General features: G+C 37.2%; 1 protein-coding gene across 2 annotated transcripts; it reads right to left on the bottom strand.

The window, feature by feature from the left end:
* Positions 1 to 31,085: 31,085 nt before the first annotated feature.
* Positions 31,086 to 38,019, bottom strand: LOC145260425 (uncharacterized). 2 transcript variants are annotated; one of them, XM_080118421.1, is made up of 12 exons: positions 37,914 to 38,019; positions 36,751 to 36,882; positions 36,043 to 36,255; positions 35,105 to 35,278; positions 34,398 to 34,571; positions 33,532 to 33,684; positions 33,034 to 33,076; positions 32,547 to 32,743; positions 31,986 to 32,028; positions 31,617 to 31,812; positions 31,442 to 31,484; positions 31,086 to 31,223 (listed from the first exon to the last, which is right to left on the bottom strand). In XM_080118421.1, exons 1-11 carry the CDS (start codon positions 37,950 to 37,952, stop codon positions 31,451 to 31,453), a joined length of 1,398 nt encoding a protein of 465 aa, XP_079974547.1. In that variant the 5' UTR covers positions 37,953 to 38,019; the 3' UTR covers positions 31,086 to 31,223; positions 31,442 to 31,450. The 2 variants fall into 2 exon arrangements, with proteins under 2 accessions (XP_079974547.1, XP_079974548.1); XM_080118422.1 differs by lacking the exons at positions 31,986 to 32,028; positions 32,547 to 32,743.
* Positions 38,020 to 66,451: the final 28,432 nt, after the last annotated feature.

A 66,451-nucleotide genomic window follows, 5' to 3' on the forward strand; every position in this document is an offset into this window, starting at 1 on the left:
TGTGTGTGTGTGTGTGTGTGTGTGTGTGTGTGTGTGTGTGTGTTGGACAGAGGTAGTTTTGGGTGAAGCTATTCTACTAGAGACGCCATATTTCCCAACTCACGCTTATGAAATCTATGAGATTATAGCCGATCACAGATCAAATGAAGTAGCGTTAGGAGTATTTTTTTGTTTTTTTTTAGTTACCTTTATGTGGATTTGTTAAATGCATATGGTTACTTCACAAAGCCAGTCTGTCGACCGTCGCTGGTTAAGTCATGTCACATGACAAAGAGATTTGAAGTAAAATCTCAGTTCTAGTAAGAAGAAGAAGAGGAAGAAAATTGAGAGAAAAATAGAGAAATAATAACTGACGTGATCTTTCACGAAAAACACCCGTCTAGCTGAAACCACTATCAATAATTTTCCCCACTCTTTATCTGTGCCTAAATCAAAACGTAGATTCCATGAACAAAGCTTCTTTCTTAGAACTGCACGCCCGTGGAACTCTCTTCCGTTTGCCTGTTTCCCACCTGACTACAACTTGGATGTCTTCAAGTCCAACATAAACAAATTCCTGATAAATTGCCCCCTTAAGTAAGACACTTTATCAAATCTCCATTACTAACGATTACTACGATACTATCCCCTTGATTACTGTACACGCAATAACCCTTATTCCTGAGTGGCTTCCGGGTCTTGATAAGTGGTGACTACAATGTAAAAAAAAAAAGATGATGATGATGATGATGATGATGATGATGATGTGTGGGGAGGGTTAATTATTACTTCTTTTATGTTTATGTGCCGCGCATTATTTTTTTTTATTATTAATGATGAAGACTGTAAACGAAATAATGGGAAAAAAATCGTTGTCATGATATATATATATCTGTTTGGAATTTTTACCAGTAAATTAATTGAAATAAAAAGAATCCCTTTGGTCTGAGAGGAATAGAAAAAAGAAAAAAACGAAAAAAAGTAAACGTGATAAATAAATTAAATGAATACCTTTGAAATATTGACGGTTGTACTCTGGTGATTTTTTATTGTTTTTTATTGTTTTTTTTTTCTAATTGTTTTTTATTGTTTATTTTGTTTGTTTGTTTATTTTGTTTGTTTGTTTGTTTGTTTTGTTTTGTTAGGGGATTGCTTGAATATGGTGGATAAAAGCGTACGCTAAGGAAGCCTTTTTTGATGAATATATATATATATATATATATATATATATATATATATATATATATATATGATGAAAATAATGGAAATAGTATTCCGACAAAATAGAGAAAATAATACGGTTTGTTCATTTTTTATTTTCTCTCTCTCTCTCTCTCTCTCTCTCTCTATATATATATATATATATATATATATATATATATATATATATATATATCGACGTATGAGGTCTTGACAACTTAAACATGTTTAATTCGATGTAGCATGCTTATATCTACTCAATCGTATATGGCAACCGAGTCCTACAATGAGATCTGCGAACAAGCCCACAATGGAGGCAAGAATGAAGAGTGCGCGAATGATCAGCTGGGATACTTGCAGATGCTTTGGTTCTTTCACGTCTAACGCGCAATTGGTTAATTTCAGTTTCAGAGAACTGCCTGATGCCCCTCTTATAGGCAGATCAATTCGTTCAAAATCACGAAAAGGAATATTTGCATATGTCAAATTCTTTTTCAACTTGTCCTTAAAGCGAAGCAGAGGTCTACCCACATTCCGCTGTCCACTGTTGAACTCGCTGTACATCACTTGCTTTGGTATCCTTGCTTCGGTCGTCTTCCATATGCAAGACATGTCCTTCTCGGCGCAGCTGTGATTGCATCAAAAAAGGCTTTCAATTCCGCCAATACCGCAGCGCGTGTATAAGTCAGCATTAGATATCTGATTGCTTATGGTGAAGCCACAAATTGTTCTAATGCAGGTTTTTTGGAAGACATCAAGCTTCTGGATGTGATTGCGATAGACTGTCCATGATTCCGATTCATAAAGCAGCGACGTTAGCACAACTGCTTTATACACAAGTTCTTTAGTTCTTAAGATAATCCCCCTATCATCCCATAACCGATGCAGCAGTTTCCCAAAAGTACTAGTTGCTTTCCAAAGTCGATTAATTTCATCATCAAGAAAAGCATTCCATTTTTTCTTACTACTAATATAGTAAAGTTTTTTTTACGTACTTCAGATCTTTACAATCCACTCGAATTGGTATATTGGGAAAGCTGTGTACTGGTGGCCGCCGCTTTACACCCTGAACTTGTTTTGGTGTGGGTCGAGGTTGGTGAATCACTTCCGTTTTTTTTATGCTGGTTGTCAGACCAAAAGCCTTGCAAGCAGCAGAAAACATGTCTACAAGCAGTTGTGCTTCATCATGAGAGGTTTCACAAAGTGCAGCGTCATCTGCAAACAAAAGGTTCCTAATGGCAGCTTGTCGAATGAGGGTCTTAGCTTTGAAACGCTGCTGGTTAAAGAGGCCGACACTTGTTCTGAATTTGAATTCTACACATGTATCTATACTAGCAAAAGCATATTTCAGCATAACTGAAAAGAATAAAGCGATCAGCACAGGTGCCATTACGCAACCCTTTTTCGTACCATTTGTCACATTGAAAGGTTCTGAAGTTTCTCCATTTGAAACAACAGGTGCCATCATTTCATCATGAAAAGACATGATTACATTCAGCACGTTGTTAGGTATCCTCAGCCTTTTCAAAACCTTCCCGAGAGCTGTATGTTGCTTGAATATGATAGATAAAAGGAAGCCTTTTTTTAATATATTTGTGTGTGTGTGTGTGTGTGTGTGTGTGTGTGTGTGTGTGTGTGTGTGTGTGTGTACTGCGTATCAAGTTATTAACGAGTTTACATTTTTTTACATGTTTAAGGATCGAGTGAATAAAAATCCATGAAACATTGAGAAAGTGCTTACAATACTATTCAGCTACTCCGGTCAGAAAATAAAAGTATTTAAAGCAGTATTAGCGAAACTATGGCAGAAGATAGGAATATCTGTTGATTTCAGTGTGTCAAGTTATTAACGAGGTTAAGAAAAAACACAGTATACCCATAACTTGGTTATTGAAATAATTTTCAAACATTGAATGAACTAGGAAAATGCTTAGAACACAATAACTACATAGCAATTTCTCCGTTGACATAATTGGTAGGGGGTATACGATCCTTTTTTGTGAATGACTTGTAAAAGACGTTGGTCCACGGAATTAGTCAAATTTGTGATTTCGTCAACAGTTATTCCTCGCGATACCTCTTGGGGAGCATCCTACAACTCATCTTTGTTCTTAAATTGGCGTCCACTATCATAAAGACGTCGCTTCATGATACTTCAAAGGTTCTTAATTGGGTTCAAATCTGAATTCGCAGGCCACTCCGTAGCCCAGAGAACTCAAGTTGTTTCAAATACCATTTGCTTTTGTTTGCTCCATGCGAAAGAAGCATTATCATACATAAAAATAATGGTTATTCTGAACGTTAACCTTTGCTCCTTAAGCCATGGTTCAAAGTGCTCCTTCAGAAAACCTATGTAAGCATTTGACGTCATTTTTACGCCTTCTGGGACTCTCCATAGGCCAAATAAAGTACCTCCGATAATCCCAGCCCAAATCATTATCCCACCACCTACTTGTTAGCGTCTTAAACGCTGATAACGATGTTATCCATCTAGGATCCATCCCTTGCTCCAATCATCTGGGCCATCAAGAGTGACATGCATTTTATCCGTGAACAAAACTTTGGAAAAATCCGTTTTCATGTTGTCCTCTGCCCATTTCGATCGGTTTTGTATGTGATGTTGCTTTAATAGAGGTTTTGCCACAGGCTTAACAGACTTTACCACTTCTTTCAGAAGGCGACATCGAGCGCTTTTTAAGACATTCTTCAATCCAGCTAGATCAAAGACTTCTCGACTTGTCTGCCCAGGGTTCTTATCAACTTCACGTTTAATTTGGAGAAGAGAGCGGCGTGAAACAACTCTATATTTACCTTTATCAGCTCTCTTACGTGCCTTTGTAGGGTCCTTGATAAAGTTCTTCAGAGTTTGAGGGTACCTTCCTATCATTTTCGATATTTGGAGGGTAGTTTTACCTTTTGCTAGTTGTTCTGTAATAGTACTCTTTTCAGAACTACTCAAACCAGCTTTACGACACATTTTATTGTTAATAATTTGACACACCTCAAATACCATGAATTCAGCAATTGCGATAGAAAGTTGTTTACATTGCGCAGAACAGTACGAAATTTTCACAGTACGCGCAGCTTAGCATTGCCAACGCTTCCGAAGCTTTTGATACGAAACTACCGGTAAGTTTCTGAAACTGGTAAAAAAAATGTTATCTCGTTAATAATTTGACACGCAGTATATATATATATATATATATATATATATATATATATATATATATATATATATATATATAAGAATAAAAATTACAATAAGTTTACCAAGGTAATCAAAATAGTAAACTTAAAATATATTATAAATATTAAAGAATTAATATTTACAAGTAAAATAAACTCAGCCAGATGTAAAAGCTCAATAAAACCGAAAAGGAAATAGAGCTTATAATATATATATATATATATATATATATATATATATATATATATATATATATATATATATATATATATATAGCCAGTAGAGTTTAGTTTCCTAGAAGTACATTCAATGAAACAACATGTGTCTACCAATAATTTGTATAAATAAATTTTATATATATATATATATACCGCATAATCACGTTGACACACCGGTTCCTGCTGGATCACCGAAGTTAAGCAATGTTAAACCTTGTTAGTACTGAAATGGGTGACGATTTGGGACTTCCAGGTGCTGCATGTACTTTCAGCTTATCTCGGCATTGTTTCCAGTCGTCCTGAACTTCTCCTTGCCACTAGACTCAAACAGTGCTGATTCAGGAGAGGTGTGGTTGGGGATTGCGCAACCCTTGCCTCACGATTACATGCGCAGCTCTCGCTATGGAGGTATCCTTTGTCTGTTGAAACTGAACTGAAGCATCGGTATACATATTGCTCAATACCGAAGTAGGGAAAGATATACTTTTATTTCTTTTTACATAAGCATTAATATGTCGCTACACATTGATGGACATGTTTCAATCAGTTATTTACTATTAACTAAAGACCTCTTTAGGCGATATAGCTAATCGTAATAAAAACCGTTCAGGTATTCAGCGTCACAATAAATTACTATCAGGAGGTCACAATACATGTTATTAAAAATAGATATAAACAATAAAAAGAGAATTCTTTTTAATATATGGGAAGAAGACGAAAAACGGGGTGGGGATTAAGATTTATATTGAAATAGAGAAGAAAAACTAGGAAAAGGTATAAAGAAAGGAAGGGTGGATAAGAAAACAAAAATAAAGTTGGCCTTTTTTTCTTTTCTTTTTTTTTCTCCGTTCTACAGCATATGTTCTAGATAGCTTCTTTTGTATTTTGGGGGTCACCCTGTATATATATATATATATATATATATATATATATATATATATATATATATATATATATATATATATATATATATATTCTTATAACGGGATCAGATAAAAACTTATAAACTGTATTATGTTGTTTAGCCAGAGGATTTTTTTACACGGTGGTCACCACTTATCAAGGCCCTGAAGCCACTTAGTGATATGGGTTATTGCAAGTACAGTACGTATTCTTTTTATGGATATATATACATATATATATATATATATATATATATATATATATATATATAATCTTTTCGCAAAAATCAAGACAAGAAAATATAAAATGAGAACATCATATCGTGTATGTCTATAAGCGTTATAATTGTTTCATAACCATTTGGACAATTTTAAATATTATAGCATTCAAAAATATTCCAAAGTAGCTTCTCTTCAGACGGCAAAATACACTATTCATACATATATGAATACATTCATAATTTCTATTTTAAGAGAACAAACAGTTGAACCTACCTCAACCCCACTCATATTTTCTTTTTGTCTTTATATTTTCCGATAGCCTAGGAATTTAGTAATCGCCTTATGTTGGTATTTCTACTTTTTAAATGATATTTCAACCAATTACCTATTTTAATATTAATTAATCCTCTGTATAATTTTTATTTTAGTAATCGTTTTTCCTCCCTGAATTATTTATTTCATTGACTAATTAAACCTATTTTAGTATTAGCTAGATTGGCATGAAAATAAAAACAGTTCTTATTAATTATTTAATCTATTTTCTTATCAATTATTTTCTAAAGTTCTTTAGGGTTATTATGTTGTATATATTCACTGAAAGGAGGGTTGAACCATACTTATTTTTGTGTGTATTTCTCTTATTCATATTCTTATTATTACTATTGTATGCTTCTTCATTATTTTTAATTTCATTCTTTTTGTTCTTCTTATTATTTTTATACCTATTTTTATTCTTTACATTTCTACTTTCTTTCATTGCCATGTTATTTGATATTGTGTAGTTTGTTCTAGATTAGATTAAGTAAAATAATAAATAATAACACAGTTAAACTTTCATTCTCAACCGCTGCCAATCTAGCTAAAAAATATAATAGGTTCTAATAATGGTAAAATAAACAAAATAGTGTATAATAATAGGATTGAATCAGGTGAACTAAATTTGGTGAAAAGGTGTAACTATAGAATACCGTTGGAGGGAAATGGTTTCATTTCTGAAATTGTATATAGATATGAAGTTAAGGTGGATAATATAAAAAGATATACCTAGGGGAAACTGAATGCTTTTTAAGGACACATACCATGTTGCATCATTTAAAACTGAGCCAGAGAATGAATCAAATCGGGATGAGGATAACGATAGAAATAAAAATAGAACAAAAATAATTATTAAAAATGAGAAGAGGAACACAACTGCGTTAGGAGATTGTGCTATTTGGTTGGCTACGTAAGAATAGAAAAGAATTTGAATTAAAATGGTCAATAGTAGATAAGGCTAGAAAGTATAAACCAAGTAAATCATAAAGATGTAATCTATGTTTACTGAAGGCTTTTAAAGATGAAATTTGGAACAAACGTTAGATGTTATACAAAGCTGTCTTCATAGAAATAAATTCCTGTTGTCACGCCTTAAACATGATTAAAATAAATTTAAAAGGGAAAATTTTACTGAATGTGTCAAGTGTTGAAATGTAAGTGTGGAAAGAGAATGTTAAATTTAATACTAAGATTTTAAAATGGCGCAATAAATAAATAAATTAATAGATCATCAACTTAACTAAAATAATTATAACCTAAATGAGGGAAAATAGAAGTAGTTTTGGTTTTAAGAATCGTTATGGGTAATAAAATTACAACTGAGTAATTTCAATAAGTCAAGAATGGAAAAAAATCTAACATTAAGTAACTGCAAGATATTGAGACAAACAAACTAGGATGGAGTAAAATAAATTTAATCAAACTATAAAGTTAAAGAAAACTAAGTGAAAAATTTAGCTGAGATTGTTACAAAGAAGATAATATGAAAATGATACGTTTTAAATTAAACGCAGGTTATTAATGAACACTAAAGTCAAGGTATTAAACGTGAATACCTAAAAATTCGAGATATTGGTAAATTGATAAAAAAAATTTAATAAACAGTTATCTCGTTATAAACAGTTAGAACGTGAAGATTTTACGAATGATATTACGAGGAAGATAAAAGAATTAAAATATTAAATTAAAATAAAAATATGTCATCGAGGTGGGATATTAAAACAGTTATATTTAGTGGGAAATATTGTTCTTATAACGGGATAAGATAAAAACTTATAAATTGTATTATGTTGTTTAGCCAGAGGATAGGATATTGACGTATAAACTGAGTAATGTTGCATCAGAGACTTATCACACGAGCATATATTACAATTCATATTTGCATAAAGGTATCATTTTTTATAAGAATAATAATATATACTTCATACCTTTCTTTCTTGAAGAGTTCTACTATCTTCACTGCTGAGCTCCGTGATGAAACATGAAACGACCAACATTATAACCAATTGAGACCTCTGTTCTTTCTTCTTTTGTGAAACCACATAACAACACTTTATATTTTAAAAATATAAATTTATTTCAGTTGTCTCAAATGGTCTTCACAAGAGTCTACATTTCGCCTACATGCTTAATCTTCACAGCCTCGCATCCTCGCTTGAAGTACGTCTATTCACTCTCGTGACTAAACTCCAACTCTCGACTCTAAACTTCCGACCTCCTGACCTCAGTTTCGTTACGTCATCATTCAAAAAGCACATGTATCCCTAACGTGTGACCTTTCCACGTCTGCCTTCCCAAGGTTATTTTGTTTATTTAACCTAACTAATTTATGCAAACATTTTCACCTAAAACCCATTGCTACATTTTATTCTGTAAACAATAAATAACTCCCAATATAAACTATTTTAAGAATATACTTAAATATATAGATGAATAGATAGATAGATAAATAGATAGATAGACAGATCGATAATAACTAATTAACTTTTAACAATGTTAATTATCGAACACTTCGATAATGATAAGAATTATTGACATAGCAAGTGTGGGATGAATATAAATTTTAATTAATACGGTTTAAATTAACCTTTTAATTACAGCTCCTTTTTAAGATATAAAATGTTAAGCAAAATTAATTACGAGATCGTAAAATGTAAACAACGTTGATACGAAACTATCGTAGCTTGAGTAGGATATGGTTGGAACATCTACGTAAAAACTAGAAATTGAAGGTGTAGTTTAGTATTTAGGAAATAAATCAATTAAATAAATATTTGAGGAAAGAAACACAATTATGAAAATAAAAAAGAGGATTAATTAATATTAAAACAGGTAATTGGTTGAAATGTAATTTAAATACGAAAATGGGGCGATTACTAAACTCCACGATTATCGCATATTAAAAATAAAAAGAAAATATGAGAGTGGGGAGAAGGTAGGTTTAACTGCTTGTTCCCTTTAAATAGAGATTATAAATATATTCATATCTGTATAAATAGTGTATTTTGCCGTCTGAAGAGAAGCTGTTTTGGAATATTTTTGAATGATATATTTAAAATTGTCCAAATGGTTACGAAACAATTGTAACGCTTATAGACATACACGATATGATGTCCTCATTTTATATTTTGCTGTCTTGATTTTTGCAAAAACATTATATGCATGCTTGATTATGAAAAATGATGATCATAAAGCTTAAATAATTAAGTCAATTAATATTGACTTTGATTTTATTGGTATATAAACATTACCGAAATTTTTAATATATTAAAGCTTTGGTTAAAAAATTATTATTTATATATATATATATATATATATATATATATATATATATATATATATATATATATATATATAAACAGACTAAGAGTATATATATATATATATATATATATATATATATATATATATATATATATATATATATATATATATATATATATATTAGTCTGTTTATCTGTCTGTCTGTTTCACTTTTTCTTGGAAACTACAGAGTCGACCTGGCTGAAATTTTGTACCGACCGTTGTTATGATACAGTGCAGCGAACTAAGTATTATGGTATCAGTTCAAGGCACAGTTAGGGATTAATAGAGATTGAAATTTAATAAAAAAATACGCACAAATTGAACCATATTTGGCCATCAATTTGACATAAAGCGCACACTCTAATCAACAGGTTATAACTTTTAGAAGATGATCAACTCAGCTCCAATTCTGCTAAAACATTCACAGCAAGAACACGTCTTCCTGCTACAATTGAAAAGAAACTTCCTATTTTTCCTTGTGCGCATAACACGAAACGAAATTTCCGTAAACAAATCTTCTCAGTTGTGGAACATGTTACTACGACATTAAGTACAACATGGTCGTTTTCAAGTTCAATGTTAACAAATACTTGTCAGAAACTGCCCTCACAAGTCATCAAATGTTGTTCATTGCAAATCATCAGTTTCAATCCTCTTATAATATTCTTTATTATTCCACTGACAAACGATCTATCGCATTAACCCTTGTACTCGAACAGCTTTTCATCTTTATAAGTGATTATCTATTCGTGATTAAAATTGTATATATATGTGTGTGTGTGTGTGTGTGTGTGTGTGTGTGTGTGTGTGTGTACGTAACACAAACTTCAACTTTCTCATATTGAAAATGAAAGACATTATTCAGCACCTGATATTCTCAAATAGTCGCCCACCTGGTACTGAATAGGCTCAGCGTTGTTTAACTTCGGTGATCTAACTAGAACGTATGCATCAACGTGATTGTGCCGTATATACATCGTAAAAGGCCAATCTATCAAGACAAATATATCAGAAGCAACTTTAAAACAGGGGAGATTACTCTCATAATTATTGTAACAGAATTATTTCCCTTGAATGATTAACTTAGAAAGTGTATGCAAATTGGTTTGCAAATCTCAAAGTTGTATATTTTCACCACTCTCTTAACTTAAAAATTCACAAAATTTCAAGAAATTGATCCATTTTAATGAAATTTTCAATGTTAACGATCACAGAATATAATAAACCTATCATTTTTTCTAATATTAGTGAAAATGTATTATTTTGTGTGAACAAAAAATACTTTTACTAAAGTTATATTTTTAGTGCTAAAAAAAAACACATGAATGTATTTTAGATTTATGAAAATAAAGGATCGTAGATGTTGACAACTATTTTTTAATATTTCAGCAATATTACGAGCCCCCCCCCCCCCCCAAGTCTGCGTTAATGAAACTATTATAACGCAAAGAAAAGTTAATTTCTTGAACTAAGAATATTATCATTGAATTACGTATTGTTTATTCAATATTTTCATACAAAAAAAATAAATAATATAATTGCAAAAAAATATTCCATGTGATTTTAATAATAATTTCTTGAATTTTTGTGATTATTTTCATTTTCATAAACGGTTTCAGCAATTTATTTTTTGTTTTTATTTTTATTTCCATTTATTTATTTATTTATTTTCAGTTCATCCTTTAGTGTATTTTTTAACTTGTTTCCTTTTCGTAAACTGCCTCGGCAATTTCCGCGACTATCCATTTGTGGAGACGAAATCTTTTTTTACTTAAAATGGTTAGCGTCCCAAAATTATCTCTTGCAAAAAAAAAAAAAAAAAAAAAAAAAAAAAACGTTTTTATTTCCCCCCCCCCCCCTCACACACACACACACACCTTTTTTTCTTTTTTTTTCTTTTTTTTCTTTATTTTTTTTTATTTTTATTTTTTTTTTTTTTTGCTAAATCGATGCTAGTTAGCTCCCTTGGATAATCGTCTCGAATTTCATATGCCCCATTATTTTTTTAAACACCATAACAAATCTACGTAAGCAGAAAATCTTCGTAAAAAGCAAACAAATTAAATAGAAGGAAAAGTGTTTATATACCCTTAAAGACTTAGGCAATTCTTTTTATTCCAATCCAGATGGCTATTTTTCGAACAACTGGATTTTCTCTAGAAATACTTTTAAAAATCCAGAGTTTTTTTGTTTTTTTTGAGATTTAAAAAAAGAAGAAGAAGAAGAAGAAGAAGAAGAAGAAGAAGAAGAAGAAGAAGAAGAAGAAGAGGAATAGTTATTTACTTGTCTCCTCACGAGGGCAAAGTTTAACACCAGGCTGGTTTTAAATGTGAGAAAAGTTAAATTTTCCCAAAAGTGGCACACTAGATTGGAAAAGCAATTGCCTCAGTTTTTAAGGATTACATATATAAATACTAATGCTTCTATTTACTTTGAGTACTTTTTAAAAAGATTTTCTACTTTTACATTTTGTTTTCCGCTGAGTTTACCTAGATTTTTAGTGTTAAAAATCAAATATTAAAGAAAAGCAACCATGAAGAAATACTTGCTCGTCTAAGGGACGTAACTCTACTTTTACTAAGGACATTCGAGTAAATGTAAAAAAAAATGTAAAAAAATATTATGTTTGTTTTTATGTTTTATGTTTACATTTTAAAAAAAATAGTTGAAAAATCATAATTTTTTGTTTAAAAGATAATTTCATATGTTTTTATCACATTGTTTTTACATTTACTCAAATGTTCCTAGTAAAAGTAGAGTTACGACCCTTAGAAGTCTTCACGATTGGTGAAATTAAAGATTTGGGGGATGTGAGGGGCGAGGAGGCACTCTTACATAAATATAACGAAAAATAAGAAATCGATTCTTTACAATATAACGTTGGCAAAAAATAGGGTGCTTGTGTGGTTTATGAACCGTGCAGGTTTTACTAAATACGTACAACTAAATTTATGTCCGAGTGTCGCTATTCAAATAGCTTTGACACAAGCTGATCTCTTGGATCAACGACAGTTTTTTTTGTTTTGTTTTTTTTTTTTTTCCTTTTTTTTTTCATATTAGATGACAATTACAGCGATAGGGAAAATATTTGTTTTTAAATACGGGTAAAAAAAATGTTCTCTTAAGTTAAAAAAAATTTTTTTTTTCTACTTTTTTTTAATTGTAAATGTTATTTTTTTATTTAGTGGTGAGGGGGGGGGGTTAAACTCCACTGCGCTAGAACTTGTTTTGGTTCCTATTTCGAATTATGCTTAGATAAAAGAAAAAAAATACAGAAAAATTTTTATCGTGTAGGTATTTGTCACGGAACGAATATATCATATTCCAAAAAAAAACAAAATTGGCGGTGTGGAAACAAAGGGTACAATTTTACCAGATGTCTTATGTAAAAAAAAAAAAAAAAAAAACGAAACCAATACAGATGTATACACAATATAAAAATACAACTTTTAGTCCAAATTGACTTTTAACGGTCCCTAAAAGTTGATTGTAAAAATTAACATTTTCGATCAAAATCGGTAAAATTTATTATAAAAATTAACATTTTCGATCGAAATGTATTATTAAAAACTATCAATGTAAAACAGCGAACCACTCAGAATTGTGTAAAAATATTGTCTGAGAATCAACGAATGTTTTGGTTATGCTTCATCTGCTGATAACGAAGATTTATAACTATCAGATGCAAGCCACGCGTCGAATTGATGTTTAGCCGATATATAATTAGTAGGGCTAGGACAACAGCATATTCTTTTCATTGTTTTGACTCTCGAGTGTGTATCCGTTGATATCTTATATGCTTTTATATAGAGTGGTGTGGTTCTCGGTTTGGTGTCTAACTGTGTCGCATATATACTCGAGAGTCATGACAATGAAAAGAATATGCTGTTGTCATAGTCCTAATAATTAGGAAAGAGACATGAAAGTTAAAGATTTTATTGCATTTTAACCCCAAACAAGGCATTGTGCCACTTTGATGAAGGAGGCTACTATCTGGGGCATAAATTGCAGGAATACTATGTAGGGAGTTTAGCAGCAAGATGTCTGGTTACATCGCACTTGAACTTCAGTATGTCGGTACCGTAAAGGAAGCAGGAACCCAGAAGGGAATTCCAAAGTTTAGCAGTTCTGGGGAAGATACTATTAGAGTATAAGGCTTTCTTACATCTAAGGATTTCTACTGTGTAGGGGTGGGACTTTGCTGCTTGTTGGGTTAACCAGGAATATTTACGTCGAGGGGAGTACAAGGGCTAGTAGTTTGTCAGAGCATTTACCATTAAAATACTTGTAAAACAAGAAGAGGGATGCAACATTTCGTCGATGGGACAGAGGCTGAAGCTTAGCTGACAGTTCGAGACCTATTAGTGTTATGATACGAAACTAACACCAACTACATGCAAACAAACTTAGTACGACACTAATAATAGCTTTACTCTCTATGTAATTATCCTTAAAAAAAACACACGTGTTCCGTTCCCTCCTAACCTGTCTTCATCTATGTTCTTCACCCTACGTATCACATCATGGTGGCAGGTGGTAAAACAACCATGAACAAAGATAGACCCCGTACATAATAAAAAGCCTGGACAAAACTCCGTACAGAAAAGAAAACAAAATTAAACCAACACGAAAAAAAAAAAACTACGACAACGAACGTCAGTCAGCCATAACTGTCCCTTGCAACCAAACGCTTTTCTTTCGTGAGTACAAAAATTTACACTACTGATATTCAACAATATTTCAAATATCTACTGTCTACTGGATAGTTTTCTGTCGACGACAGAAATTTTAAAACTTTTTATATATCAGACTAAGCGTAATTTTTTACCCCGTCTAATACACGGTACTACCACAAGAAAGCCACGTACTTAGAAAAGTTAAATAACTAAAAAAAAAAAAATTAACAAAATGGCAACCCATCTTCCTGAAATGCAATGGACTGACCCTGACCTTAGCCAGTGATTTGACAGACAAAGAAAAACGGTCACCACAAAAACTATGGAAGTTTTGTGAAGCACAAATCAACACTAACGTGCACTTCCGAATACACAGACTGCATTTATAGACAAAAACCTGACAAAAATTTAGACGACTTTGTCACCAAAGCCAAAATGCTTGCACTAAAGTGCGACTTCTCCGAAGAAGGGCTGCATGAGAGAATCATCGAACTAATACCTTATGAAGCCTTCAGGAATGAATTATACAGCAAACCCAAAGGACACAGGATCGCTGATGTCCTCACCGAAGGCAGAAAATTAGAAGCCCTCACAGCCAGAAACGACCAACTTCAACAAATCCGCGAGTCGCAAAAAGAGAATATCCATAGCATACACAGGGGCAGGAAAGGCAAGAACTGTGACACATGCCACAAACCACGACAGTGCCCCGCATATCACGATGAATGTTCCGCATGTGGGAACAAGGGTCACTGGGTCAGATGCTGTAGGTCCACGAAACAGCACAGAGAGGGTAGACCTCCAAGTAGAGACCACAAAAGGCAACCCCACAACCACTGGCATCAGTCAGAATAGAAGACCGGAACGTGGAAGAAGAAACTAAAATGTGGACAACATAGACATTGATAGTGATAGCGACAACTATCACAAACACTTTTATGCGATCACGATCAGTGACAAATGCATGGACAGCATCGACAAGGAATCCAGGAATGAGGCATACACAACCCTAACCGTCAAGCCTCCCCACATACTCAACTCACCACATACACTCCGGTTGAAGATCGACTCTGGGGCATCAGGGAACACTCTCCCAATGAGAACATTCCGATAAATGTACAGAACACACAAAGCCGCCCTAAACATACTACGACCATCACCACACATAAGACTCACATCTTATAGCAGCGACACAAGGAAACCATCAACATTCCATGCCGACACAAGAACTCCAAATGGATAAACGCCGTATTCTATGTGGTAGATGTTCCAGGACCAGCCATTGAACACCTGCCTACAAGTGAACAGCTCAACCTCATCACGATAAATGTTGACGCTATAAAGAAGGCAGCGTCAGAACTTCCGCATACACCTATCCGCAATGTCATGCAACTTAAGGAAGCGTATCCAGAACAGTTTGACAGAATCGGAAACTTCAGCGGAACAGCTAAACTCCTGCTAAAAAATGACGCAGAGCCATTCATTGACCCTCCTCGTAAATGCAACATCCATCTCAAGGACAAAATCAAACAAAAAATTGAGAGATTGATAAAAGAGGATGTGTTAAGAAAAGTAGAGGAGCACACAGCCTGGTTTTTAGCACAAAAAAGGGTGGATCTCTCAGGATATGCATCGACCCTCAGAAACTTAACTCCAATATGTAAAGGTGTCCGTACAAAATACCCACGGTTGAAGAACTGAACCCGAAATTTGCGAAAGCAAAAGTGTTCAGTAAGCTAGATGCCAAAGCAGGATATTGGTCGATTCACCTGGATGAACAATCCCAGCTACTGACAACCTGTAGAACACCATTTGGAAGGGTCTGTTGGAAACGATTACCATTTAGCCTAAGTGTCTCGCAAGACATATTCCAAACAAAGATGGACCAGATCCTTGAAGGTTTGGAAGGTGTAGCTAGCATAGCTGACGATGTGGCAGTATATGGAGAGGACGACGAGGAACATGATAGAAATCTGCAAAACCTAATAGAAAGAGCAGCTAAAACTGGTCTTGTGTTTAACAGTAAGAAATGTGCCATCAGAACAAGCAGCATCACATTTTTCGGAAACATATACACACCCACTGGCATCAAGCCAGACCCTACCAAAGTACATGACATCCAACAGATGCCATAGCGCTTCTTAGGAATGTTGAACTATCTTTCCCAATATATACCAAACTTCACTGAGAAAGCACACCCTCTACGCAGTCTCCTGAGATCACAAACACCCTGGATATGGGATCCAGACCACCAAAAATGCTATGATGACCTAAAACAAATGATCACTGCCGACGCCCTTTTATCCTACTGCAACCAAACAAAACCAGTAACACTGGAAGTGGATGAATCGCAGAAGGGTCTGGGGGTAGCACTGACACAGGCAAACAAGCCAATCGCATTCAGTTCTAAAACTCTGACCGAATGCCAATCCAGATACAGCAACATCGAGCGTGAAATGCTTGCAATTGTGCACGGTATCCAGCATTATCATATGTACCTTTATGCAAGTATGTTCACCGTAGTGACCGACCACAAACCATTAGTCACTATATGTTCAAAGCCGCTATACTCAGCACCATCACGTCTACAATGTATGCTTTTAAAGATACAAGGCTACGATTTCAGGTTAGTTTACCGCCCAGGCAAAGACATGATACTTGCAGACATACTTAGCCGACTGCCCAACCCAGAAAACAACAGTGTCGTCGAACTAGAAGAAAGAATTGATGGCATAGACACAGAAGTCGATGATGGACACCTCACCATTGCAACCATCAATTTCTCGGCGGAGAAGAGAGCCTTGTTCTGTAGAGAGACAACAAGGGATAGAACTCTAAACCTCCTGAAAGAGGTCGTATTCCATGGATGGCCAGAAACTATCCAGGATGGCCAGAAACTATCCAGGATGGCCAGAAACTATCCAGGATGGCCACAAACTATCCAGGATGTTCCAACTGACATCAAAACATACTGGTCATTCCATGAAGAACTAGCCCTCGAGGGAGGAATACTCTTCAAAGGAAGGCAGGTTCTGATCCCAGAATTTATGAGGAGTGACATCCTGTGCCAACTCCACGAGGCCCATCAAGGCATAGAAAAAAACCCGTCGGCTGGCAAGAGAGAGCATATACTGGTCTAATATTAACAAGGACATCGAAAAAATGTGCCAGTCGTGCTCACTCTGCCAGGAACACCAGGATGCCAACAAATGGGAACCACTCAAGCCACACAACATTCCATCACAACTGTGGCAATACATTGCATCGGACCTGTTCGAAATAAATGGACGGCAATATCTCCTTATCATGGACAGGTACTCAAAATACCCAGTGGTTGACGAAATGCCCACACCCATTACCAGCAAAGCAGTAGCTGACAAAATCAAGAGCTATGCATCCATATTCAGGCGACCTGACCAAATCATGATGGACAATGGCCCACAATTCACCGGGAAAGCCTTCCAGAACTTCATTACATCGTGGGGTATTAAACATATCATCAGCTCACCACGCTAGAAGCAACAGATTTATTGAGAGACATGTGCGGCATGTCAAATCAGTAATGAAAAAATGCCTTAACGGCAAGGGTGAAATACAACTAGCACTACTGCAGATCAGAACAACCCCAATAGATAGCAACCTACTATCACCCGCTGAACTACTATTCAGACGGGCTATACCAACGACACTCCCCAGCCAAGCAGACCCAAGAAAGGAAGAGCACCGGCAGCAACTAGAAGAAAGGTCAGACAAAATGAAGAGAAACCACGACAGTAAAACGCAAACCAGAGACCTACCACCACTGTACCCAGGTCAACATGTGACCACAGCAAACCAAAACTACAAGCTATGGTACCCTGGGACAATTGTTCGGAAGGATGAGGACAACCCAAGGAGCTACGTTGTATAGATTCCAAACGGGACCAGACTCCACAGCAACAGAGCCCATCTACATGCTGTACCAATACAGACGACAATGAAGAGAGTCCGCTTTGACGACCCAGCACCAACAACAATGCAGAACACGGGACAAACCCATGTACACAATGGACAAAAACAAACTAACACACACTGCAAAAGACACACAGGAAGAACCAGTCCAAGAAAGTCCAACCCGTATTCGATTTGGACGAGTCATAAAAACTCCAACAAGGTTCAAGGACTAAAAAAAAAAAAAAAAAAAAAACACTAACACATAACTAAACAGGGAGGATGTTATGATACGAAACTAACACCAACTACATGCAAACAAACTTAGTACGAAACTGATAATAGCTTTATTCTCTATGTAATTATCCTGAATAAAACACACATGTTCCGTTCCCTCCTAACCTGTCTTCATCTATGTTCTTCACCCTACGTATCACATCAGTTAGGTTAGCAATTCTCTTTTAAACCCTGTCCAGGAATGAAAGACTAGTAGCAGATGCAACAACCCAAACGTGATAACAATACTCCATACATGGGCGAATAGTGGCCTTGTAAAGGTACATGATACTTTCAGGCGTAAGTAACTTTCTAGAATGGTAGAGAGAGACCCACCTTCCTCACAGCAGCATTGGCAATGCCTTTGATGTATCTGTTTCAACTCATATTCCCTGTGAACATTAAGCCGAGGAGTTTGAACAAAGTACTTTCATGTAATGTATCATTAACCATAGCTATTGGTGGTTGAGAAGGTTTCTTGTAATTATTAAAGGAAACAAGCTTAGTCTTAGTAACATTGAATGTGACCATCCATTTTTGTCCTCATTCCATTACATACTGAAAGTATTCCTCTAGTTACCATCATTGCCTTGAATATGTGTTTATTCATTTTCCTTTCGTGTCTGCTATAAAGCGTGGTGTCATAGGCAAATATGCCCATCTCAGAGACAATTTTTTCACGGAGGTCATTTATGAACATCAGGAATAATAAAAGTCCAAGGATATAACCCCTGTCGTATACTCGCATTTTATCATATTATTTTGATGTACAACAGTCGAGGACAACCTGGATTCTTCTATTATTTAAGAAGGAGTTAATTATGTTAAGTATTCATCCAGTAATACCATATGATCTGATTTTCATGAGAAGACCATTGTGCCATATCCTGTCAAAGGGCTTACATATATCTAGGGCTACTGGCCTCCCCTCCCCTGCCTTATCCAGTGCATGGTATATATGTATAGAGATTACAGTTAGGATATCTGCAGTAGAACGGGCTTTCCAAAATCCATATTGATGTTCGGACAGAAGTTTGGCAACTGTAAGACTAGAGATTGATTAATTATGGAATCAAATATTTTGGTGAAAAGAGGAAGAAAGCTAATGGGGCGGTAATTTAATGAATTCTTTCACCAGAATTCTTGTAAACTGGTACCACAGAAGGAGTTTTACAGTAGCCAGGGAAGCAAGATTCGTTAAAGCATTTGTTGAAAAGTTTGGAGAGAACTGGAGCAACCTCAGCAGAACATTTTTTTAATAGTACAGCCGGGATGAGATCAGGTCCACATGCTTTTAAGGTATCTAGGTTTTTTATGATATCATGCATTTAAAAAAGGATGATTTTCAGATCATCTAGTGTGGTTTCTGTCCGTAAAGGAAAATCAGAGAGAGAGTGGTTTGCTGGGTCCAAAGTAGAGTTTGCAGCAAATCGACAGGCAAGCATGTTAGCCTTGTCAGTTGCCATGCAAACAACCTCATGATTGTTGGATAATGGTGGAATTGTTGATTACCCATTATTTACTACGCTGTTGTAGATTTTCCAGAAACCATGAGTTCCTGATTTCTGTGCTTCAATGCGTTTTCTGATGGTTTCGGTATATTCTCTCTTAGCTATTTCTTTCTTATAATTACTTCTAGCTTCTTTAAACTTTTGTCTGTTTGTACAGGACTTATGTCAGACAAATATGGGGAATGCATGTTGCCTCTGAGCAATGGCAGCTGTGCAAGTAGAAGTAAACCATTGGGGAGAGTAAGATTTGCTATAGAACTTCCATGTAGGAACATGTTCTTCAATTGCCGTTTTGTACCATTCAGTGGCCTCATTTGCACACTGATCTGCAGGAAGAGAAAAGATATTTCCTTGATGGGGCATCTCTGATGATGTAGTACCTTGTCGTTTTGAACAATGGCTCTTCAATTTGGAGTCGAGAGTTTAGAGTGATGTCTATCATTATCACAGCATGATCAACATTCCCAAGTGGGCAATGGGCATTTGCTACACAATCTTCAGGAACTGTTGTCAGAAATAAGTCCAGAAGTGAGGCTTGTTGGTCCTGATGATCTGGAAGACAGGTTAGAAATGTTACTGTCTGTGTCAAGGAATGGGATATAGAAAAGTTATTGAGGATGTTACTAGTTGTGTCCGTGTATTTAGAGAAGCCAAGCCAATTACTGCAGTGGACATTAAAGTCACCAAATAGATGTATATGGACGCTAGTGTCAAGGGAGAGTGCTACATCTATGCTGTCAGAGAAATAATTGATTAGAATACAATCCTAGGTTGGGATGAAAAAGCAAGATAAAAAAATTAAGTAGTCAACGCTATGTTGTAACGTTAGTTTATAGCATATGAAGTTCTGGTCATCTGATTCTAGTTTAGATTCCCTAGTCATGGGGAGGGTGTTACAAATATAGATTCCAGGTCTGTGCATGCGTCTGTCAGAGTCCTTACAATAAAGTAAAAGATAACCAGACATGTGAAAGTGGTTAGAGAGGATGGAGGGATGCCAGTTAGTTTCACTTAGTGCTAAGATATCCGGGGAGTTTGCTAGGAGAAATGATTCTCCATCGTCTAAATTAGTTCTAAGTCCACGGATATTTGTAAATGCGAGTCTTGAGGAAGGAGACGAATTGTTGCTCGAGTTTGTGTCTGGTTTGATTGTTATTTTGGAGTAAGCTGTCATTTCATTTTGTTTCGTAGTTTCAGTTTAGAGTGAGAGGTGCTAGACAAAGCGGATGTACATAACAAACATCATGTAACACAAGTAGACCATCAGCCGAATCCTCATCCACACGAATGTAGCCTTGGGAATGCCCACTGGAGATGAGTTCAGGATCCCTTCCCATGTGTAACATGGTACTACAATCATCCTGATATTATACAACTGATGATAGAGCAGTCGATCTAAGCAATACTCAAGAGTTATGGCTTCTGTACTGTCAGTTGGAATACAGCAGCCAGACAAGCTGTCAAACCAGTACCCTCAAACCTGTCAGACAAGAGTGGCCCAGTCCAATTATGTTAGCATACATGGTAAACAAGCACTCCCAAAATGTTCAGGTTTAAGGGAAGGAAATGAGGTGGATGTGCGGGACGGTATTCATTGCCCTGATCAGGAAACAAGGCTAAACACTGGGCATCTCTAATCACACTTCTGCTCCTGACTAATAGGCAAAGAAGGAGTGTCAAAGCCGGGTGATAGGCAAAGCCTACCTACTCCTTAAGCAGTTTAGGTTTGCAAACCAGTGATTTGATAGAGTCACCAAGGAGGTTGTTGACCAGGACTGAGGGGGCCTTCCTCCCCCGTTTGATGTCAAGTCATATCAGGTCAGTGGCACAGGGTTAACATCTGAGTTTTCCTTCTCCTAGATGGATAACCTGACCAGATCTACAAGTCCATCAACACTGAGAGGGTTAGCCATGCACCTGGTTTCAAAGCTTGGTATTTCTAGGCTCCGAACATGGGTAGTTAGGAGTAATAGAGTTAGTATCAAAGATGCTTAGTATCAGCTTTGAAGTTACACTCCTCAAAATAGGATTAAGATTGGAAGATGTGGCTATTCACACATTTTGAGAGGAAAGGCGGGTGGGGGGTATGCATGAGTATGGGGTGTAGATTTAAAGTTAATATCTACTAGACTTCACCGAGGATTAAATATGGTTTGTGGGTTAACAAATACATTGGAAAAAAGTATAGTATAAAGAGTTAAGGTACGATTCGAAATTAGTTCCAGTTGTTAGTTTTTCATATAAAAACAATCACTATCTAATGGAAAGAAAGATATAGAGTTTCTACTTAATATAAATCACTTTAAACATAAGTACAAACTATCGCTAATAAGTAGCTATCTTATAGATAAGCTATAGAATATAGGTAAAAGTTATAAGATAATGTAGAAACACTCGTCTAGCTGTACACACTATCAATAATTCCCCCCACTCTTTATCTGTGCCTAAACCTAAACGTAGATTCCATGAACAAAGCTTCTTTCTTAAAACTGCACGCCTGTGGAACTCTCTTCCGTTCCCTTACTTTCCAGCTGACTGCAATATGGCCGTCTTTAAGTCCATCATAAACAAGTTCTTGATAAGCCGTTCCCTTAAGTAATCCAATTTACCAAATTTCCACTACTAACGATTACTACGATCATTAACCCTTATTATCTTCGAGTGGCCTTGATAAGTGGTAAGACTATATATATATATATATATATATTATACATTGCACGCCTGTGGAATTGTCTTCCGTTTTCCTGCTTTCCGGCTAACTACAATATGGTTGTGTTCAAGTCTAACGTAAACAAGTTCTTGATGAGCCGTTCCATATAAGTTATCAAATTTACCGAATTTCCATTACTAATGATTACTATATTGTCCAATTTCTACTGTACACTCTTTAACCCTTATCCTTGAGTGGCCTCTTGGCCTTGATAATGTGGTGATGCCTGTGTAAAAAAATAAAAATAAAAAATAAAATAATGCATGATTTCTCAATAGATAACTATAAATGTTTAGTATCGATTTTTAAAGGTCATTCTCCTAAGGTTAATGACCGGAAGCTAAACCCCTTTCCGAAGGTGCATGCAAATTATGTGATTTTATAGCTGTGACACTTACGTCACCCGCGCGTCGTCCAGTGGTGGAATGACCCCGGTTGTCGGTTCTGATGTTTCCTCAGCGATGATGTCACGGCCGGTTTCCTAAAACAGACTTGTCATGCAAAAACAATTGAAGGGACCAAGTCAATAAGCGTTTCTTTTTGTTTAAACTTCTTTGTATTCAATCAGGGTACAATCGCAGTTAGCTGTTTAGTTAGGGACTGGCCACTTGTTAACTGCGAGGTTTTCTCTTCTCTCTCTCCGACAGACAACTCAATTATCTACGTGACAGGGTCAATCGATGGGGGAATCTTCGTTCGTCGGACCCAAGGAAGCAAGGCTCTCTCTCTTACTCTGACTGTCAATCTCTCAAGGCTCGCTGCTTATATTGTGGGGGCGTGGACTGGGTTTCTTCCCGTTTCAGGTCGTTGGCCAATCAGAATTAAGGGATCACTGTCCGTCAAATCTTCGCCAGGCGGCCTATACCCAAAAAAGGAGCTGTCTTTTCTTTCTCTGTTGGCATCCGGGTGTTCTCTAATGGAACTTGACAGGACATAAAAACAGAGATGCCTAACTTAATTATTTTTGAGAGGACATAAAAACAGCTGAATCCGATTCCACAAAGGCCACGCGTCTTTTCGATAGGGTCACTTGTCGCCCCCCTGTTCGGCGACTGTTTGCTTTGTAGATCAGAATTTCATTGGTATCCTCGCCACCCACGGGCTGTCATGGCCAATTTAACGTCATCACGTTCTTCCACCATAAGCTACGATCTTATCTTTTTTTCTCTTCCTTTCGTCGTTTACAGCTGCCTGTTTTCCCTTTCTTTTTCCACGGGTTCACCGCTACTCTTGGCCTTTTGGTCAGGATCAAAGTGCAGCATCTGTTCTTCGGATGCCGCACTTCCATTTCTTGTTCTCTTTCGGTGGAGGAGAAATCCTTCACGACTGGGACAATTCTTATTTTTGTACCCTTGAGCGTCTCTCATTCCAGCTTGGGGAGAAGAGCAATTGGTTAGTTTTCCAGTTGGAACTAGAGAGATAATATAACTTACAAGAATACAATATGAATATACATAAGGATATACAGAGGTTTGGGTAGGACTTAGATGTATAAGGATCTGTGATAATGTTCATCATGCAAAACAGTCGTCTTAGAGGCAAAGTAATTAGTCTTTTCAACTCAACATTTCAAAAAGAATTTGTGCCAGTTCTACATAACATAACATAAGTAACCATATACGTACGGCCAGTATAGGTCTTATATTTAATCATTCACTTAGTCAAGGAATGATAATTTATTATTTTCAAAAAGAGTGAAGAAATATCATTAATTCAAAGCAAGAAAACAAGTTTAGGTGAATAAGCAATAAGTTTACAATACTTCGTCGGCAGCGGTGGCATGCATTCGTGTCTGAATATCATAGTTCCCAAGTCCAATACAGAAAAGAAGCAGAAGAGAAAGCTTTACGAGTTTCGTCATTATTAGGATGGCGAGTCCTTTTGTGGCTGGAAAAAAGAATTTGGGCTCTGAATAGTCGGGGGCATTGGTCACATTGTATTGTGGCGAGGATGCAGTTGGTTGCCATTTGATTGTTAGATTGGCTCTTCTATTTTCTTTGAATTTGCTTGTACCCACTTAGACTCTGTTCTTTCATTCATGCTTGTTGTTTGATAAGGCTTCAAAGGTGTTTGAATCTAGAGATTTCTTTAACTAGTCTTTGAATCTAATTAGCAGGCAGCCTTGAGATCAATTTCCTCCATTTAGTTGACTGAAGAGCAATTACTTTGACAGTCTAGTGTCCTCCATGCGAGCCACATGGCCAGACTTTCTCGGTCGGTGTTTCATGATCAAGGCCTCGATGCTGGTAACGTTGGCTTTCTCGAGGACAGTTATGTTGGACACATAATTGTTCCACTTAATCTGAATGATGGTCAGCAGTTTTTTCTGGTGGAACAGTTCGAGTTTTTTAAGATCTTTACTGTAAATGATCCCGGTTTCGCATGCATATAATAGGGTGGAGACAACTATACCATCACCTTTGTCTGGGTGGCTAGATCAGTGAACAGTCTTCCAAAAGTGGTGTGGCCTGCCTGTAGTCAGTTTTCGATTTCTTTCAAGTAGTTATTAGGTTGGTGCAAAAATAATGTTGTTTTTTTTTTTTGACATGAAGTTGACCGTCAAAAAACTAGATTATTTTTGCACCAACCTAATAGCTTGAGTGGAAAAAATGCTGCCTAGTTATGGACATTCTATGGAGGTGACATCCATGGTGATGTTGAAGTCTGGCACAACTTTTAGTTGTTGGGTCAGTATTTTGGTTTTGGTCTTGTTAATTCTTACAGCCAGACTGATTGGCATGTTTTTTTATTGGAGTGTTCTTTTTCTAGCCTTTGCCTAAAAAGACAAACTCTACAAAGCAGCAGGGGAATGGGGTCTGATTATACCGTCAGCCACTCGGTCAGTTGCATGCATTCTCTAAAGCAACGGGGGAACCACAAGAAGGTAGCATGCAAGCAGTTAGGAGGCAGAGGCTGTAAATTATATAGGCCTAAGACTAGCTTAACTACCCATTACACATGCATTCTAATGACCCCTCCGATACCCTTACAATACTTAGTAAGCAAGTAAATAATTAAAAGTAGACGCTCGCTTTCCACAAAAGTTTCGACTACACATTGTGTTCAGTTAGGTTTCTATTTGTTTTCAACCTGTAGTCAATACTTCATCTCAACATGAGGAGTCTTTTTGTGGATTTTTTTTTTTGATTTATATTTTATTTTATTTAAGAATATATCTTGGCAGAAAATAAAGATGGGAAATTAAATTTAAGTACATTATGCAACAACTTTATAATAATGGCATAAACCAATCAAGTGAACATAAGTAGAATGCAAGCAAAGCCATTTGCTGTTTGTGAGAGAAATATATAGGAAATGAGGAGTCGGGTTCATTGTCCTAGTCAGGAATCAAGGTCAGGCACAGAGTTTTTCAAGTGAGTCCCTCATATTATAACTGCACCTGGTTAATAGACAAAGTGTTGCAATATTTTTGACTTATAATGGGGTATATATTTAATTGCCGCCCACATCGGCAATATTTGGCACAAGGCCTGGAAAGTGGGATACCCGCAGGCTCCCCTAAAGGAGGGGCACTCCTGCAATTTTAAAAATGGCCTGAGTAACCCCGTTGGCATTCCCCGGTCGGGGCGCCTCAGGCAGCAAGCAATAAACTTGCCCCACCGGAAAGCCCGGTGGCAAGGCCTGGGAGGGTGGACCTCCTAGGTATTACCCAGGCGGTGTACCTCAGTCCAACAGGTGCTGGGCCGGTTCCCGGCCCCTCACCTGTTGGGCTGAGTGTCAAGTGACGAATCCTTGACTTGTACTACCCTGTCTCCATGCAGCTGAAGCCGCTAGGAGACACACCCCATCACAACAGAGTTATAATGGGGTATGATCCTCCACAGTCAGGAGATTCTATCTATTAACAATGCTGCTAGGAACTGACGAATCAAATTAATTCACGTTCTGCTACCAACCAATCAGAAACCAGAATTCCTCCATAAATATTAAATCTTTTCTGTAGTAACTTCGCATATGTTTTCTTTGTGTCAACATGTGAAGAATCTTTTGTTCTGTCTACTGAGAACCAGTCACCTCCAGGATTTGTGTAGAACTACTAACCATCGGAAACTATTCTACTGAGAACAAGTCACCTCCAGGACTTGTGCAGAACAACTAACAATCGGAAACTATTCTGTCTACTGAGAACCAGTCACCTCCAGGACTTGTGTAGAACAACTAACAATCGGAAACTATTCTGTCTACTGAGAACCAGTCACCTCCAGGACTTGTGTAGAACAACTAACCATCGGAAACTGTTCTGCCTACTGAGAACAAGTCACCTTCAGGACTTGTGTAGAACAACTAACCATCGGAAACTGTTCTGCCTACTGAGAACAAGTCACCTTCAGGACTTGTGTAGAACAACTAACCATCAGAAACTGTTCTGTCTACTGAGAACAAGTCACCTCCAGGACTTGTGTAGAACAACTAACCATTGGAAACTGTTCTGTCTACTGAGAACAAGTCACCTCCAGGACTTGTGTAGAACAACTAACCATCGGAAACTGTTCTGCCTACTGAGAACCAGTCACCTTCAGGACTTGTGTAGAACAACTAACAATCGGAAACTATTCTGTCTACTGAGAACCAGTCACCTTCAGGACTTGTGTAGAACAACTAACCATCGGAAACTGTGCTGAAACTAAACATGGCTTACAACTCTAGACAAAGGATAAGTATGGAAGTTGGGCGATAGGCAGAGCCTACCTACTCCTTAGGTGATGCAGGTTTGCAAACTGGGGAATTCGGTAATGTCACCAGCTCTAGGAAGATTGTCGTCTATGACACAAGAAACCCCCCCCCCCCGCTCATCCAATGTTTCGGTGCAGTGTCATGGAATAAAAGTATAGGCTTTATATCAGAGCCTTCCTTCCTCCAGTTGGGTAATCTAGCAAGATCTGCGGATCAATCACACTAAAAAGAGTAGTCAGGCGTCGGGTTCCAGACAAGGTTTATCAGCGCCCTCGCATGGCTAGTAAGATAATAAATATCATATTTAGATAAAGTTCTGCCGTCTTCTAAATGAATTAGCATATTTTTATAGAGATTTCCCTCTTACTATAGATAGAAGTCATATTATCATTTAAGCATAGTGAATAGACTTCCGTTGTTAGTATGCATATCTTTGTTAATAAGTGAAGAAATTATAGTTAAAATATGCCTGAAATAATGTAAAAAATAATTAAATAGATACAGACAAAGAAACAAGAGAAAATAGTGTTAAATTTACTTAATGGTTTAAAAAAAAATGACCGGATAAAAATTTACTTAGCCTAAGTCTTGGACATTCAAGACTCCACATCATATAACATATCATTGTAGTAAAAAAAAAAAAAAAAAAAAAAAAAAATAAAAACTTTTTAGGTCACCTTTCATTTCAAGAACGAAAAACGTCTAATTATACATGTTAGCCGAAAACAGATTCATGTAGAATCTATATGAAAATACAACAATGTTTTCATATTTTCTATATTATAGAGAAGATGAAAACATTTTATATTTTAAAGGGAAGTAACTCTTGATTTTTTCGTGCTGGCCTGAAACATGTTTTGAGAAGAGTAACGTCCCTTATATTTTCAGAGCTTAGACAACGAGCGTCGCACAGCGATTTCAATTAATGATCTTAATGAAAAGGAACTTGGATGAAAAATGTTAGGTATAGATCAGCAATAATATTTATTAATACAGTTACTACTGAAAAAGAATTTACTTTTTTCAAAAATGTTTTTCATCCAAATTCCTTTTCATATAGTCGTCTTATGTCTCACAACATACAATAACTGACACGATCACATGGAAACTTCGTTATAGGTGTATCAGAATTTTGTAGGAATTTTTGACACCCCTAACACGAAACTGCAAATAAAATATAAAAAACTCGTAATTTCTCTTTTAAAGGTGGTTTGTTTGTTTTCTTTATGGATTATACTTCCAAAATAAACTATTAAAGTTGTATAAAAAGTAATAGAAATGTTTTTAAAAAAATAGTAATGAAATTAATTGAATGTTACGAGTTCAGTATTTTTCAATTTTTAAACTTTAAAAATCTATCAAAATTTTTCTATTCATTCATAGTGTGTTTTCTGATACAGGAGGAAATATTGGGGGTTGGCGGCCTTGGTCGCAAAGGGTAGAATTGCCTGCAAAGTTCTTGGCAAAGAGTTTGGCTTTGTCTGATGCTGACGACATTAACTCAGGTCCATTGATGAAATGATATGCAATGATAGAACAGCTTTGAGAGAATTTGAGCTAGTTCCAATTAATGTTTATTAAGCACTATTATTGGAATGTTGTCAGAATTCCTGCAGAGGGAAATTGGTCAGGCAGTCTTAAAAAAGTCTCAACATTTGATTGGCATCAAAGTTCTTGATAAGTTTGTTAACATCCCAAAAAGATACATAGATACCATTCAGAGTGTTTACAGTTATAGGGGGAAATTCAGGATGTAGGCAAACCTGTTAATGGCCCAATTTATTTTCCAAAACCTGTAAGAGTCATTCTAGATTTAACAGATTAGGCATAGAACTCTTTCGTATTTTTTTAACTCTTTTGTTTAAAAGGAAGTTAAAAAAAAAAAAAAAACTGAGAAGAAAATCCAGAAAAAATAAACTGCGGATAAAAATCATAAATGCATTAAAACATTTTGTGTAGATAAAAAAAAAAAAAAAAAATAGAATTTTTTGTAATTAATTTATTTCTTAATTTTGACGTATTTACAATAACACAAAAATGATTTTTTAATATTTTGGCAATAACATAAGAAGATTTTAACGTATTTACAACAGCATCAGAACATTTTGGTGTTTTTATAATAACATAACATTTTTAACATTTCTATAACTTATTACATGATAAGATTTCAACGTTTTTGCAATGGCATGAAAAGAAACTCAGTTGCAAATACCATTTCAGTGGCATTTGTAACTGAGACAAAAAGTATCCACTGAACACAAATAAAAAGTGGATTCAACAGCAATCAACAATACCAAAATCAAAGTCAAATATGAAAAATTGAATTGAAGTTAAATTTCCAAACCGATCAAATATGATAGAATGCAACAATCAAAGCAAAAATGAATGATCGGCTCAACATCTTCTTCTCTTCTGAGTATTTATTGCTTTTTGCTTGGAACTGAAATGAAGAAGGAAAAAATAATAAGAAATAGAAAAAAAAAAAAGAATAAAAAAACAAAAAACAAATAAACATGAAGACGATGAAGGAGGAGGAGGAGGAGGAGCATCGCTCTCACATTTTTAAAGTCCAATAAATTGAGGAAAAGGCATTACAAATAAATTGCTTTTTTAGGATAATTAGAGACCTATTTGAATTCCTGAAGAGAGAGTTTGGTCCGTCAGTCTTAAAAAAGTCTCAACGTTTAAGTTCACCTAAATTAATTCTAGCTTTTACTATGCTTTCTTTGAATATTTTTGCATAGAAAATTCAATTACTGAATTATCCTCAAGTTTAATTGCGATGTGTAATATATCTTATCCTGTTCTATCATTTTAATTACAAATTCTGAAATGAAAATTTTATGTGATGTCTTCAAAAATATACTATTACTAGAACACCTGATCTGTTACAGTAGAGGTGTTCTAGGATATGGCATTAATCCATTCCGGGATTGGTGAAATAACTGTATGGCAAGGCTTAAGCAAAATCTTATACAGTACATATTAAAATTTAGTAATAAAATACAGTCCAGTATATAATACATATGAATAACGTCAAATAACATTATAAATAACACCACAAGGCAAATACCATAACCAGGGTCCATAAAACATTGTATCACAACCTGATAAAACCGTATACCAGGGTAACCGTATCCCGAGGTTGAAAAGAAAAACGAGTGAGAGGGTGATTAAAAGAAACTGATGAGAATTTTAAATCTCACCTGTTGAAGAAGGACTTGAGCTTTGTTGGTCCAAGTTTGATGCTGCTGAATATGGGGATGGTTGCTGTGACGTCCCTGCTGAATCTTGCCCCATGGCAAAAGAACTTGATTGTAAAGTCTGTGATAAAAAATAGAAACAGATTTTATTTTAATTTGACGCATGAAACAAATACTCCCTAAATCAGGTTTGCTAATACTAGTTTAGTTTATTTGTAGGCAGTAACCTACAAGTAAACTAGTACTATCTTTTACATGGTTGGATTGTCGTTGAAAAAACTGACGGCTACATAAGGTAGGCTAAAATAAAAAACACCAAAAACAAAAGCAAAGCAAATGTTAATAGGAATATTTCACAAAATCTTATATTTTATAATGATTTTATTAAGATTTATTGAAATTAAAAATAAAAATCATATGTGAATATTTTGTATTAGATACGTGTTTTTATATGTTTGACTTTAGCCAAACAGGCTCACAGGAAGTGTTGGGGGACTTTTCTTGACGATAACCAATTGATTTACATCTATGCAGACAGTGCAACTGACTATGGAAGCACTTCAAAGAGCATTGATAAGCAAGATATTATCCTTTCTTTTCTGATCTGCAGCATGTGGTTGGGTCAATAAATTTAACACATCTAAAGTTTAATTCATTTTGTCCATTTAATTCATCAATTTCAATCTTCCTGTGTAAATTGTTTTAAAAGAATGAAAAACTTACTGAACTAAAGAGTGAGCTTTGAGATGAGGCCGGAGGTGTGTTTGTCCCTTGACCAATTCTGAACGGCTCTGGAGGTGTGTGGGTGTCGGGTGTTGAAGATGTACTGGGAGAATTTGTGAAAGTGTTTCTTGAAGACTGTTTAAATGGGCGTGTCCCCGACTTCATTGAAGCTGAAAGATTATAATAAAATAAAATTTGGAATTTGTACATGAATGAAAAGGAACACACACGAGAGAGAGAGAGAGAGAGAGAGAGAGAGAGAGAGAGAGAGAGAGAGAGAGAGAGAGAGAGATTAGTAAGACAAAGGAGACACAGAGAAAACAGTATAAGATGGAGATAGAGAAAACCAAGAGAACGAGAAAAATCTTGATGAAGTTGTAAATCTCACCTGTTGAAGTTATCGGCATAGAAAAACAACTGGGTTGAAAAGTCTGCAATAAAAAAAAAGATTTTATTTAAATTTGAGGCAGGAAATAAATAATCGCTTGACAACAAAATGTGATGTCTTATTAAAGAATTACGAAATCAAAAAAAAAAACGTTTTAAAAGAAAGAAAAACTTACTGAACTAAAGAGTGGGCTTTGAGATGGAGCCGGAGGTGTGTTTGTCCCTTGACCAATTCTGAACGGCTCTGGAGGTGAGTAGGTGGCGGGTGTTGAAGATGTACTTGGAGAGTTTTTAAAGTGTTTCTTGAAGACTGTTTAAATGGACGTGTCCACGACTTTATTGGTTGGGTTGTTTCAGTTGATTCTATTGAAGCTGAAAGATTATAATAAAATAAAATTTGGAATTTGTATATGAATGAACACACACGAAAGAAAGAGAGAGAGACTAGTAAGGCAAAGAAGACACAGAGAAAATAGTATAAGATGGAGACAGAGAAAACCCAGAAAACGAGAAAAATCTTGATGAAAGAAAGTTGTAAATCTCACCTGTTGAAGTTGTCGGCATAGAAAAACAACTGGGTTGAAAAGTCTGCAACAAAAAAAAAAGATTTTATTTTAATTTGAGGCATGAAACAAATAATCCCTTGATTACAAAATGTCATGTCTTATTAAAGAATTACGAAAAACAATGCAACTGACTATGGCAGTACTTCAAAGAACATTAAGAATTAAAATATTGTTCTTTTTTTCTGACATGGAGCATGTGGTTGGCTTAATAAATTTAATACATCTAAAGTTAAGTTTCTTTTGTTTAATTCATAACTTTCAATCCTCTCAGAATTTTCATCATCTTTCAATTGACAGTATATTCATCTAATTAACACATTTTCTAATTGGTTAAAAAATGGTTTACTGCCACGATTTTTAAGGAACAAACTTGTAGCTGATTGTCAATGAAAGAATGATTGTGTGTGTGGTTGTTAATGTCTACTTTGAATATTGTCAATAAAGTGCAGATTGCTAAGCAAGTCAAATCAATTAAGCAAAACTGATGTCAATCATAAAAAAATGAAGACAAAAAATGTTTAAAAAGAATGAAAAACTTACTGAACTAAAGAGCGGGCTTTGAGATGGAGCCGGAGGTGTGTTTGTCTCTTGACCAATTCTAAACGACTCTGGAGGTGTGTGGGTGGCGGGTGTTGAAGATGTACTTGGAGAGATTTTTAAAGTGTTTCTTGAAGACTGTTTAAATGGGCGTGTCCACGACTTTATTGGTTGGGGCGTTTCAGTTGATTCTATTGGAGCTGAAAGATTATAATAAAATAAAATTTGAGACCTATGTAACAGGTAGAATAATTAGAAAGAAATTTTAAAGAGAGAGAAATAGAGATAGAAATTATCACAAGGAAGAGAGGGGAACTAAAGAGAGGAGATAACTAAGCAAAAAGAGAAAGAAAAAGTGCATATTAAACAAAAGAGAAAGAGGGGAAGGAGACTAGTAAGACAAAGAAGACAGAGAAAATAGTAATAGATGGAGACAGAGAAAACACAGAGAACAAGAACTATCTTGATGAGAGAAAGTTGTAAATCTCACCTGTTGAAGTTATCGGCATAGAAAAACAACTTGATTGCCAAGTCTGCAATAAAAAAAAGAAATAGATTTTATTTTAATTTGAGTAGATTTTACTTTTTTAGTGAGTCACAGAATGGAATGCCCATGAGGAACTTCTTTTCACACTTTGTATTTACTCTCTTTGAACTGTGAATACTCTCCATTATTAATGTTTGAATAAGTGGTGACTTCCATGTAAAAAAAAAAGATATTATTCTTTCAATATAACAGTTGTTGAGAAGTTAGGGTTCGAATTGATCACTTGTAATAATTGTGCTGAATACAGTAGAATGCACATTAAATCAATTGTGGAAAAACATGGATGCTGAGATTAATACAAATGATATGGAACCGCCATTGTTTAGCTAAGGTTTTCTTTGAATTTTGCTAATAAAATGATAAATCTGAGACAACCCAAAACAAATAACAAAATCTGTCAACAAAGAAAAAAGAAACGGTTTGAAAAGGAAGGAAACTTACTGAACTACAACTTGAGCTTTGAATTGAAACTGGAGGGGGAAAAGTTAATACATCTGAAGATGACGTTGTGGTTGATGTCACTAGTGTGAAAGTAACTTTAGGCCTCTTTCTTATCGGCAAACTAATACTGGGCTCAAATTGAACCCGCTTTTTCTGAAAAATAAAAACGAAAGTTTGTTAAGAAAACCAAACAAAGTGTTTTGAAAAAAAAAGGGATATCTCACAGCACTTGAAGCTGACCATTATGTCTCTCTCTCTCTCTCTCTCTCTCTCTCTCTCTCTCTCTCTCTATATATATATATATATATATATATATATATATATATATATATATATATATATATATATATATATAAATCAAACATAACAACGTTTATACATATGTACGCGCAAAAAATCATTTTGTTATTCATATTACAATTTATTGTTCAACTCTTCATTGTATTAGGTAAATGATACTGATTTAGGTACAATGGCTAACACTACCCACTTTGTATAAATATTGCCACTATAGCAAGTAATTACAACCTACTATAGGTACTATACTGCAAAAAACATTCTGGTGGAAGGGGTCGAATGCAGAGAGAGCTAATAAGCCATGATCATCAATGTCTCTATTGATTCATTGTGAAGAAAACTTGAAAAGATTTTATGATTTTCCTCATCAGCATAAAGACTGGATCAATTACAATTCAGATAATATCTAGCTGATATATGGTCAACCAAATCAAGAACAAAACAATATCTAGATAGAGGAATCAAATGAAACATTTTTACTATAATGAGGATCAACAAAACAATAATAAATATAGACAAATGACTAACAAGAAAAATGAAAGTTGAACAAAGTCTTTTTGAGAACTTACCGCTTTCGAAGTTGAACCTTTAGACAAAATCCCAGCTTTGACCGGAATTGAACAAGATGTTGCGGCAGAAGATGTCACTGTCGTGGAGGATATATTTGAAGAAGAATAAATAGGTGGACGACGTATTATGGATGTGGGTGGTGAAAAAGTAAATTTGGGTTGAACTTGTTCTTCCTGAAAAACAAAAAAAAACAAATATTTGTTAAAATGTCTTAATGAAACAAATTAAAATAATTTACTAAGTGGAAATTAAAGTAAATTGGTCAACTCTTCATTGTGTTATGTAAATGATACTGATTAAGGTACAATACCTAAAACTGCTGTATGGCTAAAACTCTGTATGAGCAATGCAACTATAGCAGGTAATTACAACCTACTATAGGTACTATACTGCAAAGAACATTCTGATGAAAGGGATCCAATGCAGAGAGAGCTGATAAGCCATGTTCATCACTGTCTTAATTGATACATTGCGAAGAAAACTTGAAATGTTGTTATGGTTTGCCTCATCAGCATAAAGACTGGATCAATTACAATTCAGATAAAATACAGCCGACATATGGTCAACCAATTCAACAACAAAACAATATCTAGATAGAGGAATCAAATTAAGCATTTTTTCCTATAATGAGGATCAACAAAACAATAATAAGTATAGACAAATGGTCAACAAGAAAAAGGAAGAACACAGTGTTTTGAAAACTTACTGCATTTGAAGTTGAACCTTTAGACAAAATCTCAGTTTTGACCGTAATTGAACAAGATGTTGTGGCAGAAGATATCACTGTTGTAATGGATATATTTGAAGAAGAATAAATAGGTGGACGACGTGTTATGGATGCGGCTGGTGAAAAAGTAAATTTCGGTTGAACTTCTTCTTCCTGAAAAACAAAAAAATATTATTTATTATTTTGATATTTTGTTAATAGTAAAAAGAAAATTAAATACTTCATATCCTATAGAAATTGGAAAGGAACTTGAAAACATTTACATTGCCGAATACCATTTAAACTGGCTTTAAAATGCGTTAATTTTTATCAACATTGAAATACTATAATAATTATTAAAACCCGGATGTAAATGTTAGAAGAACTGCTGAAAATCATTTCTATTCCAATGATATTTTACTAATATTACAAAGAATTTTAATATTATCATATTGTATAATATGGCACATTGATTAACACAAATTTTAATGAGTATGGTTTGGGATTTATAAGATGTTAATGGTTGAATTGCACATGCAGAATCTACTTTGCATATTGAATATAAAATGCAAATTCCGAGATCAAGCAAACCAAATAAACAAAACTAATATGAACAAGAAACAGGAAAAATTTTAAATATGGTAGCAGACATATTGTTTTCTTTAAGGGTTGGAAGGGTACAACATGTTCTATGAGATAAATAAAAAAATAACATAAAAATATAAATATTTTTTTTTAATGAAAATAAAAACTAGTTATGCGAAATATTCTTTTTAATCTGTCGTGTGCCAACCCGCTCATGGTGGTGGATCATCCTTATTTTAATGATGTTTATTTTGAATATTGCCAATAGAGATTACCCAAAACAAATAACCAAACTGGATGTCCACAAGAAAGCAGAAAACAAAGAAAAGGTCTTGAAAAGAAGGAAAACTTACTGAACTACAACTTGGACTTTGAATTGAAACTGGAGCCTCGATTTTTATCGGAGGAGAGAAAGTGAACTCATCTGAAGATGATGTTGTGGCTGATGTCACTAGTGTAGAAGTAACTTTTGGAATGTTTGGAATTGGCAAAATAAATTGAACTCGCTTTTTTGGAATCTTTGAAACGGGCAAACTAATATTGGTCTCCAGTTTAACTCGTTTTTTCTGAAAAGCAAAACAAATATTTGGTAAAAAAGGAAAATCGAACAAGATGTTTTTAAAAAAAGAGGAAAACATAATGTGCTTCAATGTGAGCCTTATAATTCTGTAGATAATAAAATTAATAACACAATTAAATTAATGATATTATAATCTAGCTCAGAAAATCAACCAAAACAATGTGTGTCCATACGTATACGCATTTCAAAAACCCATATATTATTACTATTACATGAGATTATATATGGCCTAATCACGTTATCAAAGATATTTTTTTAACAGAACATGGGAAGTTGCTTGAGAAAATCTCAAGTTAATCTGCATTAAAAAAAAGGCGATGATATGAGGAAAACTTACTGCACTTATAATTCTGTAGATAATAAAATTTATAGCATAATTAAATATATAATATTATAATCAAGCTCAGAAAATAAACCAAAACAATGTGTGTCACTATATATGCGTATTTCAAAATAGGCGATGATATAATGAGCTACTTACAGGTGTAGTATCTTCTGCATCATCTTGGCGTGACCCAGAATCACCAGATTTCTGCACAGACTTTCGCTTCCTACAATTTGCAAGAACCACTTCAATATTGGCCGTCGTTGCAGGCGGACTACATGACAGAACCTGACAAACATAAGGAAAATAAACAAAAATAAAAAAAACGTTTCATTGCAATTAACTAAATTCTATTGGATCGAGATAACTTTTAAATATATGTCTGTACACCTCACCTCATGTTTTGGGGTTTTCTTTTTCACAAAAGAACTGAAAGGATGGGTGTAAGAAAAAACATTTTGACAAAAATTATACATTTGGAGCAAAATCTGCAAAGCGAAACTTGATCAGAATCGATTAATCTTGCTGTGTATTTATCTAATAATGAAAACAAGTTGATTTTATTTCAATGTGTTTCTATATATGTGTAAAATATAGATACTATCAGCCATTTCTGTCCGTTGTGCAGTTATGGTGGAGTCAACTTACCATGCTAAAAATGTGATAAAATATATAACCACAAACATAATACTTTCAATGATTCAAATTTATTTTGAAATCTAACTTTCTTAAAAATCAAACGTTCCAATGTGATTTTATATATGAACACAAAATAGATAATATCAGGAATTTTAGAAGGCAGAATAGAGTCAAACTGACCATGTTAAAAATGTGAAAAATATTTAATCACAAACATAGATATAATACTTTCAATGATTCAAATTTATTTTGAAATCTAACTTTCTTAAAAATCAAACGTTCCAATGTGATTTTATATATGAACACAAAATAGATAATATCAGGAATTTTAGAAGGCAGACTAGAGTCAAACTGACCATGTTAAAAATGTGAAAAATATTTAATCACAAACATAAATATAATACTTTCAATGATTCAAATTTATTTTGAAATCTAACTTTCTTAAAAATCAAACGTTCAAGTTTTGCCGTTGTTTTACTTTGGTTTTGAACGAAAATAGATTTCAATGTTCAAATAAAGATGTTTTAATTCATAATATTTAATAATCATAATAACGGATGCCTTTAAAAGTAAAAGATAAAAAATGGATCAATTATTTATGGAAAAATTGTATTGTAATTAAAGAATAATGATGCCCCATTCCCACAAATCCATCAAAGAGAACAAGTAAATCTGCTTACCGTGTGAGATTCCAAAAGAGAAGCTCTTATGCCGTGCATTCTTTGAATATTGATGCTGGCATCAGATCTATAAAACTCAGCTGAAACTTTAAAACAAATATTTCTTTGCTTAAAACGAAAAATGAAATAAATGGCTAAAAATCATTATTAAAAGTCAGATTAATATAAAAATTATGAGATGCGAGATGCTTTTTTTTTAAATACTAACAGTAAACGAAAACGTAGCAGAAAACAAAAAATTTGTACAATGGAAGGATGAGTATATTGAAATCTTTTTCATTTCAAGCAAATCTTGAGATGCTTACTAGCTAATAAATAACAAAAATGTCTGTATGATTTCACTTTATACTATTTTCGGCCAAGTAATTTTATTGTTTTTTATTATAATATTGATTAGTTAAAACAGATTTATATTTTAGACTCATCATATATGAGTAAGGGGAGAGAATTCAAATTGGTTTAGAAGAAATATATAAACACAAGATGAAAAGTTGGTTTTGTGGTAGAACGGAAGAAACAAATGCCTTTACATTTTATGCTTATGCATTCTTGTTTGGTCCAAAAATTATTTTACAATTAAGAATATTGTGTTTGAATTTTGCATGACCACAGAAGAAATCACGGATGATTATGTTTTGTTTTTAATGATGGAATAATTGTAATCTTTAAAAGTAATTTTGAATTCTTTAGATTGACAAATAGAAAAGGATGTTCAAGTATCAAAAAACAAAAGATGAACATTTTGAGTGGTTTGTGCTTTGCAACCAAAGAAAACACTATTTTTTGGACTACGCCACGATTATAAGCAATGTACGCAAATCTTAAATAAACAGAAATCATATTTTGAGCTTTTCACTTAATAATAAATAAATGCACAAAAAGCTAAAAATGTTAACATATTTCAAGAAAAAAATACTATTTTTGTAGGAGAGAAAATAGTTACCATTATCCACAAAAGAGTTGGTAGCGGTAGAGGATCGTGGCTCTGGTGAATCTGGGTAGCTCTCTTGATTGGGTAACCCATATTCACTGTCAGAAAGACGCGGCTCTGTTGTTGAAAAAATATTATTTTTGATAATGTTGACTGTTTTACCCAATGAATTTAATATTAAAAGAAGAAAATGTCATATTTTGGGGTTTTTTTCCTCACTATAAATAAATACATAAAAAAAAATTAAATAAAAACAAAACAGTATTTTGTAAGATGTGTGAGGAGAAAGAGAATAAAACAATTACCATTATCCACAAAAGAGTTGGTACCGGTAACAGATTGTGGTTCCAGTGAGTTCAGATAGCTCCCTTGATTGGGTAACCCATATCCACTACCGGAAGGAATTGACTCTGCTGGTTGACGATGACTAGGACCAGCTCCAGGGGTCTAAGAAAATGAAACAAGGTCACATTTTTATAAAAATATCAGAATATATAAAAAGAAATAACTAAAAATGTAAAGTAAAAAAACAGTCACAAAATTCTATGGTCCCCTCTTGCCAAAATTTCACAAAACAAAAAAACACTCGACTAGCTACAGCCACTTTATACGAGTTCCCCTACTCTCTATCTGTGCCTAAATCTAAATGCAGATTCTGCAAACAAAGATTCTTTCCAAGAACTGCCGCCTGTGGAACTTCCACGTTGAATACAACATAGTAGCCTACAAATCCAATGTAAACAAATTCTTGTAGAACCGTTCTCATTAATAATCCAATTATACCCAATTTACACCATTAACGATTATTACACTACCACTTTACATATATTCATGAACCCTTATCCTCGAGTGGACTTCGGGCCTTGCTAAATGGTGACTTCCCACATAAAAATTTTTTAAAAAATAAAATCACGCAATCCTATGGGACATGAATGTACAAACATATCAACCCATACAAGAAGAAGGCCGGGTGGTATAATAGTTAACAAGAAAGAAAAGTTCTGCCTGGTCATAGATTTTGCTATTTCAGCAGACCGCAGGGTGGAAATCAAAGAAACGGAAAAGCAAAGCGAATACATGGAACTGGCCAGAGAGCTGAAAAGAATATGGAAGATGAAGAAAATCAAGATAATACCAATAATAGTAAGAGCACTATGAGCAATATCCTAAAAAAAAGAATCAGGTGGATAGCTTAAAAGATACAACAGATAACAATAATAAAAATAGCTAACGTAATGTACTTGCAATAACCCTTATCCCTGAGTGGCTCCCGGGCCTTGATAAGTGGTGATAACTGTGTAAAAAAAAAAAAAAAAAAAAAAAGATAATAATAAAAATGGCTGAAATATTAAGGAAAACCCTTGAATGCATGGATTAATACATATGAACTACAATCGCTAACCAAACATATGAAAACTACAGCAGAAGTAAAACAAAAAGATAGAGGAACACCACATGAAATGCAGAAAACTGAAAAAAATATAATTGTCAGTTTTATTTATTCAAGTAAAGTCAAAAATGAAAAACAAAAAACCTAAAACGCAATAGTACCAAATATTCGATAATTACATTGGCCATGTTTAACTAAGTAAATATGCTTCTCCCCTTTTAGGATCAGCAGAAAGCTATTTGTTTCCAGTGACTGTATATTTGGCTATTTTTCTGAATCTTTTGTCTGTCATCAACAAGAATTAATTTAATTTTGTATACCAGAGTTTTAAATAATAAAAATAATAAAAATATATAGAAGATGAAGAAAGTTAAGATAATACCAATAATAATAAGAGCACTAGGAACAATCCCCCCAAAAAAACTCAAAAAAAGAATCGAGGAGATAGGAATAAGGTAGATAGCTGAGAAGTTTACAACGCATAACAATAATAAAAATGGCTAAAATATTAAGGAAAACTCTTGAGTGCATGGATTAATACACATGAACTACAAACCATACATATAAAAACTACAGAAGTAAAACAAAAAGAGGAACACCACATGAAATGAAAAAAAACTGAAAGAGTATAATTGTAATTTTTATTCAAGTGAAGCCAAACATGAAAAACAAAGGAACCTAAAATGCAGAAGTACCAACTATTCAATAGCGTCAGATCGATATTTTCCACTGTACCTTTAACTCACCACTGACAACAAATTCAGCCCGTCCAATTACTGCTACCCCACCTCCTTGCTCCCGTATAATGAGCCACTCTTCATTCAAAGGCTTGACAAACAGTCATATTTATTTATTAAAGCGTGGCCAACGTCAATAGAAGGCCCTTCCATTAAAGTCACATAACCTGCTAATCTCACAGAATAACTAGCAATGGCTACAATTAGAAGATGAACGACTATTATGAGGATTATATATAGTATTTTCCCGGCAGAAAATCCTCCCTTTTAATTGCATCTGTTCAAATTTAAAATAGCTCTTTATCTTTTGGTAAAGAAAATACAATCATTCAATTGTCACGTTTAAGCGATCGACGACTATTATGGTGATTATTTTAAAACGCGTGCATTATAATAATTAAATAAACTTTTTAAAAATAAAATTTCACTATGTTATTTTCCTGACAAAAAACTCCACTTGAACGTTTTTAAATATAAAATAACTTTTTATCGTTTGGTAAAGAAAATACAATCACTTTTGAACCAGTTTGATGAATCCCTCCATAATTTTCTGGAGAATTAAAACAGAAAATAACTATCTTCATAATAGTCGTCTATCGTCTAACTGTGGCTGTTGTACTTTACATTGGCTGCACTTAAATAAGTAAATATGCGCGCTTAGCAAAAATGTTTCTCTCGTTTTAGGATCAACAGAAGGCTATTTGTTTCCAGTGATTGTGTATTTGGCTATTTCTCTGTATCTGCTGTCTGTCATCAACAAGAATTAATTTAATTTTGTAAGGACAGACTTTGCCATTATCCCTTTTCATAATGTCATATCCCCAACAATCTCATTTGTAAACTATGATCTAATTTTTATAAATTTATTTTACTGTAAAAAGAAGGGATTTATTAGATTTTAGGTACTTCTGCAGTTTACGAACCCTGCTTTATGTTTTTTTTAAATAGAGTTTTCGAGTTAAATTCAATTTCACAGTATTTTTTATTTATTAAATAAAAATTTAATGAATAAAAGATTCAGAAAAATTGAGGTATTTATTAAAATTTCAAGTGAAATACCAGATTTTTAAATAATAAAAATTATTGAGCAATGATTGCAAAAACATTAGAGAATATATTATGAATAGTATGGTTGTGTAAGGCCATAAGAATATGCCCGCGACTTCCATGAATTCACTTACCTTCAGTCTCGTGTAAGGTTTTGACACAGTACGGGTTCGCTTGAAAACGATTCTGCCTCTTTTTTTCTTGGCCATTTCAAAACAGTTTAGGACACGTCAGTTGAATCTGGCTTACTTTATGAAAAAGATGGTTTCCTACCTGCAAGCTTTTAAGCCACTAAATATGATGGCAATAAAAACTTTGTGAATATCTGTTATACGTATGTATATTTAGTTATATCTCTATACTTCTAAAACTTTTGGGATTTTATTAATTTGCATGCACGTTTGACGGCAGATGGGCGACAAATGTGTACAAAATGTATGACGTCATAAACAAGTTTCATCTTCTAAATTTTTCTCTATGATATCATAGAGAATCTTTTCCTAATATGTCGTTAAAAATGATATAAAAAGCAAAATGTCTTTTATGACGTCATAAAAGATAAATTCGGCTGTTATAATGGCGAGAAAAAACGCTGCAAACAAAAAAAGTCACAATAAAAATAAATGTATTAACGAATTATTATAAAAAAATAAATTTTTCAATAAATAAATATAAAAAATAGTTAATCGATAATAGAAAAAAAAAATAAGACCCTAATAGCACTAATAAACGTATATCAAGAAAGTAATTAAAAATCAAGGGAGATAATTCTTAAACTAATCCATAGAATTATCTCCCCTAGGTAACACTAGCACAAATTTCGTAATCATTCTTTTAAAAAATTGTTACATTCCAAACTACAAAATTATCCTACAAAAATAAATAAATAAATAAAACCTATGCGATTGTCTTCTCATTTTGGCTCCATGCTGTCAAAAGCAAAATTAAAATGAATTTGTGTTTATGTTTTTGTTTTTTTTAGATGAGGATCGATTATTCATACTATTTAGATTCTTCAGACCACTGTTCTTATCATGAGTGTTATTTTCACAGCATTTCAGTCGATGACCCCTCCCTTCACTTAAAAGGTCACAAATACACAGTCAAATGTGTATGCAAATTAATACGATCCATAAAGTTTAAGAAGTGTAAAGATATTGCTAGATATCCATGTTATGAGCTTCTGATTTCTGCCCATCGATGACTACTCATATATCTATCAACGAGAAAGGATTTAATAATTGAAGATAGGTAGAAATCTTGTGAAGTAGACCTTTATGCCATATTCTGTCAAAAGCCTTCGATTTGTAAACAGATATTGCTTTAGAAACGAAGCCTCTGTCGAAAGATTCACCAATCCTGTGCGATATTAAAGTTAGCACATCAGCTGTAGATCTCGCAGAATGGAAACCATATTGCATGTCACTGAGTAGGTTATTTCTGTCGAGGTGGTTGACCACTTCTCTGTTTATTACAGATTGCAGGAACTTTCTTAGAACTGCACGCCTGTGGAATTTTCTTCCGTTTTCCTGCTTTCCGGCTGACTACAATATGGTTGTCTTCAAGTCTAACGTAAATAAGTTCTTGATGAGCCGTTCCATATAAGTTATCCAATTTACCGAATTTTCATTACTAATGATTACTATATTGTCCAATTTCTACTGTACACTCTTTAACCCTTATCCTTGAGTGGCCTCTTGGCCTTGATAATGTGGTGATGCCTGTGTAAAAAAAAAAAAAATTACTCATGACACACAGGCGACTGATTGATCTGTACTGAAAAGCAGATGACTGATCACCGAAATTTTTAAATATGGGGCAGACTGATGAAGTTTTCCAGGGTGTTGGGAAGCATTTTTCCTTAAGGCAACATTTAAACAGCTTTGTAAGTATGGAAGCTAATTCTAATTGAAGCTTTTCGAACACTATGATTGGAATGCCATCAAGGCAAGTTGCTTTACTGAAATCAAGGTTTTTGATAAGCTTGGCAACATTATGCACAGATATTTGCATGTCGCATAGTATGTTTTCAGTCACAGACTGAAATATGGGGAGTAGTCGGCCATAATCCAATGCACTTTTAAGACAACTGGATTTTCTCCCCATTTAAACACTGTTAAAAATCCAGAGTTTATTTTTGAGATTTTACCAAATATTAATTAATTTTTTTTAAAAAAAAGTTATTTACTTGCCCAATCACAAGAGCAGAGTTAAACAGAAGTTTGGTTTTTAAATGTGGGAAAGTCCAGTATTCCCAAAAGTGGCACACTCAATTGGAAAAAAAATTGCCTCTGTCTTTAAGGATGTAAAATATATATAAATATTAGTGATTTTATTTACTTTGTTTACTTTTTACAAAGGTTTTCTACTTTTGCGTTATGTAGACTTGTTGGTGCTGTTTTACAATTTGTCATTGTTCTGAGGGAGACAACTTTCAAAGAGATTCGTCCATTTTTTTTTCACTTTATAATTTAGGATGCTCAAGCGTTCAAATTTTTTATTAAATCAAAACATTTAAAAAAAAAAAAAAGCTGCAACGATTTTTTTTAATCTAAGAAAGTTGATACCATTACTAATACAAAATGTAGTCTTTACGCGACTATTTAGAGAATCGTTTCTGTTTTCATATCATAATTTACAGTACTAAAACCAACAGAACAGCACCGGAACAGATTGGGTACTTATGCAGAGAAAGTACTGTGTGTTCTTTATATAGGATTTTCACGTTAAATTAAATTTTTAAGGTATCTTTTGTCTTGCTTGAACCATAGAATTTTCCATCTTTCACTTTATTTTTTTCACACCCAGCATCTAATCTTGCTACATAAATCTTCTTGAACTTCTTAAACTGTCTTTTTAAACCTTGGAATTTTCCATCTTTGATTCTATTTATACGATAGATGTGAAGTTCAATTTTGACCCCATGACAGACAGTTCCATATTAGCATCTACCAGCTGTTGTCTGCGTATGTCAACTAATAGGTTGAAGTGATGCAGAAAGTCAGCGCCTATAATGGGATAGGGCAAATCAGCTATCGTAAAAACCCATGTAAAGTCTCTACATAATTCCAAGTCAAGGAAATGAGAAATTTGACCGTACGTGGGAATAGACGAGTGATTTACCGCTTGCAGTGTGATGGGTGAAACTGGCGGCTTCTTGCTGAGGAGTTTCAGTGGCCAAATGCTGCAAGCAGCTCCTGTATCAACCAAGCAACGCGCTTGGGATAAGGATGCAATGATAAAATAGGCACGGATGTGGGAGGTCTGTGGAGAATGTGCCGTGATCAGTCCTCCAGACGATCGTTTCCCTGGTTCAAATACGAACAAGGCATTGTACAGCGCCATGCGTCCTTGCCAAAATGACTATGATAAAAGCATAGTCCTGGCTTGCTAGAGTGACGGCGGTGATGTGGGGATGGCGAACGGCTCTTATAGCGGCGTCTGGGTGATTGTGATCTGGCCACACTCAGTTTCCTCACCTCTTTGGTAAGCCGCTTGAGAGCGTCAAGTATAGTCAAGGAAGTGGCTTCTTGACTTGTGTCCCTAACTTTGACTGAGAGCATAGAGACTTCAGCCGAAGTCTGGGGGATAGCTGCGGTGGTAAGACCCTTGGTAAAGTCTATAACTTTATCTACCGATGCCACTACAACGTCGACAGATTTTTTTTCCAACGTAGGAGCTCAAATGGCTTTCACCTGTGCCGGCAGCCTCGAAATAAAAGCTGTTTTATAAGAGCACTGTCAGCGAGAACATCTTCAGCTAACTCTCTCATTTGCCGGAGTAGCTCACTAGGCAAATGGTCTCCCAAGAGCTTGTCGTGGACTAATGTTTGGAAGCGTTTTTCCGCTGACACTGACGTCTGGAGCAGGACCTCCCGTTTTATCGAGTCGTATGTGGAGTTAGGAGGGGTGTCAGTGATCAAGTCTTTTACCACGACGCAGGGAATACACTAAATAATATCGGCAATTGCCGATGCTCTTTAACATCGTTTGCTGAAAAATACGACTCGAGCTGAGCGAACCAAACTCGGACCTCACCCGCATAAGCAGACAAGGTGGTAGACATTAGATTGATAAGTAAAATGAACAGACCAAAAAATCAAAACTCGAAATGTGAAAAAAAAAAAATTTCTTCAAAGAGACACGAATGAGAGATAGAAAAACGAAGGAAAATAAGTCAGAAGAATTACAAGTAAGATAAAAATAAATAATAGCAGTAGTATGGATTGGGAAAGGAAAGATTTAAGAATTGTGTGTGTGTGTGTGTGTGTGTGTGTGTGTGTGTGTGTGTGTGTGTGTGTGTGTGTGTGTGTGTGTGTGTGTGTGTGTGTGTGTGTGAAAAATGAAGTGAATACCGTACTTACAGTGTAGTCGGCTGTTAAAAAATAAATAAATATTTTTGGAACAAAGTTCTTCAGTTTTTTTTTCTTCTTTTTTATTAGTTTTTTTTTTTTTTTTAGAAGAGAGAGACAGGAAACCCGTTTCAAAGTTTTTTTTGTTATTTTTTTCTTCTTCAATTTTGAACGCACTGTCACTGTTTGAATCAGCGATCAGACGACATTTCGCCTTCCATTTTCTTAACCGAAGAGACCAGTGTAGCAGAAGTAGCAATAACTAAAATGAGGGGAAAAAGAGCTTACCTCGGGTACGTCTGTTGTGTCACCGGTTGGGGGGAAAAGAGAATTCCAAGATGGCGTCCGGGGGTTTTTATTAGCATTTACCCCATGCAACTCTCGGAAAATCACGTTTCTTTCTCATGTGATTATGCAAATGGATAATTCCCGGCCACTATAAAAGCAGGAGGCTAGAGACGAGTCGGCAGTGTCCTGCAAATTGTGTGTGTGGGTGTTTCTGGCGATTGGAGTGTGTCTTCTTTTACCACGGTTATCACGGACAGGAATTCCCTCTCTTCTGGAGGTGGGCGATATTGACTATTTTGAAGTTGTACTGTTGCTGACAGAACATTTTTTTTTTTTTGCCTACTACATTTTTGTTTCAAGCTATTTCGGCCCGAATATGGCGAAGGTGCGGATAAGCAGTGATATTATCAAGCCGTTCTCTGGCGAGGGAGACGTTGTAGCGTGGCTGAAAAAAGTGAGACTTGTCGCACAACTTCAGCAGGTGGATGACGTAGCGAGTCTGCTACCTTTATACTTGGAAGGCGATGCGCTGGCCTTCTACATGGAAATGGAGGAGGACGATCAAAAGAAAATAGACCAGATTGAGGCTCGATTAAAGGAGGCATTTACTGATGACGCGTTTGCAGCATAGAGAAAAATAACTATGGTTAGATGGGCTGGTGAACGTGTGGATGTGTACGCCAACAAAATCAGGCAGTTGGTTGGATTGGCCGGATTCACAGGAGAAAGCTTAGAGAGACTCACAAAATTAATTTTTGTCACTGGATTCCCTGACACCATCTCAATTGCTCTTCAACAGGTGCCGAACATCAAAGCCCTAACCATGGGGGAGCTAATGTCGAGAGCGAGAATTTTGATGACGACTGGCGAACAAAATCAGGATGTGGTTGCGGCCACACGCTCACCCAACAACAGGGCCCAGAATAATCCTGTTAACGTGACCTGTTTCAAATGCAATGTTAAAGGCCACCTTGCAAGGGACTGTCGAAAACGTGGAACACGGTGTTACCGTTGCGGTGAGAGTGGACACTGGGCTCGGAACTGCTCGGGAAACGAGCAAGGGGAGGACGCATAAGCGCCAGTCTCCTTCCCAACCAAGATGTGAACACGACGCTCCCGGTGATAAGCATCCATGTTGACGGGACGCGATGTTTGGCGCATATTGATACAGGATGCTCCAGGACAATTTTACATGCAGACCGGTGCCGGTCTTGGAGAAAAACAAACGTAAATGTCAACACAATTGGTGGAATGTCCCATGCGTGCTGCGGTGTTGGAACGGTCTCTGTATCCACTGATGAAGGTGTGTCTGCCAGAGTCGATGTGTTGGTGGTGCATGGCAAGCCACTGGGATTTGACTTGCTTCTAGAGATTGACGCCATAAAAGCTCTAGGAGGTGTCGTTGTCAAGCCTACAGGATCAGTGCGGCTGGGCGCCAGGAAAAGTATTAAATGCGCAGCCATTTCTATCGATGAACCAGATTTCACTGCTACCTTTGACCATCAAAACCGAACGTGGACCGCATCGTGGAAATGGTCTGTGGACCACCCCCCTGAAAGGCTGCATAATCGAGTGTCAGAGTACCCAGTGCCAGCAGAAATTCGTGAAGAATACACGTAGGAGCTCCACACCTGGATAGATAATGGTTGGCTCGTGCCATACCCAGAGGATAAATTGGGACCCCCCAAAGGTCTAATTCCCCTGATGGCTGTGATACAGCAGAACAAAGCCAAAGTGCGCCTGGTGATGGACTACCGGGAGCTAAATCATTACGTAGACGCATTTACGGCCAATGCAGATGTTTGTGCGGCTAAGCTGCGTGAGTGGAGACAAAAAGGTGCTAACGTGTCTCTACTGGACCTCAGAAGAGCATACCTACAAGTCCGGGTCCATGAGACACTGTGGCCATACCAGACTGTGGAAATCGATGGGAAAAAATACTGTCTGACCCGTCTGGGGTTTGGTTTGAATGTGGCTCCCTTGATAATGAGAGCAATTGTCAGCGAAGTACTATCTCAGGAAGAAGTTATAAGCCGCGCAGCATCTGCTTACATTGATGACATTTTTGTCAATGAAGACGTGGTGCCCACGACCCATGTGAGAGAACACCTCGCGCAGTTCGGGTTGGAGTGCAAGAACCCGGAGCAGTTGAAGGACGGTGCACGGGTGCTGGGATTGGCAGTCAGGATGGAACGCAATGAACTGCGGTGGAAGCGAGGAATGCAATTCCGCAGGCTCCCAGTATTGTTACGCGACGAGCAATCTTTTCCCTGTGTGGTCGACTTGTTGGGCACTTTCCGGTGTGCGGTTGGCTCCGTGTGGCTTGCGGAATACTCAGAAGGAGAGTAAGTTCGGTAACGAAGGGCTGGGATGATGAAGCAAGGGACGCCGTACTACATCGTATGATGTTCGAAACCTTAAAATCTGCGCAACAGAACGATCCGGCACAGGGAAATTGGTGTGTGGACGGCAAAGAGCTGAATGTATGGGTCGATGCTAGCTCCCTAGCAATTGGGGCAGCCTTGGAGATGTGTGAAACTGTGTTGGAAGATGCATGTTGGCTGCGACCTGAAGATAACTCTCAACATATCAACTTGGCTGAACTGGATGCCGTATTGAAAGGCATCAATTTGGCTCTCCAGTGGCAGAGCAAGGTGCTACACATAAAGACAGATTCTGTTTGCGTATACCATTGGGTCTCGGACACGCTAACTGGAAAGGCGCGAGTACGCACCAAAGCAGCAAGCGAGATGCTTATTAGGAGGCGATTAAGCACTCTTAAGGAGCTCGTGAAAGAGTACAGGCTGACAGTGGATGTGACGCTGGTTCCATCAGCACGAAACATTGCTGACCGACTGACACGAGTGCCACAGCGGTGGTTTGAGGCAATGAAAAAGAAAAACGGTCTTGACCCAGTGATAGGCGCGGTCCACACAGACGAGCTGGATGAGAGTCAAATCATGGCTATTCACAAAGATAGTGGACATCCGGGGGTGCGACGCACTACCTACTTTGTCAGGAGAAGATGTCCAACCACGACAAAAGCAACTGTCAGAACGGTCATACAGAAATGCGAGGAAGTTCAGTCCATTGACCCAGCGCCAGTCAGGTGGGAAAAGGGAAAGCTGGAAGTTAACGAGAATTGGCAGAGAATTGGAATGGATATCACGCATTATGGCACCTTCCATTTTTTAACTTTAACAGACTGTGGTCCATCGCGTTTCTCCATTTGGAGGAAATTGGCAAGGCAGGACTCAGCAAGCGTGATTCATCAGTTGGAGGCAGTGTTCCTCGAGCGTGGCGCGCCGCATGAACTCCTTTTAGACAATGACACAGCTTTCTGCAGCAATATGTTCCAAGCATTTGCATGTAAATGGGGAGTTCACTTGCGATTCCGTTGTGCATACGCTCCAGCCGGGAATGGCATAGCGGAGCGATGTCACCGTACAGTGAAACGAATAGCGGCTAGAAGGTGTTGTCCCATACAGGAGGCTGTCTACTGGTATAACATGACACCAAGAGACGACACATCTCCCTCCACTGCGCCTGCCAACAGGATTTATCAATACGAAGTTCGAGTAAAGGAGACCAATCTCGCAACTGCGTCCCCAGGTCCCCGCGAACCCCAAACCGCTTCGGCGGCACGGGGGTGCAAAGATCAAAGTGTAGTATCGACGTGGGTGACGGAGCAGGAGGTCTTTACTGCGCTGAAGCAGGTCAGCTGTGACAGATCGCCAGGACTTGATGGTCTGCCATACGAACTGTACTTGAGGCTGTCGCCCATGTTTCTGCCTCTTCTGACGGATATGTTCAACCATTGGTTTGCTCAGGGATCCATCCCAGGGCAGGTGACCAAGGGAGTGATCACATTGCTGAAGAAAGGTGACGGGCATGGAGGGGAAGAGTTAGATGACTACAGGCCCATAACTCTGCTAAACACAGAGTTGAAGATTTTGGCCAAGGTCCTGTCGAATCGGCTGCAGGTTGTTATCGACGAGTTGGTTGAACCAGAACAGAACTACGCTGTGAAGGGGAGATCGATTCAGAACAACTTGCACCTGATCCGCATGATCCTAGAGGGGGGAATAGATGACGACACAGAAGCCGCGCTGATAAACTTAGATCAGTCCAAAGCTTTCGATAGGGTCGACCATCGTTTCCTGGCATCTGTCTTAGAGGCCGCCGGTTTTAAACCGGACTTTTGCAAGTGGATCTCCATAATGTATCGGCAGCCCATGGCTGTCGTGCAAGTGAACGGAAAGCGCTCGAAACCCTTTGTTATCTCTCGGTCGGTTCGTCAGGGTTGTCCGCTGTCGCCCCTGCTTTATGTCCTGGCTTTGGAGCCTCTTCTCCGCAAGCTGAGACATGGGGAGGCAAATTCGGCCCTGCGCGGAATGGCTCTGCCTGGCGGCTCAGCTGCCAAGGTATCCGCGTTCGCCGATGATGTCACGATCTTCGTGTCGGGCTCCAGAGACATTGAGGTCGTGTCGGAGGCACTCACACAGTACGAAAGAATTACAGGGGCCAAGATAAACCGCAACAAGTCGGTAGGACTGCGGTTGGGCGCATGGAGTGGCAACGCAAACCTCCCTGCGCCCTTCAGCTGGACAGATGGCCCGGTCCGGATCCTCGGCGTGTGGTTCGGACCGGGTCTCCAGCTTGACAAGAATTGGTTGGAGGTACGGTCAAAGGTGGAGGCTGCAGTCAGTTCGTGGCTTCCTAGGAAACTTTCCTTAAAGGGTAGAGCTGAGGCGTGTGCCACTTACGTCTTTCCTCTCATCCTTTACCGACTGGCCGTACTTCCCCTGCCTGCACAACACCTAAAAGCTCTCGTCGAACTCTTGTCCTCGCTCCTTTGGGACAGAGGAAGACACTGGGTGAGCAGACAGGTCTGTATTCAACGTCCGTGTGAGGGAGGCTTGGGAATGCCGGACTTGAAGTGTCATCGAGATGCTGAGAGACTGGCCTTCCTGAGCAACTATATGCAGGAGGACCAACCGTGGCACCCCGTGGTTACTGCCGCCTTCCCCGACCTCGTTCTCGACCCTTCCATCGAGAGCCGTCGCAGGCCGCGGGGAGAATCTGCCTACATGAAAGAGTGCCGAGCCGCGCTAAAACGACTACCAAGGTCCAGTGACCTTGTGACTGCTACCCGTAGGGAACTCCACAGGGATCTAGTGAGGGAGGCCGCTGACGACCCGCTATGCGCGCGTTTGGGGTGGCAGCAGAGTGAGATCCGCTCCGCGTGGAGCTGGGCGCCAGGTTCGAGTCATCTGAACAATTCGGAGTTCTCTCTGACCTGGCGATTGGCCCGAAATGCACTTCCACTCAACAACATACAATGCAGTTCTGGGTTTCTGGAGTCGCCCGATTGTCCCCGTTGTGGGACAACGGCTGTGGAAACTACGGATCACGCTTTCTTTGATTGCCGCGAACTCCGCCAGTACTGGTCGTATGTCAGTGGGGTGACGGCTCGCATCGATCCTGAGCATCCTCGCCCAATTACTGTATCCAATGTTGTGGACAACGTGAGGCCGCCGTGGGACCGGGAAAGACAAATGGTCTACGTTACGATTCTGGCCGTGGCGAGAATGGTGATTTGGACGTCGCGTCTGCAAGGTTGCCGGGGGGTGTTGTCTTTTTCTGATCAAGATCTGATCGCGTTCTTTAAACACCAACTACGGGTGAAGATCAGATGTGATAGAAGAAGGCTGCATCGCGCGGCATTTGACAGAAGATGGATACATGTGGCAAGTCTGTGTGTACGAAGAGGAGCCAAATTCGAATACGTGTTCCCCGCCTAGGTGTGGAACGCGCAGTTCTGTAAAGTTAAATTAAACAAGTAGTCTCTCAGCTAGCTGAGTGTGTGTTCCATCCCTCCCCGATTAGGAAGCCTCCAAGATCCCCATCCCCTCTTACCTGCAATTTTTGTTTTTCACCCCTTCCTCTAAATTTTACCCATCTTGGAGAAAAAGAAATACAAACTAACCTCCATCCCTTACCCACAAAATTTTCTTTTCTCCATTCACCCCCATCTAGAGGGCATCCCCACCTAGAGACTGACCCGCAGAAGCGAGGTTCCTTTTACAAACCTAGTGGAACGGGCAGTCTATCAACTAGACGGGGTTGGGAGGGTCCTACTAATCACCTTTTGTTTTTTCTTCCCCCTCCCTCGACACAAATGAATTATTGTTACCATTTTATTGTTATCTTTTTTGTTTTTACACGTCAATAAAAAATGTTTTAAAAATTGGGAGTTACTAGGACGTCCCCCAAGATGAAAGGGTGAATGCGGTATTATGGTGAAAGAAGATACTAGCTGGGAGAAACTTTTGACTTTGTTTAGTTCTGGAGCGACAAGGATGACCAACGACCCCCAAAATCCCCCCTTTTGAGTTGGCCATGTGCCTAAGTTTTTTGTTCACCGTTAATTTTACTGTATTTTTTTAACATGAATAAAAGATTTAATATCTCAAAGTGTAGTATCTGTTCCGACAGATGGTGCAAGCTAAGACTAGCAAAGATCAGCTATGACTAGCAAAGACCATATGTGGGGGTAACCCCACATATCCGAACTTGGTCAAGGTAGGGATCACCCTACGACCACAGTTACCATCCAGCTCCCATTTCCCACCTCTCGGGAGCAGGATCCCCCTTTCCCTCCCCCCTCCCTCCATCTCCACATAAAAAAACGGCCTTGTGCCTAATTTGCTCAGTGGGGAAGCAAATAGATAAACCCAGGTCCCAAGAACCCCCAAACCGCTTCGGCGGCACGGGGGTGCAAAGATCAAAGTGTAGGGAGGCCGCTGACGACCCGCTATGCGCGCGTTTGGGGTGGCAGCAGAGTGAGATCCGCTCCGCGTGGAGCTGGGCGCCAGGTTCGAGTCATCTGAACAATTCGGAGTTCTCTCTGACCTGGCGATTGGCCCGAAATGCACTTCCACTCAACAACATACAATGCAGTTCTGGGTTTCTGGAGTCGCCCGATTGTCCCCGTTGTGGGACAACGGCTGTGGAAACTACGGATCACGCTTTCTTTGATTGCCGCGAACTCCGCCAGTACTGGTCGTATGTCAGTGGGGTGACGGCTCGCATCGATCCTGAGCATCCTCGCCCAATTACTGTATCCAATGTTGTGGACAACGTGAGGCCGCCGTGGGACCGGGAAAGACAAATGGTCTACGTTACGATTCTGGCCGTGGCGAGAATGGTGATTTGGACGTCGCGTCTGCAAGGTTGCCGGGGGGTGTTGTCTTTTTCTGATCAAGATCTGATCGCGTTCTTTAAACACCAACTACGGGTGAAGATCAGATGTGATAGAAGAAGGCTGCATCGCGCGGCATTTGACAGAAGATGGATACATGTGGCAAGTCTGTGTGTACGAAGAGGAGCCAAATTCGAATACGTGTTCCCCGCCTAGGTGTGGAACGCGCAGTTCTGTAAAGTTAAATTAAACAAGTAGTCTCTCAGCTAGCTGAGTGTGTGTTCCATCCCTCCCCGATTAGGAAGCCTCCAAGATCCCCATCCCCTCTTACCTGCAATTTTTGTTTTTCACCCCTTCCTCTAAATTTTACCCATCTTGGAGAAAAAGAAATACAAACTAACCTCCATCCCTTACCCACAAAATTTTCTTTTCTCCATTCACCCCCATCTAGAGGGCATCCCCACCTAGAGACTGACCCGCAGAAGCGAGGTTCCTTTTACAAACCTAGTGGAACGGGCAGTCTATCAACTAGACGGGGTTGGGAGGGTCCTACTAATCACCTTTTGTTTTTTCTTCCCCCTCCCTCGACACAAATGAATTATTGTTACCATTTTATTGTTATCTTTTTTGTTTTTACACGTCAATAAAAAATGTTTTAAAAATTGGGAGTTACTAGGACGTCCCCCAAGATGAAAGGGTGAATGCGGTATTATGGTGAAAGAAGATACTAGCTGGGAGAAACTTTTGACTTTGTTTAGTTCTGGAGCGACAAGGATGACCAACGACCCCCAAAATCCCCCCCTTTTGAGTTGGCCATGTGCCTAAGTTTTTTGTTCACCGTTAATTTTACTGTATTTTTTTAACATGAATAAAAGATTTAATATCTCAAAGTGTAGTATCTGTTCCGACAGATGCTGCAAGCTAAGACTAGCAAAGACCAGCTATGACTAGCAAAGACCATATGTGGGGGTAACCCCGCATATCCGAACTTGGTCAAGGTAGGGATCACCCTACGACCACAGTTACCATCCAGCTCCCATTTCCCACCTCTCGGGAGCAGGATCCCCCTTTCCCTCCCCCCTCCCTCCATCTCCACATAAAAAAACGGCCTTGTGCCTAATTTGCTCAGTGGGGAAGCAAATAGATAAACCCAGGTCCCAAGAACAGCTTTTACCAGGTTGGAGATCGCGTATGGGTCAAAAGACCGCAAAATCGATGTACCACGAGGTTCGGCAAGGGTGAGGTGACCAAGGTGATCAGCCCTCAGTCGATTTTGGTGGACGGTGTGCCTCGTCACGTGAAGGATTTGTACCTTCGCCATTATGTTGTTACATCAGAGGAAGAGGGAGACTCAGACAGTATGATGTCTTCTGAAAAGACAGAGAGTATGATGCAGGACGACGGAGAGGATTTTGAGCCATATAATGTACATACTGAAGAAGCGGAGGAAGGACCACCCGTCTTGCCTTTATGAAGGAGTACCCGACAGAGACGAATACTGCCCCCCTGCCCTGATTGTGAAACACCGCCTATGGAGCAGACTGGTGGCAATAATGGCGATGAGGAGGATGGCAGGGAGGAAGTGCTGCCTCCGGTTCTTCGGAGAAGTACCAGACAGAGACGACTTCCCCCCTGCCCCGTTTGTGATCATGAGATCAGGGGGGAGTGTAGCAGAAGTAGCAATAACTAAAATGAGGGGAAAAAGAGCTTACCTTGGGTACGTCTGTTGTGTCACCGGTTGGGGGGAAAAGAGAATTCCAAGATGGCGTCCGGGGGTTTTTATTAGCGTTTACCCCATGCAACTCTCGGAAAATCACGTTTCTTTCTCATGTGATTATGCAAATGGATAATTCCCGGCCACTATAAAAGCAGGAGGCTAGAGACGAGTCGGCAGTGTCCTGCAAATTGTGTGTGTGGGTGTTTCTGGCGATTGGAGTGTGTCTTCTTTTACCACGGTTATCACGGACAGGAATTCCCTCTCTTCTGGAGGTGGGCGATATTGACTATTTTGAAGTTGTACTGTTGCTGACAGAACATTTATTTTTTTTTGCCTACTACATTTTTGTTTCAACCAGCTACTACATCCTTCAACGCAACAAACTCAAACTATATATATAAATATATATATATTTATATATATATAAAAAAACAAAAAAATGAAGAACTTTGTTCCAAAAATATTTATTTATTTATTTATTTTTTAACGGCCAACTACACTTTAAGTACAGTATTCACTTCATTTTTCACACACACACACACACACACACACACACATACACATACACACACACACACAGATCATATGTGACACGCAGATCATATGTGACACTTCAACAGATTCACCTAGACCGTTTGTTACCATGACTCATCGTAGAGCTGTCTTTGACACACTACACAATCTGGCACACCCCGGACGCAAAGCCATAGTGAAACTGATTACAGCTACATTTTTCTGGTCTAATATGAGGCGTGACATCACTGCCTGGACACGTTCCTGCGTTTCCTGTCAGAAGTCAAAGGTGCACAACCATATCCGTGCACCTCTGGGAACATTCAGCACCCCAGATGCTTGGTTCAGGCATGTTCACATCGATATGGTTGGACCATGGCCAGTCAGCCAGGGATTTACTTATCTTCTGACCTGCATAGACCGTTTCACACTGTGGCCTGAAGCTATTCCTCTTAAGGACATTTCAGCTGAATCTGTAGCACGAGCCCTTATATTGGGCTGGATATCGCGCTATGGAGTCCCCACAACAATTACCATAGACCGTGGAGCACAGTTTGAATCCCACCTGTTCCAGGAACTTTCCAGGATTTTAGGGATCAAACGTATTCGAACAACAAGCTATCACCCAGCTTCGAACGGGATGATAGAATCCTTCCATCAACAATTGAAAGCTGCCTTACGCGCTTACCCTGACCAACAGCGATGGAGCGAATACATACCTGTTGTCCTTCTTGGCTGTCATGCAGCTATCAAAGAGGACCTGGGATACTCTCCAGCCGAACTTGTCTATGGAGTACCTCTATCGCTGCCAGGTCAGATGCTGATCCCGATAAAACTAGGATTGTCAGATCCAGCTCTGTTTATAAACAGACTGCAAGCTTACTTTAGTAAGCTCCCATCCATGAAACCTAGGGAGCAGACCATAACATTTTTGGTCCCCAAAGACATTTCTTCCTTGTGTTTATTTAAGTAATTATTAGGAGAGAAATGCACAACATTTCCCTTCTATAAAATTACTTAAATAAACACAAGGCCAAACGACATTGCTTTTAACAAAACAATAATAAAGGGTTTATTTAGAAAAGGCGAGATTGTATATCAGACTGAAGAGAAAGAAAGAAAGTGTAAATTTCTGTTTGAAGGTGTTGTCTGCCATCAGACTGCAGTCGTCAACAAGTAGCAGTGGGAGAGGTGAGTGAAAGAGGTCTATATAGGTCGCTTGCTGGCGTCTCTCTGGCGATCATAGCTGAGATCCCAAAGGGCTAAAAATAGTCCTTAAGGGGACAGCTCAAATCAATGCGCCCTGTCAACCGATTGGTCAGTGTGGCCGAATCACTTTGGCACCGGGCATTGATCCGCTTATAGTAAATAGTTTGTTAACTGCTACAATAGCATGTCTTGCACATGTTTTGTGTAATAGTAGAAGATCACCGAACAACTTCTCAGAGAGAAATTTATGTTCCTCAAAACACTGTTAGAGAGTTTATTATATGGAATAAAAAAAAATATATATATTTCATTAAATAAAATAGACATTTTTTTGTCTATTAATTCTATTTTTGATCCTTTCCAACTTCCAAATAACAGTTTTCACTTCTGGCAGGAACTGGCTGATGTAATCACCATATTTATCATAAGTCCGAGTACTTTCCAATCCTTCAGGATGTATCATCAGGGATAAATTAATCTAACTGGTTTTGAACAATTTATAAATTTTTTTTTGTTTTTTTTTTCTTCATTGGTCAATTATTTATTATTTAATGAAGAAAAAAAAAAACTTTATAAATTGTTCATGTTGTGAAGGAACATAACTGGCTATACACCGGTTACAAACTGTATATATATATTGGACTGTTTGGCAGACAGCGGCAGACAGCGGCAGACAAGCAGTCGCAGTAAGACGGATAGTCTTACGTGTTGATTATCAGACTTTCTTCCCCATACTTGTTACTATGTACTTCTATTTACCTTAGGCGAGCAGCCTTACGTTTCTGTATTATAAATAAACCCCATTACACATACCACTCGGTGTAACTCACGTTTGTCTTTATTTCCTAAGTATTTAGGAATATAACAATGGCGACGAAAGGATGTTCTTTCTCTTAACAGAGATAAATTACCGTACCAAGGACTGTGTACAATGCAAGGATTTTTTGTTTTACGAAAAAAACAAACTACACAAGGATTTTTGACCACGTGCGTCAATGAATTTAAAAATTTTTCCTACCTAAAGTAGCGAAAAGTACGGATTTTTCTTCGTAAAGAACTCACAAGAAATTATAGAAACATGTTCAAGGTAAAGTGGAATTTATATTTATTTTGACAAGTAAAAAAAAAAAAAAAAAAATGGTCGCAAGTTGAATTCGAAACTACACTAAAGGATTACGAGTTTCGAAAGAAAAAATATAAATACAACGACTATTGTACCATTTTATGCCACGTGGGAACGGCAGCCATATATTTTTTTTTTTTTGGAAAATTAATTGTTTGTTATTGCCTTTATATAAATAATTGGAACTATTTGTCGTGGGAAGTAAGAAATATTTTGTGTATGAACTTACGTTGTTGAAAAAAAAAAAAAAAAAAAAAGAATTATTTTACAAAGCCTGTTGAATTACTATGGATGAACTTTGTTGAAACGTGTTGTGTCTGCATATTGCTACTAATTTACGATATACGTAAATTTACGATTTTTCTTTGGAATTATTGTGTAGAATTCGAAAAGACATTTTTGTACTAGAAGCTAACATGGAACAATTAGCAGAGTTAACTAAGGCTCTAGCCCTTAGCATCCAGGAACAGACAAAAATGACTCAACAATTTTTAGCGCAACAACAACAACAACAACAAATTCAACAACAACAGCTACAGCAACAGCTGCAACAACAACAAGAAAGAACACAAAAAACTTTAGAGGCACAACAAGAACAAACAAACATACTACAACGACAAATGTCGACACAGCAAAAGAATTTAGAAAAGCTAATTCTAACGTCGACCGGGAAGAAGACTAATTTTTCTGCCGAGGGTATTTCAAATTCACTAACGGAATTTCGTTACTCCCCGGATACTGGTGTTACTTTCCCTGCATACTACAGAAGATACGAAACAATTTTTACGAAAAGATGTTTAGACTGGACCGATGAGGAAAAAGTTACCCTGCTACTACAAAAACTGGGTACTGATGAAAACACCAAGTATGCAAATCTAATTCTACCAAAAAAACCGGAGGAGGTGTCGTTCGAGGAAACAATTAGTACCTTGTCGAAAATATTTGATAAAAGGGATAGCCTATTTCACTCTAGATACAAATGTTTGAACATTCAGAAGGCAGAAGCTGAAGACTATCTAGAATATGCTTGCACTGTGAACTGTTTATGCGAATCATTTAAATTGAATGAAATTTCCGCAGACCAATTTAAATGTTTAATCTTTGTACAAGGTCTCACAGCACCAAGGGACAAAGATATACGTTCACGGATCCTAACAATTATGGAGGCGGATCCTAACATAACATTGCAAAAAGTCACTGAAGAGTGTCAACGTCTGATTAACATAAAGAAAGACAACACTCGCATTGAAGAGAAAAATATTTTTAAGGTGCAGCAAGTAAAAAGGCAAGGGACCACAAGAAAGTCCAGGTTCCAAGAACACAGGATCCTTAAAGGATACAAAGACCCAAAGCTAAAGTGTAAATGTTGTGGTAGTTTAAGACACAACAATAAGACCTGCTGGTTTAGGAACAAAATATGTTATGAATGTGGTCTCAGAGGTCACAAGGGAACATACTGTGCCCAGAAGAAAAGACAAGGGACCGATAATGTAAATACGCTTCGCATGAATAAAGAAAAAAGCTGCGAAAGACGGAAATATGTTGATGTTCGGATAAATGGACATCTGGTTACATTGCTTCTGGATAGCGGTGCAGATATTAGTATTATAAATGAAGATATATGGAAAAGGATAGGTCGACCTGAATTAACGAAAACCAGAAAGACGGCGAGAAGTGTGTGCGGCAAAAGATTAGAGTTCAAGGGAGAATTAAAATGCAAAGTGACATTCGCTAACCAGACTCATAAATCCAAAGTGTACGTCGTACCAGGAAAGAATACATGCCTGTTTGGGGTAGATTGGATTGTCCTGTTTAATTTATGGGAGAAACCCATAAATTCGTTTTGTAACGTTTTAACTGCAGAAAAAGCAAACCAAAGGGAAGACTTCCTGAAGGATTTGAAAACTGAATTTCCCAATGTTTTTGCCGAAGGACTAGGACTCTGTATTAAGACAGAGGCAAAATTTGAATTAAAGAAAAATGCCACTCCAGTATTCAAACCTAAAAGGAATGTGCCTTTTTCAGCGATGGACGCAATCGAAAAAGAGTTGGATAGACTTCAACAACTGGAAGTCATTGAAAAAGTTAACCACACAGATTGGGCAAGTCCAACCGTGTATGTAAAGAAAAAAAATAACAGAATAAGGGTCTGTGGAGATTTTTCAACGGGTTTAAATGACTGTCTATTGGACCATAATTATCCCCTTCCGTCCGCAGAAGATCTGTTCTCTAAGCTTAACGGAGGAAAAATTTTTTCTAAGATAGACCTCTCAGATGCTTACTTGCAAATTAAGATCAGCGATGAATGCTCCAAATACTTAGGCATAAATACTCATAAGGGCATTTTTAAGCTAAAGAGGCTTCCTTTTGGATTAAAGGTTGCTCCTGCTATTTTCCAGCAAATTATGGACACGATGCTGGCAGGGTTGGAATTTTCAATGGCCTACCTTGACGATATCCTAATTAAAAGTGAAAATTTGCAAGATCATAAGAAGCATGTAAAAGAAGTATTCAAAAGAATACAGGAATTTGGTTTTAAATTGAGCCCAGAAAAATGCGATTTTTTTATGAAAAAAATTAAATATCTAGGTCAAATAATCGACAAAGAGGGTCGAAGACCGGATCCACAAAGGACTGAAGCAATTGAAAAGATGCCTGCTCCAGATTCAGTGACAAAATTAAAATCGTTTTTGGGATTAGTTCAATACTATGCAATTTACATCCCTAACATACATAATTTAAGAGCTCCTCTTAACGAGTTACTGAAAAAGGGTGTTAAATGGAACTGGAATAAGGAATGTGAATCTGCTTTCCAAAATATCAAAAGATGTCTACTGTCAGACTAAGCATTGGCACATTTCAATCCAGAAAAGGAACTAATACTAGCAACGGACGCCAGTGATTACGGTGTTGGCGCTGTATTACTTCACAAGTATGAGGATGGTAGGACAAAAGCTATCGCCCATGCTTCAAGAACGTTGGTTGCAGCGGAGAAAAATTACAGCCAAATTGAAAAAGAGGCGCTGTCGATAATATTTGGAATTACAAAGTACAATCGATTTCTCCATGGACGATCTTTTATTTTGCAAACCGACCATAAACCCCTACTTACCATATTTGGATCAAAGAAAGGCATTCCCACACATACTGCGAATCGATTACAGCGATGGGCTGTAACCCTCTTAAACTATCAGTTTAAGATGGAACATGTATCCTCAAAAAAGTTAGGACACGCAGATGCATTATCACGGTTGATCCCTAAAAGAAGCGAAAGTTTTGAAGAAACGGTAATTGCTGCGCTTAAAGACGAAAGTGAATGTACAAGTTCAATGTGTAATATGATACGTGAACTTCCGGTAACTTTCGAAAAAATAAAAAAAGAGGCAGTAAATGACATTTTCATTAAGAAAATGAAAAATCAATTGGGATGGATAAAAAAAAATAAAAAGGTAGATCAAACAACGCCTTTTTCCATCTGTGAAGATGTGCTCATGTATGGTGAGAGGATCGTAATTCCACTAACGTTACAGAGGAAAATTCTGAAGGAATTTCATACAGGTCATCCGGGCATTTCGAGAATGAAATCCCTTATGAGAGGATATGTGTACTGGCCTGGTATGGACAAGGAAGTTGAAAAATGTGTCAAGACATGCAGAGGATGTCAATTAGCAGCTCGAGATCCTCCAGTAAAAACGACGCCATGGCCAAAGACGGACCTACCCTGGTCACGTCTGCATATTGATTATGCGGGACCTATAAATGGTTATTTTTACTTGATTATTGTAGATTCTTTTTCAAAATGGCCAGAAATATTTAAGTTTAGACATCCAACAGCAAAAAACACTGTGAGTGCGCTTAATGAAATTTTTAGCCGTTTTGGAGTGCCAAAAACCTTAGTGAGCGATAATGGAACAGCATTTACTGCTCATGAATTCAAAGAATTCTGTGACTCACTAAATATTCTACATATGACAACACCTGTGTACCATCCACGATCGAATGGGTTGGCCGAAAAATTTGTAGATACGTTTAAAAGGGCACTTAAGAAAAATCTTACTACGGACACAGACGAACAATGTATTCAAACATTTTTAGCAATTTACAGGGTGACACCAAATCCTAATAATAATGTCAATTCTTCCCCGGCTGAGCTAATGTTTGCAAGAAAGATAAGATCTGTCTTCGATAGGCTGCTACCAGAGAAAAAGAAAGTTTTCAAAAAAGAAAACCTTAATACCAAGTGCTTCTCCCCAGGTGAAAATGTATATTTCAAAAATTTTCAAAATGGACGAAATCAGTGGGTTGAAGGTATTATCAAAAAAAGGATTGGGAGCATGGTCTATACCATCCAAGGATTAAGTTTTGTCTGCAAAAGACACAGAAATCAAATACGTCCCAGACTGTCTCCAAATGTGGAAGAGACACCAATGGAAACATTGTGCGATATTTTTGATATACCAAAACCAGCTTGTGTACCGCAAACAATGAATATTTCGCCTGAACCGACCATACGGGCTGGACAGAAACCTTTACCCCGGGTAACGCTGACCAGAAGGAAAAGCGCAAGAAAGAGAAAAGTTACCAGGAGATTAAGCCCTGACCCTAAAAGGAAGAGGTATTTAAGCTAAAATCAGGAAGATTTCAGCTTCAGGGGGAGGTGTTGTGAAGGAACATAACTGGCTATACACCGGTTACAAACTGTATATATATATTGGACTGTTTGGCAGACAGCGGCAGACAGCGGCAGACAAGCAGTCGCAGTAAGACGGATAGTCTTACGTGTTGATTATCAGACTTTCTTCCCCATACTTGTTACTATGTACTTCTATTTACCTTAGGCAAGCAGCCTTACGTTTCTGTATTATAAATAAACCCCATTACACATACCACTCGGTGTAACTCACGTTTGTCTTTATTTCCTAAGTATTTAGGAATATAACAGTTCACAACCAGTTAGATTAATTTATTTCTGCAGATGAATCCTGAAGGATCGAAAAGTACTCGGACTTATGCTAAATATGATGATTACATAAGCCAGTTTCCGCCAGAAGTGCAGACTGTTATTCGGAAGTTGGAAAGGATCGAAAATAGAATTAATAGACAAAAAACGTCTATTTTATTTAATGAAAAATATATATATATATATATATATATATATATATATATATATATATATAGTCATCCACATACAGTACTGTTTCGCTGTTTCACAGCTCATCAGTGCGGCTAGACAGGCAACTACCTCAAGCCAGGATTGAAACCCGACCGTTTGTACGGCAGTCAAGGCTCCTAACCATTATGCTATTGGCGGCTGCTTGAACGAGTAGTGAGTTTAACGATGTTTTGATATCGTCTGAAATACCATATATATATATGGTGTGATAGAGGATAGATGGTGATTGCCAAAAGCAATGTGACATCATAAAAGATGAATGGTAGTTGCAAAAACTGTGGACATGTGATTAAAAGCAGCAGCAGCAGCAGTCGTAAATGCTTGTGTTGCATTTTGCCCTTGAACTGCTGTTTACTGATGCTTTATAAGTCAAACTGAAGAAATGATTTATTTAATCCACGATTGTAGCTTGATCTTGATCCGTCAGCCATGATTCAGTAGAGGTCTTAAGTAATTCATAATTGCATTCTTAGTATTTTCACATACTGGAGTTTGAATCTCTAACCTCCAGAACACTGTTGCTTAGAACTGATTATTATTCACCACCCTTTGTGACCAAGACCGCCAACCCCCAATATTTCCTCCTGTATCAAAAAGCACGCTATGTGATATACATACATCTGTACGTGATGTTGCCAAGCTAATCAAAAACCTTGATTCCAGTAAAGCAACAGGCCCTGACGGTATTCCAATTATAGTACTCAAAAAACTTCAACCAGAACTAGCGCCCATACTTAAAAAACTGTTTAAACATTGTCTTTAGAAGAATAGCTTCCGATCACCCTGGAAAATCTCATCAGTATGCCCTGTATTTAAGAATTCAGGTGATCGCTCATCCCCCTCTCAGTACAGGCCAATAAGTCTCCTGTGCGTCATGAGTAAGTTGCTGAAATCTTTGTTAAATACAGAAGTAATCAACCATCTCAGCAAAAATAACCTTCTTAATGATACACAATATGGTTTCTGTTGTGCTAGATCTACAGCAGATGTGCTTACAGTTATATCTTATGGGATTAGTGAATCTCTCGACGGAGGCAACCTTTCTAGGGCAATTGCTCTTGACATATCTAAGGCCTTTGATAGGGTATGGCATAAAGGTTTACTTCACAAGATCTCCAGCTATGGTATAGCTGGAAATGTCTACTCAATTATTAAATCATTTCTCTCTGATAGGTTCATAAGAGTAGTAGTTGATGGGCAAAAATCAGAAGCTCACAGTATAAATGCTGGAGTCCCTCAGGGGTCCATCCTGGGCCCAACTCTTTTCCTGATCTACATTAATGATCTTCCAAATAACATCCTTACATCATTCATAGACATTTATGCTGATGACACTACCATCTATCTAAGACCGTAAACGACCAAGTTCTTTCTGGTTCTCTCTCCTCTGATCTTGAGCATGTGGTACAATGGGGAAAGGAGTGGCTGGTTACTTTTAATGAATCTAAAACTAAGCTTCTATCTTTACATCATCAACGTTTTGATCCCCATCTGGCATCAATTGAAATGAATGGCTCTCATCTTGGGGAGGCCTCATGTTTTGACAAGCTTCTGGGCTTGACCTTTACTCCTGATCTTAAATGGAACATGTACATCAAATCTGTTGCTAAGGCCGCTGGAAAAATGGTGGGATCCTTCTATTAATCCAGTAGATATCTCACTGCTGATGCAATTCTCTATCTATATAAGAGCCAGGCACGTCCAAGGATGGAATACTGTTGCCACATCTGAGCAGGAGCTGCTAGAAAGGACTTGTCCTGCCTTGATAGAGTTCAAAATAGACTTCATAGCCTCGTAGGAGATGTCCTTTTCTCTTCCCTGCAACCTCTATCTTATAGAAGAAATGTTGCGAGTTTGTCTCTGCTTTATCGTTATTTTCATGGAAAGTGTTCGACTGAGCTTCAATCTATGCCCCCCCCCGCCAAACTTTCACAAGAAACACTCGTCTAGCTGAAAACACTATCAATAAGTCCCCCCACTCTGTATCTGTCCCTAAACCTAAACGTAGATTCCATGAACAAATCTTCTTTCTTAGAACTGCACGCCTGTGGATTTGTCTTCCGTTTTCCTGCTTTCCAGCTGACTACAATATGGTTGTCCTCAAGTCCAACGTAAACAAGTTCTCGATGAGCCGTTCCACTTAAGTTAACAAATTTACCGAATTTCCATTACTAACGATTACTATATTGTCCAATTATCTACTGTACACTCTTAACCCTTATCCTCGAGTGGTCTTTGGCCTTGATAAGTGGTGACGCCTATGTAAAAAACAACAACAAAAAACACCTTTATCCATTGTGTCCTTGTAAAACACAAATGGTAATACATATGTGCAAACAAAATGTCTATGCAACAATTTACAAAATGATGTGTTGAGCACAAGAGTCAAATTTTTCTAGAATGTTCGATATACTCTATTATTATACTAAATCTTGTTTCCATAAGGCTTTTTTCCTATTTATTTTAATAGCATAAAATACATCCCAAAATATTCCTTCATTCTAACATTGAAGTACATTTGAAAAAATTGTTCAAGAACTGTAAGCCATTTTGAGTTTCAGAACAGTTTCAGATGGTTCGCTGTTACACACAAGTCCTGGGAGGGGACTTGTTTGTAGTAGACAGTTCCACAGAACAAAATATTCTTACCATGTCGAAACCCGGGAAAGAACATGTGAAATTGCTCCAGAAAAAGTTTAATATTTATGAAGCAATTCTGGTTTCTGATTGGTTTGTAGCAGAACGTGAATTATTTGATTCGTCAGTTCTTAGCAGCATCGTTTATAAATAGAATCGTCCGACTGTGTGGGGTCATACCCCATTAATAGGTCCAAAATATTGCAACAATTGTAATT

The sequence above is a fragment of the Euprymna scolopes genome, chromosome 36, assembly GCF_053919585.1.
Source record: "Euprymna scolopes isolate OS-2025 chromosome 36, ASM5391958v1, whole genome shotgun sequence".
NCBI classification, from domain to species: Eukaryota; Metazoa; Mollusca; class Cephalopoda; order Sepiida; family Sepiolidae; genus Euprymna; species Euprymna scolopes.

Excerpts from the sequence above, each read along its gene's own strand:
- LOC145260425 (XM_080118421.1), bottom strand. The coding sequence starts at position 37,952 with ATGCACGGCATAAGAGCTTCTCTTTTGGAATCTCACACG. Across the intron at positions 35,279-36,042 it reads AAAGTCCAAGTTGTAGTTCA|GAAGAAGAAGTTCAACCGAA; the intron begins GTAAGTTTTCCT and ends TTTGTTTTTCAG. Across the intron at positions 33,685-34,397 it reads AAGGTTCAACTTCGAAAGCG|AAAAAGCGGGTTCAATTTGA; the intron begins GTAAGTTCTCAA and ends TTTATTTTTCAG.